The sequence below is a fragment of the Neoarius graeffei genome, chromosome 20 (assembly GCF_027579695.1).
Source record: "Neoarius graeffei isolate fNeoGra1 chromosome 20, fNeoGra1.pri, whole genome shotgun sequence".
Taxonomy (NCBI): domain Eukaryota; kingdom Metazoa; phylum Chordata; class Actinopteri; order Siluriformes; family Ariidae; genus Neoarius; species Neoarius graeffei.
In genome coordinates, this window is record NC_083588.1 from 64,317,286 (window position 1) to 64,389,374 (window position 72,089).

At 41.8% G+C, this 72,089-nt stretch overlaps 2 protein-coding genes across 6 annotated transcripts; both read right to left on the minus strand.

Annotated features, from left to right (window-relative positions):
- Nucleotides 1–1,593: 1,593 nt before the first annotated feature.
- On the minus strand, nucleotides 1,594–31,796 carry bcat2 (branched chain amino-acid transaminase 2, mitochondrial). Of its 2 annotated transcripts, none has more exons than XM_060902240.1 (11): nucleotides 31,742–31,796; nucleotides 27,714–27,788; nucleotides 27,163–27,261; nucleotides 25,676–25,786; nucleotides 25,118–25,237; nucleotides 13,936–14,099; nucleotides 9,758–9,900; nucleotides 7,012–7,097; nucleotides 5,040–5,180; nucleotides 4,175–4,249; nucleotides 1,594–4,067 (listed from the first exon to the last, which is right to left on the minus strand). In XM_060902240.1, the coding sequence occupies exons 1-11, from the start codon at nucleotides 31,757–31,759 to the stop codon at nucleotides 4,023–4,025; spliced, it is 1,077 nt and encodes a 358-aa protein (XP_060758223.1). In that variant the 5' UTR covers nucleotides 31,760–31,796; the 3' UTR covers nucleotides 1,594–4,022. The 2 variants fall into 2 exon arrangements, with proteins under 2 accessions (XP_060758223.1, XP_060758222.1); XM_060902239.1 differs by having other exon boundaries at nucleotides 27,061–27,261.
- Nucleotides 31,797–36,651: 4,855 nt separating this feature from the next.
- On the minus strand, nucleotides 36,652–54,152 carry hsd17b14 (hydroxysteroid (17-beta) dehydrogenase 14). 4 transcript variants are annotated; one of them, XM_060902241.1, is made up of 10 exons: nucleotides 53,955–54,152; nucleotides 53,837–53,870; nucleotides 47,900–47,946; nucleotides 47,670–47,767; nucleotides 47,522–47,588; nucleotides 45,863–45,954; nucleotides 40,673–40,777; nucleotides 40,314–40,381; nucleotides 38,081–38,177; nucleotides 36,652–37,166 (listed from the first exon to the last, which is right to left on the minus strand). In XM_060902241.1, the coding sequence occupies exons 1-10, from the start codon at nucleotides 54,040–54,042 to the stop codon at nucleotides 37,023–37,025; spliced, it is 840 nt and encodes a 279-aa protein (XP_060758224.1). In that variant the 5' UTR covers nucleotides 54,043–54,152; the 3' UTR covers nucleotides 36,652–37,022. The 4 variants fall into 4 exon arrangements, with proteins under 4 accessions (XP_060758224.1, XP_060758225.1, XP_060758227.1 ...); XM_060902242.1 differs by lacking the exon at nucleotides 47,900–47,946 and having other exon boundaries at nucleotides 53,837–53,875; XM_060902244.1 differs by lacking the exons at nucleotides 53,837–53,870; nucleotides 53,955–54,152 and adding an exon at nucleotides 53,497–53,516.
- Nucleotides 54,153–72,089: the final 17,937 nt, after the last annotated feature.

The window sequence follows — 72,089 nt, forward strand, 5'->3', positions numbered from 1 at the left end:
TCTCCCCCCGTCTCTCACCGTGTGCGTCTCTCTCTCCCCCCGTCTCTCACCGTGTGCGTCTCTCTCTCCCCCCGTCTCTCACCGTGTGCGTCTCTCTCTCCCCCCGTCTCTCACCGTGTGCGTCTCTCTCTCCCCCCGTCTCTCACCGTGTGCGTCTCTCTCTCCCCCCGTCTCTCACCGTGTGCGTCTCTCTCTCCCCCCGTCTCTCACCGTGTGCGTCTCTCTCTCCCCCCGTCTCTCACCGTGTGCGTCTCTCTCCCCCCCCGTCTCTCACCGTGTGCGTCTCTCTCCCCCCCCGTCTCTCACCGTGTGCGTCTCTCTCTCCCCCCGTCTCTCACCGTGTGCGTCTCTCTCTCCCCCCGTCTCTCACCGTGTGCGTCTCTCTCCCCCCGTCTCTCACCGTGTGCGTCTCTCTCTCCCCCCGTCTCTCACCGTCTGCGTCTCTCTCTCCCCCCGTCTCTCACCGTGTGCGTCTCTCTCTCCCCCCGTCTCTCACCGTGTGCGTCTCTCTCCCCCCCCGTCTCTCACCGTGTGCGTCTCTCTCCCCCCCCCGTCTCTCACCGTGTGCGTCTCTCTCTCCCCCCGTCTCTCACCGTGTGCGTCTCTCTCCCCCCCCGTCTCTCACCGTGTGCGTCTCTCTCTCCCCCCGTCTCTCACCGTCTGCGTCTCTCTCTCCCCCGTCTCTCACCGTGTGCGTCTCTCTCTCCCACCGTCTCTCACCGTGTGCGTCTCTCTCCCCCCGTCTCTCACCGTGTGCGTCTCTCTCCCCCCCGTCTCTCACCGTGTGCGTCTCTCTCTCCCCCCGTCTCTCACCGTGTGCGTCTCTCTCCCCCCGTCTCTCACCGTGTGCGTCTCTCTCTCCCCCCGTCTCTCACCGTGTGCGTCTCTCTCCCCCCGTCTCTCACCGTGTGCGTCTCTCTCCCCCCGTCTCTCACCGTGTGCGTCTCTCTCCCCCCGTCTCTCACCGTGTGCGTCTCTCTCCATGTGCGTCTCTCTCCCCCCGTCTCTCACCATGTGCGTCCCTCTCTCCCCCAGTCTCTCACCATGTGCGTCTCTCTCTCCCCCAGTCTCTCCCCATGTGCGTCTCCCCCTCCCGTCTCTCGCCATCTCTCCATGTGTCTCTCCCTCTCCCCGTCTCTCTCCATGTGCCTCTCTCTTTCTCTCCCATCTCTGTCCATGTCTCTCTACTGCGTGTTGCTCTCTCCCCATCTCTCTCTCTGCCCAGTCTCGCTCCGTGTGTGTCTGTCCATATCTACCCCCCCATGTGTCTCTCCCATCTCTCTCTCTGCCCAGTCTCGCTCCGTGTGTCTCTCTGTCCGTATCTACCCCCCCATGTGTCTCTCCCATCTCTCTCTCTGCCCAGTCTCGCTCCGTGTGTCTCTCTGTCCGTATCTACCCCCCCATGTGTCTCTCCCATCTCTCTCTCTTTGCCCAGTCTCGCTCCGTGTGTCTCTGTCCGTATCTACCCCCCATGTGTCTCTCCCGCCCCATCTCTGTCCATGTCCCCCCCCAATTTTCTATGTGCAACCAATTTAAAACAGAAAACTAAATACAAAAATGCAATTTAAGTGTTTAAGAACACAAGCTGTTACATTTACAATGAAAAAGACAACGCTGTACTTTTATTGTAAAATCAAATGATGAGACATCCGACCATCCCGAACCGCTCACAGAACACAAAATACAGCTCAGCAAAACAACGGCCTTAATGCAGAACCACATGCAAAGTGAACAAAACCAGTCTCAGGCACTTGAAAGAAAAGAAGGATGGAGGGGGGGGGGGGGGGGGGGGGGGAGAGAGATTAGGAAGGGAAAAAGAGACAAACTGGAGTCGATTTCCTGAACTGATGATAAACTGACTCGTTTAGTTAACGATAGCAGTCATTGTGTTTTAGTGCAGGAACGTCATGGAGTGTTTTTATTCGTCCTCAAGTCAAGTTTAAAGCTGTACAGTACACTGCTTGTGAAACATTATTACAATCTTCCTGTATGCTACCAACATCACAGTTCAATATAAACATTTCAGCATCGATCTACATTTAGTCCACTGTGCATCTCCGAATATAATGGCATAAATAACGTTAAATCAGGAGTGTAAAGTCTGATTAAAAAAAAACAAACGCAACCTTTAAAAATAAAACAAGCCAACCAAAAAGACAAACTCGACTGCACTTTGTTCATTTCACTGAAATACTTTACAGAACTTGAACGCTTGTTTAAATGGCTGATTTGTAAAGTACACTGCTGAATAAATATTGGCGCACTTCATTTACACACACAAAAAGGGTGTTTAAAAAAAAAATCAAATTTTCTACTCAATATGAGAAGTCTCCCTTTCAGTTTCAAGCCAATTTAAAAACTAGAAAATTTATCTACATTTTGATATAAAAATTGTCCTTGTAGATCGGAAGTTATGAGAGGTTGTGAGATTTTTTTCACAAAATTTGTGGGGGTTTTCTCAAAAACTGAAATTTTGGCAGAAGAGGAATAAGAAAAAGCAGCAGCCGCCGCCGCCCAAGTAATATACACTACCGTTCAAAAGTTTGGGGGCGCCCAGACAATTTTGTGTTTTCCATGAAAAGTCACACTTTTATTTCCCACCATAAGTTGTAAAATGAATAGAAAATATTGTCAAGACATTTTTCTGGCCATTTTGAGCATTTAATCGACCCCACAAATGTGATGCTCCAGGAACTCAATCTGCTCAAAGGAAGGTCAGTTTTATAGCTTCTCTAAAGAGCTCAACTGTTTTCAGCTGTGCTAACATGATTGTACAAGGGTTTTCTAATCATCCATTAGCCTTCTGAGGCAATGAGCAAACACATTGTACCATTAGAACACTGGAGTGAGAGTTGCTGGAAATGGGCCTCTATACACCTATGGAGATATTGCACCAAAAACCAGACATTTGCAGCTAGAATAGTCATTTACCACATTAGCAATGTATAGAGTGGATTTCTGATTAGTTTAAAGGAATCTTCATTGAAAAGAACAGTGCTTTTCTTTCAAAAATAAGGACATTTCAAAGTGACCCCAAACTTTTAAACGGTAGTATATAATTAAAAAAAAAAATTAAATAATGCACTCACTGTGCACACACCCAACACACCCCTCTCTCCCTCGAAAGGAAAAAAAGTGCTAAAATTATTATGATTGACAATTGTAGGGCGCCAATTTTTGATTTTTTTTTTAAATGGAAAGACGATGTGTGTAAACGTTTCATTTAAACAGTTTCCCACACAACGCCTTGGTATCAAGTTCAAAATATCACTTACTGCATATGGATGTTGCCCCCCCCCCCCTTAAATAAACTCTTTCATGAAGGGTGTCAATATTTTTACAGTACACTGTGTGCTGCCACTACCTTGTTAAATTCCTGAACATTTTTCTTCTCTGCAATTACACATTTACAAAACATCGAAACCTCATTTTAAACTTGCTTTTTTCCCCCTTTACACAACAACAATAATAATAAATTTAACGGAGGTGACGCTAAACAGCAGATTGTTGCACTCGACTCATAATGTCTAAAAACGGTCATGTATACACTGGAAGAACACACAGGACAGGTTGTGCTTGTGGCTAGTGTTAGCTCACCTATAAAAACAAACAAAAAACCCCAACTAATCAGTAACCTTTCTCCAAGGAGAAGACGTGAACCTTATTGCACCTTATGATTTCCCATAAACGTTATTTGCATATAAATTTCACCTCACAGCTGCTCTGTTGCTACACTACTACTGAGGCTCGATAGATTTATTATAAAAACGATCACGCTTCTATCAGATAAACACACACGTGTGTTGGAGGTGTCATGGCGGTAGTTGTGTCCCCAACCCCCGCTTTCCTTATTGGCCGATTTGATTAATGACAGGCTCCCAAAGTGTCTGCTTCAGAACAATAAAAGCAATTTTAGTCCCTTAAGATAATAAGGCAAAGCAGAAGGTACAGGAGGAAACGGGAGAAGTGAACTGTGTGGAGAACCCATGGCTCCGGCAGGTGACTGGAGGAAAGGCGTCCAATCAGGCGACGATGACCGGCGCCCAGTCCCTCTTCGTGCGTCCATACTGCGAGTAGAGAAAGAGAAAAAAAAAACCAATGCAAGACAGAAATGAAGGAGTCCGTAGAGAACCGCTGATCCCTGTATCAGGAGCAGTAGTGTGTGGTGACCTACCTGGATATCGGTGAGCTCTTTGTAGAACCTGGTGGCGAGCTCAGGACCGTTCTTCATGGTTGGGATTTCAAAGTGCTAATCAAAAGATTAAGATGTAAACTTGAAGCTTTCCATATTTTTAGCATTCCAACACAAAGTCAGAGAAGCAACCCAGAGGGAAGGAGTGAGAGACGTCCATCCACAGCTCAGATGGACTTCTGCAGCCTGGACCTCCACAAAACTGGGCTTTATAGAAGAGTGAGGAGACCAAAATTAAAATATTTTGGACTCACCACAATGTGCTACATTTGGCCCAAACCCAGATTCAACCTCAGAACACTTCAGTACCAAGTATGAAGCACGGTGGTGGGAGCACCACATTTAACATTTAACATCCTTGGCCACTTGGATGCTTCTCTGACTATAATCCCCTCTTTACTCAATCACAAACATGTCCTCTGTTCCAGTTTTAAATCAATAATTTAATTTATTTTTTAAATTTGTAAATAATTTTACATACTAGGGGTGGAGTGATAATGACTAATACAGTGAGTCACAAAACATTTATAAACATCAAATACACACATTTGCTCATAAACCGCCTGCAACACAGCAGTGTTGTATTTAAAAGAATCATTTAAATACAAATATTTATTTTAAATAAAATTTCAAATTCTTTAAAATTATTTGAAATATTTTATTTAAAATAAATATTTGTATTTAAATACAACACTGCTGTGTTGCAGGCGGTTTATGAGCAAAAATGAATCCTGAAAAAATGAAACTGAATTATTTATTTTTAAAATCAAAGATGAAGCAGGAAGTCAGGTCTTCAGCTGCTTCCTGATTTTAAACACTGTCGGTTTATGAAGGTGTGAGATTTTACCTGTCCTCTATAGTACAGGCTGCCGACGGGACACACCACACACGCCGTCCCCGCGCCAAACACCTCCAACACCCGTCCTCCTTTCAGAGCGTCCATCAGCTCTTTCATGACCAGCACCCGCTCAGTCACCTTAAACTCATCCTGTCTCTCACACACACACACACACTTCACCTGTTAAGCATATTCCTACTACACACTAGCATGTTAAAATATATACAGGATTAATTTAATTAAAACAGGACCTTAATAAGAATTACGGCCATAAAATTCAACTGGGCATTTCATCAGTGAGCACAACCTGTCACGCCGGTGTTGGTGCAAACAGATAACCTGCCTTTAGGCGCAAATCAACGAATCAACCAGCCACACAACACAATCGAATAAGCCTTGCAAGACAGTAAAACAGTAGTATTATCTGAACGTGTATTCATGTAAGGGTTGTTTTACAAATCAGGGTACAAAGTTTGTGTCACAGGGGTCCAAAATTCAAATAAAAATAAATAAATCAAATCTGCACTTTTGGAAATTAATACACATATGAACATAGGCATGTGTAATAGTTTGTATTATAACAAGATTAAGTGTAGCTTTAAGCAGGGCTGGGAGAAACAAATGAAGTGATTCTTGGAGAGGACTTTTTTTTTTTTGACAATTCAGAATCCACGACTTCCACAGTGCTTTTAAATATAAGGCTGTAAGCTTTGTGTTAGTTGTCTCTAATATTTATGTCCCAATATCTTGACCACATTTTAGGATGAAAATCATTTTAGATATGTTATTTTATATTGAAAAATTAGCTGTCTCGGAGAGGACTTTTTTTTGACACAATTACAGATTAATCTGATCAAAATAGTCTGAAAACTTACTGGCATTCAACATTAAAACTTAACTATGTTCCCAATGATATGGAACCAAATATGTGTTTTATGGTATAAAGAATGATGTAAGTGCATCCCTTTTAGAGCTACCTGTGGTCAAAAAAGCACTTTTTCTAAATGACACGAGTGATTTTGCTAAATGACATATTGCCATACATTCACCAAAAATAACGTTATCACCAAATTTTTGTTTTGCATGGTAAATAGAGCTATCACAGGGCTACAATAAACAACCAAGTTTATTTAGTCAAGCCTTTTGATATTGAAGTGTTAAATGTGATTTTTAGCTTGCATACCCTGATTGTAAAACAACCCGTAAAGAATTAACTAGCAGCTGTTAAAGTTGTCTTTTGGTTTGTGTTTAAACAGAGAGAATGATAGGACACTTGATATCAACAGATACCATTCCAGACTATGGGACCTTGGAAACGAACATTAAAATTTTCCATAATTTGTTCTCACTTTAAGAAGATACGCAGGATGATCATTTTGCAGCATGCCTTGTATTATAGGTGCGCACACGTAAAGAAACGTAGAGCAAAAATGGCTTAAAAAAATTAAAATACTATAAACAGCAGGAAGCCATAATAAAGCAATATAACAGTCAATATTTGGTGTGAGACGACCCTTTGCTTTAAATAAATTTTAAAAAATAATCGTCTCCGGTCCAGTGAGTGCAGTTTTATGTGGAAATGATCTGTAGGTTTTCCTGAGCATCTTACAGAACCAGCCACAGTTCTTCTGGACACTGACTGTCACACTCACTTCTTCATTTTACACCAAAACCCAGCAGCCTTCATGTTTTGTTTTCATCTGAAAAGTGCTCTTATGGAATATGCTGCTCAGATACAAACTTTTATTTTTTTCTGTAATGTTTAATTTTGTGCTGGAAAAAAACAAACAAACAAACAAACAAACCCTGAACGTTTGGACTCGAAAATGTTTTTGTAATGTTGTGACTCAATAATATAGAAGTCATAAAATAGAATTCTATAACAAAGTTTGCATAGAAAAAAAAAAAAAAAAGTAGGGGGCTTAGACTTTTGCATAGTACTGTATTTTGTCATCTCCTGCTCTCTCACACACACACTCACCCACTCCCTGGCCAGGTCCAGTAGAGACTGTCGGGTGACTCCGGGGAGAATGAGGCCATCTAATGGCGGAGTGACCAGCTCTCGCTCTGCACACAGATAAAGTCTGATCACAATCTCCACTTCTCTACTGCCGGTGCTTCGCTTTACTGAACTCACTCTCGTCATTTTAGGAAACTTTCATCATTCAGAGATGCACACCTCAACTTTGTCATCTGAAATTATCAATATTAAAAACCAAGTGCGGGTGGCACAGTGGTGTAGTGGTTCGTGCTGTCGCCTCACAGCAAGAAGGTCTGGGTTCGAGCCCCGTGGCCAGCGAGGGCCTTTCTGTGCGGAGTTTGCATGTTCTCCCCGTGTCCGCGTGGGTTTCCTCCGGGTGCTCCGGTTTCCCCCACAGTCCAAAGACATGCAGGTTAGGTTAACTGGTGACTCTAAATTGAGCGTAGGTGTGAATGTGAGTGTGAATGGTTGTCTGTGTCTATGTGTCAGCCCTGTGATGACCTGGCGACTTGTCCAGGGTGTACCCCGCCTTTCGCCCGTAGTCAGCTGGGATAGGATCCAGCTTGCCTGCGACCCTGTAGAACAGGATAAAGCGGCTACAGATAATGAGATGAGATGAGAAAAACCAAGTAAATGATAATTACATTTAAAAACACCTCCATGTTAGTTGTACCAATTTATCCCTAAGGTGACATTTAGGTTTACTAAGTTACAGTGATGCTTGAAAGTTTGTGAACCCTTAGGAATTTTCTATATTTCTGCATAAATATGATCTAAAACATCATCAGATTTTCACACAAGTCCTAAAAGTAGATAAAGAGAACCCAGTTAAACAAATGAGACAAAAATATTATACTTGGTCATTTATTTATTGAGGAAAATGATCCAATATTACATATGAGTGGCAAAAGTATGTGACCCTCTAGGATTAGCAGTTAATTTGAAGGTGAAATTAGAGTCAGGTGTTTTCAATCAATGGGATGACAATCAGGTGTGAGTGGGCACCCTGTTTTATTTAAAGAACAGGGATCTATCAAAGTCTGATCTTCACAACACATGTTTGTGGAAGTGTATCATGGCACGAACAAAGGAGATTTCTGAGGACCTCAGAAAAAGCATTGTTGATGCTCATCAGGCTGGAAAAGGTTACAAAACCATCTCTAAAGAGTTTGGACTCCACCAATCCACAGTCAGACAGATTGTGTACAAATGGAGGAAATTCAAGACCATTGTTACCCTCCCCAGGAGTGGTCGACCAACAAAGATCACCCCAAGAGCAAAGCGTGTAATAGTCGGCGAGGTCACAAAGGACCCCAGGGTCACTTCTAAGCAACTGAAGGCCTCGCTCACATTGGCTAATGTTAATGTTCATGAGTCCACCATCAGGAGAACACTGAACAACAAATGGTGTGCATGGCAGGGTTGCAAGGAGAAAGCCGCTGCTCTCCAAAAAGAACATTGCTGCTCGTCTGCAGTTTGCTAAAGATCACGTGGACAAGCCAGAAGGCTATTGGAAAAATGTTTTGCCTGTGTGCAGGACTGATTAGCAGTTACCGGAAATGTTTAGTTGCAGTTATTGCTGCACAAGGGGGTCACACCAGATACTGAAAGCAAAGGGTCACATGCGTACTTTTGCCACTCACATATGTAATATTGGATCATTTTCCTCAATAAATAAATGACTGAGTATAATATTTTTGTCTCATTTGTTTAACTGGGTTCTCTTTATCTACTTTTAGCACTTGTGTGAAAATCTGATGTTTTAGGTCATATATATGCAGAAATATAGAAAATTCTAAAGGGTTCACAAACTTTCAAGCACCACTGTATATCATTATTCTAATTTGCATTGGCTCCGCCCTGTATTTAGCACTTCTACCTAAAAACGTCCCAAATTATATTTTACATAAAGATGTGGGGTGGGGGAGGGTAGAGCTCCTTAATAGAGGGCAAACAAACTCGAACCTTTTCCCTTTTCTTTGCGTCTCCCAGGAACAGGAACTCATTAAGCACGTCTGTGTAAGTGCTTTGGTTTTAAGTCACAAGGTCTGTAAATGTTCGATTCCCGACCTTTTAGAGTGCAATTTATCAGCGAGTGTGTGATCTCTGGTCATTAATGTGATCTCCACGACTTCCACCATGAAAAATGACACGCATCATGGGGACTGTGCGAGATCCTGCAAGGTTTTTATTTATTCAATCTTTAAGACTGTTTATTTAATATTTGTCGTCTACCCAAGGTCTTAGTAAGTCAAATCCAAGTTTAATGTGTTTCTCTCAATGGATATAAAACACACTGATGCATACATATTACTGTATACACAGTTTTATATCCTCGTCTTGTCATTTCCTGTCTCTTATCTACTGCTGCAGTAACACTGGGAATTTATGGGATCAAGTGTTCTCTCTCAGCACAGAGAGTAATTTACACACGTCACCTTGGGCTGTGTGCATTCTAGTGACAAAGGGGTGTGTGTGTTTGTTTTATATTAGTGTTCCTTCCACATTAAAATTTTCCACGTTCTGTTCTCCTGATCAGTTTTAAAGGTCTGTAGCTAATCATCAGAAAGGAAGAGATGAAACACTTTAGTGAGATTGAATCAGAGCAGAGAACAACAGATGGTTTGGGGGTTGAGGACCCAGACTTTTTGCTTTTCTCCTCAAGACATTTTTGGAAATTTCCATACTGCCATTCCAGACCCATGGACTACTCATACATGTGTATCCTATGTGCGCACACACACACCTCCTTTCTCATTAGTCCAGTAGATGAAGAGATTCATGGTGCCGACCTCTGTGATCTCCTCGCTATCGCCGTACAGCCACAGCACCTGCTGACAGCCCTGCTTCACTGCCTTGCTCTGGATGGCTATCGTAGGCCCATAGTTACTGAAGAAGAAAACCCACATGGAAAATGACAGTCTGCATGCTTAAGTCCATATTTAACTGCTCCGATCAAATACAACCAACTTAAAATCAGCAAATATGACAAAATCAGGTAAGGCGGCACAGTGGTGTAGTGGTTAGCGCTGTCGCCTCAAAGCAAGAAGGTCCGGTTTCGAGCCCCGTGGCCGGCGAGGGCCTTTCTGTGTGGAGTTTGCATGTTCTCCCCGTGTCCGCGTGGGTTTCCTCCGGGTGCTCCGGTTTCCCCCACAGTCCAAAGACATGCAGGTTAGGTTAACTGGTGACTCTAAATTGAGCGTAGGTGTGAATGTGAGTGTGAATGGTTGTCTGTGTCTATGCGTCAGCCCTGTGATGACCTGGCAACTTGTCCAGGGTGTACCCCGCCTTTCACCCGTAGTCAGCTGGGATAGGCTCCAGCTTGCCCTGCACAGGATAAGCAGCTACGGATAATGGATGGCAAGAATATGATGAAATCACATGTCTGGGGAAGCGATGGCCAAACGGTTAGTGAAACAGCTTTGGGACCAAAAGGTTGCTGGTTCAATTCCCTGAACCAGCAGCTTTAGCTCAGGTGTTTTCCTTTAGCCAAACTATATTTCACATTTTACTGCGTCCCACAAACCTCCAGCTCGCTCCATGAATCAGTGAGTAATAAGAGAGAGAGTTTAATCCCTGTTAATCCACCTCAGCTTTACAGGTTTGCGCAGCAACGATATGCTAGTATGAAAAGCGCCTGTGTGTGTGTGTGTGTGTGTAGGGGGGATTGGGTTGAAACAGCATTGCAACAGACTTCTACTTTACTGAGTGCAAATCTTGGTTTTTACCTCCTTAATGAGAACACTCGTATTACTCTAAAGCAAATTCAATATAAAAATAAATAAAAATTGTGTGCACAGAGTTTACATCTGCAAAGAAAACAATTATAAAAAACACTCCTGAGATCTGTATGAAGTCCTTTTGGATCCATAGCTTTAATAATGCTGCTAATCTTGAACACACTACTGCACAACTAAATAAACCTAGACCAGCAACTGGAGAAGCCCGGGAAACCTTCTCATCAAATATCGTTTCTTGGATGAGACAGTAACTACTGTACTGTACACCTGCCAATGCATCTGCACTGCAATATTATTCCTTTCCCCCACCTTTCTTTCAAAGAGTTGTTTGCCATTTCTGTATACAACGACTATGGATATGTCTGTAACCCACCCACTGCAAATTTGGAAAAAAATTAAATAAAAACTTGGATATCACAAAATAAAAAAATGTTTACATATAAAAAATAAATAAAGGTCTGGAAAAAATTAAGGTTCAGAAAAAGTTAAAAAAAAAAAAAAAAAAGGAGGGACATGGAGGGAAGGGAAAAAAAAAAAAAGCCTGAAATGAGGACAAAAAAAGTCAGCAGCAACTGGGGAAAAAAAAAAAAAAAAAAATGATCGGGGGAAGAAAAAAAAAAAAAAAATCAGAAATGAGGGAAAGAGCACAATTAGAAAGAAGAAAGCATGAATTGAACAAAAATAACCAAAATAGATTTTTTTGCTGATTGCCACTGACAGAATTAAAAAGATAAAAAAGGGCAGCATGAACAGCTGGAGAGGAAAAAGCAGTCAGAAAACAAACATACATAAAATATCACAAACAAATAAATAAATGTCAAAGAATTTGGGGGGAGGGGGGGGGGGATTATACACACGCGCACACCTCCAAGATCAGGGATCCCAGCAGTAATTGAAAAAATAGAGGAATGTAAGAAACTACCAGCAGGGGTCAAGGGGGCTGCCTGAAACTGTTGAGACTAACATTTAAAGATGCTATAGAACACATTTTTACATAGATTTAACATAGAAAAGCAACAGAATTTAACCATAATGTGTATCTATTTGATGGCATATTTTGTAATCAACGACATAAGTGGCAAAAAAAAAAATTATTTATAAAAATTAGATGAAAATGTAGCTTTGAAGAATATACTTCTTCTAACCCGGACACTGTTCCGCTATCTCTTTTATGGACGATATCTTTTTTCCACGACATATTCAGGGCTGTGAAATTGTAAATAAGAAATCCGAGGAAAAGGGGGGGTCTGGGGGCACAGCCCCCCCAGCATAAGCCGGGGGTCTGGGGCCTGCAGGGCCCCAGACACCAAGCCATTTTAGGTGTTATATGGTGTATTCTGAGCATTTCCTGCAAGTAAAAAATTGATCTCAACAAGTAAATATTTGACTAGTCTTGGTCTTCATTTTGCCATATAAAATACCTATCAACAGTTTTCTCTTTTAAAATGAAAGATCCATGTAAAATACCTTGAAATATCTAATAAGTGCCTATGTATTTTATCTCAATCAAAATAAAAGTTAAAAAAAAGTGTAAATAATTTAAAGAAATGTTAATCAAAGAAAACTTTGATAGGCCTTTCAAAATGACATTGTGAAAAATCATGCTCAATATTTAAGTGAGAGATACCTGTTGTCTTCCAAATTACACTTAATTCTTGTATTATGTCCTGGCTTTTTCCAAGAATCTGTCACAATGTCTCTTGTCTACAGAGCAAAAGTTTAAAAAAACTAAATGTTTCTATCTAATATATTATTTACATCTTTTCTTTTACTTCTGGCTCCTTCTATTCCTCTTTGCATCACTCCCAGCTATTTCTTTCAATTCATCTTTCAGTAAGGCTATTAGTTATTAGTTCTATAGTATTTGCATTCCTCTATTAAAGCTATTTACAAAATGTTCATAGTCTGTCAAACAGCATCTAATGAAAGTCTTTTAATTTTCTTTTCTTTAACACCATCTCTTTCAGTTTTGCAAACTTGTTCTTTTTCATCTTTTCCTTCAGTCTGTCTGTGTGTTCTTTTCTAGCCCTCTTTGCATCTCTCTCAAACACCTCCTTAGCTTTCCTTTTTGATGGCATCTTATCCATGTCTGATCTTACACCCAGTAAGTACAAAATTCACGTACGCGGTGCCAAGTCACGCAATAGCTATTTTTAGCTCTGTCACTCGCAGTCAAGACGTGTTCCACACTCAGCTGGCAAAAAACTCCGCGAGTCCGGCTGTATTGAGCCGCCGGTCTCGTGCAAGGCGATTAAAACCGACTAGACCCCCCAGTGATTTTTAATGCAAAAATAGACGTTTTGTGAAGATATTTTTCACGACAGAATCCGCGGAAATTTCACAGCCCTGCATATTGACTTAAGTTCAACGCATTAGAAACAAAAGCATGAACAGAGTTAAAACACATTTTCTAGCAAATGGGCGCAGCCATATTGTTTTCTCGTTCTATCACGTACAGTCTCGCAGTATTTACATCAATTTAACTTCTGAGTGTTCCCGAATGTCAACGAGAACAAACGAAGCTGACAAACATCGCTAAACAAGCAAACCAAATCAGAACGTATTCTGCTGGTCATTTTACTTAAACATATTTTTAACGGATATACAAGAGATTTAAAAAAAAAAAAAAAATAAAAAAAAAAAAAAAAACACCACTCACACCACTTTGGCTAGAAAAATAGCGGAATTCCGCTAAATAGCGGACGTCTGGGATCCCTGCAAGATTATTGTACGATATGTTGTGCTCACCATTATTTCCAGGGTGACAAGAATAGTTGCACATGTTTTTCTTGAAAAATTTCGTTAAAAATAATTATGGATTTGTTTTTCTCTGAATAAATTTATTTCAATTAAAAGGTCGGATTTCTCATTTTTTCAGTGCGAGATGAAACGACTTCACCAAAAGGTGATTGATTTTTTTTTTAAAACCCTTTTTTACTGAATCTTTACAAGGGGTGCCAATAATTGCAGAGGGCCCTGTACACAGGTTTAAAAATGGGGGGAAAGACCATATAAAGTGTGTAAAATTTAGCCTCTCAGCTTGTTCTGAGAGTGCAGTGTGCAAATCTCTCTTTAATCATCAGCACAAAGAATTCGACTTCAAGTTTAAATGGTTCACATCAGGTGAAAAATGCTCAAATTAAAAAATAAATAAAACTTTAAATCAATCTTTTTTGCCTCTGACCTGCCCATCTTGTACGCGCCCACTCCGCCCCTGCAGGCTCGCACGAAGCGAGGATCCGCCAGCAGGGACACAGGATTAAAGGCTCCCGTGGCGAAGTACGGCCCCACCGGCCCCACGATGACGAAAAGGAGGGCGCGACTTGATCGGGACACGCCCAAAGAAGGCTGAGCCAACGAGAGACAAGAGAATTGAAAGGTCAGCATAGCAGACGTATTCCAATAATTGTTTTACAACACAATGAGTACAGTGATGTTACTAGCCAGTTAATTAGTATCTTGCAAGGTTACATTAAGATTGTGACAATAGGACAAAAGCATCACACCATGATTCTCAAAGGCATTTCCACACCACACATTTATCACAAGAGACACACACACATGAAATAAAACGTAACAATTTGTTTTTACAATCTGAAAGACTTACAAATTTTAAACGTCAGCTGGGTCATTCCATGTCAACTCAACCAGAGCCTCCCACCTCAAATTTTTGATTTTGCTTAAACTTTGCACACTGCAAGTAGCATGCCTGAGGAGCACTAAGGCCAAGTATTTAAAGCATATACGCAGAGCCATGGCCTCACTTTCGTTTATAAATGCCTTGAGACCTCAAGAATGGCACAGGAATAGTTTTAAGCGTTAACAATAAATCTAATATAGTAATTTTTACAATTAAAAGTGATTTATATAGGTAGCGGTCTGAGTGAATGACCTTGACGTCCGTGACGTCACAGCAGGAAGTCTATCGGCCTCATCGCCATTTCCACTATACTAAAACACAGCTGACTGCAACGCCGATCCTCCATTTTGAGCTAATTTATCACTATGCCACGTAGATGTGTTGCTGGCCGGTGCAGCAACATGACAGAAGGTGGATTTGCGTTGCATTCATGGCAGCGCTCGAAACTAACAGTGTCCCGACGTCCCGGGGACCATAAAAAATGTCATCGGGACACAAAATTATCATATCTGGGACAATTCCGGGACAATGGAAAAAAATAGATCTAGAAAAAAAGTTCTACATTAATATTATTTACAAAGCCGTAACACATACGTAGACATTCACCTAATTTGTCAATTTTAATTTTAAAACGTTAACAGCGAAAAATACATTAGTAGCTACACTTTCGATGCACCTGCATCAGTAGGCTACAGAGCAGCGCATTCTGTTCTAGAATCTTCGGCCGGAGTCCGCATTATATGGACTTGGAATGGAATTGCTACCGCACACGCTGCGCCGACTCTTGCCAGAACAAAAATGCTTAAGTGGTTGAAGCGGACCGACCGCGGGGAAGAAACTGAAAGCCCAGACATAACGTCTCCGGGACCTTCAGGATCCAAAGTGTCATCGCCTGGTCTGCAGGCAACGCTAGCAACTGAATGAACTTAATGAACACTGTTAGACACGTTATAAAATACAACAGGAATGATGTGGATGATATTGACGGAAGATACCATTCAACAGAATAAGTGAGTTTTCTTGGTGTCTTTCTAGTTCAGAAAGTTTAGTCAGTCAGCAGCACAACTAGGCTCGGACCTGCTGGCACTATGCTGATGTTGCTAACATTTGCACCCGGCAGCGAAAGTTCATAAAATGGATAACGGAAAGTTCATAAAAATGGATAACGGAAAGTTCATAAAAATGGATAACGGTAATGGATAACGGAAAGTTCATAAAAATGGATAACGGTAATGGTGAAAATTATAAGTTGGCCTTATAAGTGCCAACAGATATTCAAGGTATAAGTAGATGAAATGAACATAAAAGGGGTCTTATTTTCAACTAAAGTGTACTGCAGATGTAGGGAGTTGAAACATTTTCTGAATGAGCTAGTTGGCCCCTTTAAATAAACGGGTATCTATTCATACAGTGAGATCGCCAAAGTTTAATAAACTGAAAATGCAATAACTAATTTTGAAGTAGATGATGTATAGGATGTGTCGCTTGTGTCTTGTGACTTATTGTAAAAATGATATAAAGGGTTCAAAATCGCATAGTTACAAATATAATAGTAACTTCATATGATAATATTAACCACTGGTTATTTCAGAGAGGAAAAAAATGGGGACACTATTGCTTCCATTCGGGACAATACAACACAGAATTCGGGACCACTGGGGGACACAAAGAAAAAAAAGTTAATTTCAAGCCCTGATTCATGGCCCAAGAATGTTCAAACTGCAAAGATGTGGATGCGTTTTGCGAGAAGTTCACGGGCACATTGGGCGCCTACGAAGTGGTCTCTCCTCTGCTCTGCACATTTTACTGAAGACTCGTACGAGACCTCTGATCTGTTGAGGAGCGTTGGCTATAAGCCCGGATTGAAAGAGGGTGCAGTACCGACAAAGAAAACTATAAGAAAAGGAAAGAGTTCAGTTGCACCAGTCCCCCTGGAATGAGCAGAGGGTTGTTGCTAAAACCCAGGACGGAACGGGACATATCGCTCGGGCAGTGATCTCCCCGCAGTTGTTGCTAAAACCGGTGACGTCCCGTTCCGTCCCGGGTTTTAGTAATTGCCCGAGCCCAGCAGTAATGGTGGAATGCACAGTATAAAGAAAAGTGAAAGAGTGGAGCAGCCGTCTGATTTCTAAACTGGATATCACTGCCATCTCGCCCTGACGTGGAAGAAGTGAATGAACGGAGAACCAAACGAACAACTGAAAGTCAGATTGTTTCAAAAACAATCGGCCACAAGATCGGCCTTTAAGAAGTGAGAACACAGACGCGTAAGCTCCGACTCTCATTTGGATACAAAACAAACACCACGTTGTTTCCCTGCATTTAGATTAATACCTGTAACTTGTATTAAGTTAGCGATATAAGATTATTTAATTTGCTTCAGAATGTGATTGTCTCAGTTCATCTGATCAAATGTAAAAGGCTCATTAAATTAATCAGTGAAAATGCATGCATGTTGCATAAGTTATAACACCCATCCTGTTTTAATGAGAGTCAACCCACAATCAATGAAGTCACATCAGTCTTAGTTGAGTGAGTCGGTAACGCTATTTCTTACTTTCACCATAAATTTTTATGACTTTGGTCTATAGCTGTAAAAGGCCTCGGCCTTAAAACCGGTTCCCGCTGTGACGTCACGCACTCGGGGCTGGCTGGCTCAGCACCAATGACAACTTCATGGGCGATTTTAACTCTCAAAAATACACATTTTTTAATCACCATTTATGCAGCATACAAGAGTCAAGGATGGAGACACTATCCACTCATTTATTTAAAAACAAAAGCTCTGCGTATCTGCTTTAAGCTTAATTATCACTAACTGTTGAGATTCAGCCTGGTTTTTGAAGTCGGGGTCATTTCCTTCTTGAATGCTTCAATTCTGGAGCAACTTTGTGCATCTAGAAAAAGTACTTGCAGAAGTGTTCAGTCTATGACATGGATTTTATCAAAAAAAGTTGGTCCTCTCCTGATTTTAACCATCATTGTCGACATATTTTACTCAGTTTAGCCCTTAGGTGGTATAGAAAAATCACCTAAATGAAAATTCGCTAGTGTATTTTTATGATTTTGATTTCTTCATTACTCTTAGCTTAGTGATGATAGAGACCTAAATTTTTTAAAGGACACCGTCAGTAAACTTCTTAAGCATGTTAAAACAAGCTCGAAGCCCCAGTGGCTATATTCACTGACTTATTAACCCCTGAAGTTGGACCCAGAATGAAGTGCTATTTTTGTCATAATTGGATACATACAGTACTTTTCTCAAAAGGGACACGTTATAACTTTCAGTTTTTTCGTGCTTGAAAATATGCGCCTTGGTAAGATGTGAAAAAATGGAAGATGTAATACTCTCCCTTTTGAAGTTACAACAAAACAACTGGACCCGGGGTCCGACATTAACCAACTGCTAGGAATCCTCTGAAAAAGGGAACGCTATTGTTTTGTTTAACACAAAAATGTTTATTAACTAACAGTTTAGCCAAACTTCAAGTCAGACATATCTGGCTATCAAAGATAAATTCAGTATAAGCCAGACCATTGATCAACATGTATTAATCATCACAGCAAAATATGATAATTTCCAAAAAAACTCTAGGTAACGTTCAAAACAAGTCACATTACATGTCATCAATGCCACTGATAGTGTTTCTAAGAGTTCATCCATACACACTTGTGAACAACTTAAAACTGTCTCCGATTTTATTAATGCCCATCTGTTGGAACTTGTACAGTCTGCCTGTAGTTGTACTGGGAAGTGGCAGCGAGCACAGCACATAACCCACAGGAACCCAGCACTTGTCCTTCTGCCTGGACCATTTGTACATGCAAGGATTCTGCATTTGCCTCATGAAAGTGATGAGTAGATCATCCTTGTCTTCATCTACCTCTAGCACACTTCCTATATACCAGACCTGGTCATAGACGGCTGCCGCATATCAGTGGCGGCTGCTGGTTTTTAAAACAGGGGAAGCCCATTTTACGCGTTCATCGTAAAACCTGTAGGCCGGATATCAAAGCATAGAAAGGTGTGCCCCATTAGCATAGTGAACTCGACAACCCTACCTAGTGGCAGAAAGTATTTTTGCTTGTACATTTCATGTTATAGTCTGGCTTGCCAGGCTAGTGCCTCATATCCTTAATCAAAAATATCAAACATCCAAAAATCACTGGCTATTCAACGAAGAGCCTTGAACATCATACCCTGATATGCAACACAGAGTCTTTAACACAACACCCAGCTGTGCAACACATCCTTGAACATCTTCTGCAACACAGTCTGGAAATTCATAACCAGGTAGGCTATGCAACACACAGAACCTTGAATATTATACCCAGGTATAACCTATAACACAGAGCCCACCATTCTCTTAACATTACTGAACAATATACACACTTCACATTCATGAACATGAACACTATTTATACACAAATTCTGCCCTCCGCTCCTTTTCCAGAAAATGGTCTGTGACCCTGTCATACCAGCTGGTTGTGCTTTCCAGAGACTTCACCAATTTCTGTTAGCAGCTAGCACTGCAGATCCCAATAAGGCTCAAGCTAGCCTACAACCAGATTGAACTACAAATGAAATAAACGAGTGAATTCACGAATGATCAAACTGATAGAATGGATGAAAGTTAACGGAGCACAACGAGTAATATTTACATTTATTTACAGAGTAATGTACAGAGACATCAATGAGAAGAAACGTTTATATGAAAAGAAAGTCGGACAGCACTTTGGCACACGACTGCACTTTCTCGACATCCGCTAGGGACTGACTGATCATGCTTCCGTGTTCCTTGCCAAAGTACTGCCCTCCTCATGTCTTTCAAACACTACCTCCAATAATCCTTCATCAGCCCGGCTTCTTGCCCCTCCCACTGTCTCGTTTAGTCCCAGAGAAGCCCGGCTTCCCTGGAAGTGACGATTTTGTTGATTTTAACCAATAACAACTAGCCGAAATTGGCTGTTCAGAGCCCTCTCATAGACTGCAACGGATACCCGGCTGCCAGTCAGTGTTGCCAGATACTGCTGACGTTTTCCATCCCAAAATATGTTCAAAACCCGCCAAAATGCACTTAAAACCGCCCAATCTGGCAACACTGCTGTCAGTCCATAGAGCCCATTGAAATAAGAAAGGTTACAGCCTGGCAGCAAAGGTGATTCTCGTAGCGAACTGCAAGTTCGTCAGACATCACTCAAATAAGTTACAGGATAGTTATGAACATAAATACAATCTTGGGCATATATTATGGTATGCAAGTTATTGTTTTAATGAGAATTCAACGTCGTAGACGCCGCAGTTTGGGGAGAGAATTTTAGGGGAAGCTCGGCTTCCCTTGTTGTCTCTGAGAAATCGCCCCTGCCCCATATGCACCAGGCTTGTATTCTTGGACATCATGGTGTGCAGTAGCAGTGTTTTCCCGAGAAAAAAATTAAAGCCCTAAATTCTGGCATGATGATACACAGACAACTGAGTGCCAATGGTGTGAAAGCAAGCGCTAAAGGCGTGAAGTGAAACTAGAGGGGTTCGGGGGCATGCTCCCCCGGAAAATTTTTTTAAAATCGATGCTCTCAGGTGCATTTTCAGGGTCTCAGAGGTTTTAGATCCATGATGATTATAGGATAGATTTTACTAGCATTTCTGACCTAAATAGTATTAAACACATTTGAAATTTCACCTTAAAGTTCAACATGCAGGTTAAACTGTTTTGTTATAGATTACTGAGGTCTAGGATAGATCTGAAAATCTATGGGGATCCCTTAATTATCTATCAAGTAGTGTTGTAACAAATGTGCATGAAAATATGAACAGTGGTTTGCTCCGTCTTATGCAATCCAATGAAGAGACTCGATCATCATGACCTCCTGTTGATCACAAAGGGATCCGAACCTAAGACCTGCCACCTTAAAATAAGTTGCTGTATTACTATAACTAATGATTTAGAATGTTTCTGATGCAATTACCGTAATATATGTAGAACCAAGATGCACTGAAAAGAAAAGTAAGGCAGCTGCATATTATAAAGTTTAAATTTTGGCACTTTATTAAATGGACTAGATTAAGATTAAAACATGTATTTAAAGGAAAACTTAATTTCTACAGTTTAAGTTTGCAGAAAGATTATGTACTTTTAAACACATTTCATGAAGAGATTGTGTTAATAAGTGTCAAATGTAGCATGATTTCAAATAATAATGATGAGCGTATTTGGCAGTGTGATGTCACTGTGAGCCTTTAACAAAAGAATAATCCGGAGCCGCCTTTTGTTAAATGGATCCCAGTGACATCACACTGCCAAAAATGCTTATGATCATTATTTGAAATTATGCTATATTTGACACATTTGGACAACTTCACTTCGTGAGAGTGTTTATAAGTACATAATCTTTTTGCAAACCCAAACTAATGAATTAAGTTTTCTACTCGTTTAAAGCAGATTAATTCTCCTTGGCTTTTGCTTGGCCCGATGTTGGGGAGCCCTCTCATAGTCCGTCTCGCTGTCATCCATGCTGATGTGGATTAATTTGTCCAGCGAGTCTTCTCCTAGCTTATTAAAATCAGTCGGCTTTGTCCGTCTGGTGGGGGACGACATCGGCAGCCAATGAGATCGCTTATAATGAATCTGAAACTTCCGGGATGTCTGATGTTTTCTTTCGATGTTTTTATTGGACGGTTTGAACGCGTGATCTTGACGTAGCCAACAGATTAGTTTGTTTACATCATACCACGTGGACTTACTTTGACAGAATCAACACAAACACTGGAAAAAAAAAAGACCGCTTGTTTAACACAAATATCAATCAGTATGTAAATGGATCTGTTATTTGCCCTCCTATGTATCTAGTTACTTGTGGGTAGGAAATTTAACGTAATCGGTATAAATCTAAGCGTATCGGATTTTAACTAAAGCGACTAAGCGTATCGGCAAGCAGAGCGAGCGTATCGGGCCCGATATGCTAAAATGCTTTGGGGAAAACCATGCAGTAGAATGTGCTAGAGTCCCACTCGTCATGGAAATATCTGCAGAGATCCTGTACATTCTCAGGTTAGGCCCCATCAGGTATGAAGCGGTGATGGCTTCTAATGCCAGGCACCTTCTTTGCACCGTTCTTCTTGGGCCTGTGATGCTTCTACCACATCTTCCTTAGAGACGTACAAGAACTTGATACCTTGGATTTCCCTGAGAGCCCATTCATAGAGTGCAACAGGTGACAGAATGTGGTCATTTGTTGTAGCTTGGAGGCTTGCCATCGCGTGGTGATTTGCCGTGACTACGTGCTTTATAGTGGCTTCTAGGTTGAAATAAAAACTTTAAACCCTCCTGTGACCTTGAAAACAAGGTCAAAGAGGTCATATGGGTCAAAAGGTCTTGTCAAAGCCTATTAAATCACATCACAAAGTAAATGCAACTTGAAAAGGCCACTGAAATACAGGCCCAAATCCTCCCCATTGGGAATACATGTAAATCACCTCAAAAACAACAAACTCTGGCCTATAAAGTCAGTAAAATAGATCACAGTGACCTAGTTTTTGCTGAGCTAGGCTGTGGTCACCCAAGGTACATTCAGGCCATATGTGAGCCTCCTAGCTCTTACGGTGTCAAAACGTGCCCTGCTAACGGATGGACAGACGGACGGACTAAGCTATTTGAACAGCTTTGCTGCTGACAGGCATGAAAACCGGTCAGGGGTGAAAAAGGTGAGAAGGGTGCGCGAGTGGTGACGTGGCCTCTGGTGTTGTTTTATTTTGTTTGGGGGGGTCCTCCCACAGAATAAATATTATAGCCTCCTTACTAAGTATACTGTATTGACATTTGCACAAGGACATACAGTACAAATACATGTAGTTATAGTGAAATTATGCCCTGGAAAAAAATGTGAATAATAGAACAAAGAAAGTGGAGAACACACAAGGAATAGTGATCATTTTTTCCTTTTATTTGCCTGGACGGGCGGCACGGTGGTGTAGTGGTTAGCGCTGTCGCCTCATAGCAAGAAGGTCCGGGTTCGAGCCCCGTGGCCGGCGAGGGCCTTTCTGTGTGGAGTTTGCATGTTCTCCCCGTGTCCGCGTGGGTTTCCTCCGGGTGCTCCGGTTTCCCCCACAGTCCAAAGACATGCAGGTTAGGTTAACTGGTGACTCTAAATTGAGCGTAGGTGTGAATGTGAGTGTGAATGGTTGTCTGTGTCTATGTGTCAGCCCTGTGATGACCTGGCGACTTGTCCAGGGTGTACCCCGCCTTTCGCCCGTAATCAGCTGGGATAGGCTCCAGCTCGCCTGCGACCCTGTAGAACAGGATAAAGCGGCTAGAGATAATGAGAATGAGGGATTTGCCTGGACCACCAGTGTCTCCATGGCCCGCTTTCGCTTCTCTCCTTCAGCAGTCTGCTTCTTGGCCTGCTGAGCACTGCAAGTTGCTTGAGAGCCATACTTGCTCTGCTGCTGCTGCTTTTCCTCCTTGTTCACCCTCTGCTGGTGTTTGTATGTGGCTGCTGCAGAGTTAATGTTCTTGCACAATGTTCTGTCCACTTCCCCAGACTTCACGTCCTCCCTTCTAAAGAGCTGCATAGCTGTCTTCCCCTTGGACATCAGCGTGTACTTGACCGTCTGTATTGCATTAAAGGTTTCCACATTCATGTTGCCAATCCTTTGATCAATTACATCATTCATCAGACTAAATGAGGACTCGACTCTAGGTCCATGAAAGATGGAGAGGCAACACTTAACCAGTGCACCCAGGGAAGGGTACTTGTCTGGTTCGTCGAAGACATGACCCCACCACTCCATGATGCTCTCTCCCTCCTTGAAGCTGGGGATGGTCAGGTCAACACTGAACCACACAAGTTCCCTCTGGATATCCTGGTCTGCTGGCAAGAGGTGCCCCAGCATACCACTCAGCCTGCCGAGAGATGGAAGTACCTGCAGCTTTCAGTTCTTTTGAAATCAAGGCTGAATACTTTCTTCTTTGCTGCTGTCTTTTATTAAATCAAATTTGAGACTTAATTTGATTTCTTTCAGCAGGGACAGCACTACAAAATGGCGCCTCCACTATACAGTGCCCTATATAGTGAGTAGCGAGCAATTTCGGACACAGGGATTGTCAAAAGACGCACACGCCCTCTTTCGAATGCTGACGTAATCAAGCCGGAAGTTTTGTTTGTTTTGATAGCGATCAGGAAAGTTTGAAAACCGTAGGAAATTCAGTCCGATGACTCAATCCAGCTTCTGGTGGTCTGGTCTGCACTCTGACAGATGTGTGCACGCTCTGGCCAGCAGGAGAAGAGGCACGAAATGATGCTGCTTGCCCTTCGCAGCGAGATGTACTCGTCGCTATGGCGTCAATATCAAAGCAGGAGGAGGAGGCGCAAAACGGCACGAATTGTCTATGGGTGCGAAGTGACCTCCTTGCCCTTTGGGTCAATATCAAACCCCCCAATTTTTTTTCTCATCGGATCTACACGATTCACGTAGGTCACCCATTTTCATTTCAAAACGGCGAATTTCGCCGAAAGGTGAGGGATTTTCATGCATGTGCTGAAGTCAGCAAAGCTAAAAATAAATTACCACAAATTTAGATCCCAGAACATCAGAATTAGTTTATGCAAGGTCAAAGTTGGCTCAGAAGAGAAAATGAGCATTTTTTGTGCATAAATGATGCCAATATTTTTCTAAGAACGCAAGATATTACACACCTAATTATTATACATTATTTGATATTATTAACCTACTTTAAATATATAAAATACCAGCTATGTACCGCGTGTCCCTCTTTGGATTTTGACCCCCTAAAATAAGGGATAATTTGGCACTCTCATTCTGGGTCAAGTTTGCATGTTCCTTCCTTTAAGATATACAACATCTACAGCCATGCAAATACATGAAGGGCGTAAGAAGTTGGTCCACCATAGTACGGTGTTAAAGATATGGACAGCTGTGGTGTAGTTTTTTCATAATAAGCACTCTAACTTACTAGAAAATGCAATCATGACTGGGTAAATTGTTATTTTTTCTAACATGCTGCCCTTCGTACACATGTTCAAAGCTGATGATAATGATGCCCAAATCCTAAAATATACCTCCCAAACTTACAGTACAAGCAAAATAATGAAGATATGGCAATCATAAATGTCTTTTTTATAGCCCTAATTTAGCTCCAGATTATAGGCGAAAATTGTAATCTTGACCCCCCCTTATGCAAACTAGGCTGAAATGAGCTCATAGGTCATCAGAGAGACCTAATATTTGGGCTTTGGTCATCATACGTGTATCTATCACTGGGGGGGAATAAAAATAAAAAATCTGAGGTGGGAAAACCTTTGAATTTGGTTGATTTGACATGGAATGACCCTGTTGCTAATGTAATAAGATTTTGTGATATCTGCAACATCTCAAAAGCAAAGTCCGACGTGACAATTTATTACAAAAATCGATGTTACATTATATCTCCCAGCTCTGATTCACATCATGTGATCAGTGATGTACATGCAATGCTGTGCAACAGGAGGCTATACTGTGATCATATCGATATGTTCTGATACTGTGACGATTTCGTGATATCATGATCATATTGTGATAGTACGGTGATACCGTTTTAGTATCACAGTAAAACTGATCATGATGTTATGATGCTGCGACGATATGATACCGTGATAGTGATATCGCGACTGTAACCCTGTTAAAAGATTAGCGGTGATCTCAGCGTGCTTCAGTACGAATCTCTCTCACCTCGACACCAATGAAGGTGGGTCTGATGTAAAGGCTGGCGTCAGTGGAGTACGGGACCCACTCTTGGTCCAACTCGATGAGCTTCTTAATGCACTCCAGCAGCTCGCCTTTATCAAACACCTGCAGGGAAACGAGAACATTTTAAAATAAAAACCAACACCGCTGAGGCTCGACTGGAGGGGGACGATGATCAGAGCCGGAGATGATCAGGCTGCCCGCTTCAAGTTCGACAACTACAGGAGAAAGTTATATTTAAATCAAATTAACGTTTAATTTATTCATCCATAAATGTGTGTCTTCCACCCTTTCCTTTTCATATTTTACATTTCTAATTTAAATAATTTTTCTACTTATCCATTTGTTTAACAATTTATCCACTTATTTACCCAAAAATTAGTTTACTAATGCATCCATCAACTTGTGTATTTATCCATCTTTTTAATAGTATATATATTTTAAATTGAATAAATTTATAAATTTCTTCATTTATTTGAGCAGTGTCTCTAGTCTATCTGGTAATGAGATGTCTGCACACGTGTGTGAGAGAGAGAGACTCACAGGCAGGCAGCAGCGTTCTGCACTGCGATACATGCGTTCCATGTTCAGCATGGGCCGGAACAGACGGATCTGATTATCCACTCCCCGGAACGCCTTCATCCCCTCAAACAGCTAAAGGACCCCACACACACACAAGAAATGCAAGAGGAAATGATTGGAAATTAATCAGATCAACTGATTTGATTAAATCTAGTCTATGCTATAAATAATGAGTCTGAAAGCTACATCATGAATAAAAAAAAAAATTCAGAACAGTAAATCTGTGACATCTGATACGCGACACTCGCAAGAGCAAGCGATCAAAACGACATGCCATCGTTCACTTCCTAAACACGTGCACAAAACGAAGCCACGATTTTCACTACGACGCTCCAAAGAAACAAATCCTATGAATGCCTTGAATCATTCCTCAGAGCAAATCCTACAGTCGACGTTTATTCAGTTCCCTGATCAAACTTTAGGTCCTACCAAATTAATTCCTCCTTTACTGTTCCACACATTGGGGCGAGGAGGTGGTCATGGTGATGTTATTACAAAAACTTATAACCATGTTTTCATCTTATCCGGTCAAACATGACTTCTCAATAAAACATACCTGGAGACGTTCTGAAGAAAAATTAAATTTGGAAGGAAGTAGCAAAGACTGTTGGAATCTTGATTAAGTACAAGAAGCAAGCAAACTTGCGTAACTAATCTAATGTGAGAAGGAAGCAAATGTAAAGCAAAGCAACCACTGCAACTCTTCAGACAGACAATAACTGAAGCAATCATACCTCTTCTAAAATTCATTCCTCCCTTAGCATTGGCCAGGTACTTAAATCCTTTGAACTAGCAGTTATCAGACCCCTGATTAAAAAAAAACCCTGACCTCGAACAGTCAGCTGTCCAGCTATCAGCCAACATCAAACCTCCCATTTATCTCCAACATCCTAGAAAAAGCCACGGTACAGCAGTGATGTGCGCATCTACAGAGGAATAACATCCATGAAATGCATCAGTCAGGATTTAGATCTCATCATAGCACAGAGACAGCACTGGTTAAAGTAGTAAATGACCTACTACTGGCCTCTGATCAGGGCTGTGTCTCACCTCTTGCAACATGTGAACATCTACCAAGGTTAAACTCTGAATATTCCTTGGGACAATAAGCTTTTTAATGAAGTGAAAATCCAATGTTTGTGGGGGTTTTTTGAGAAAAAAAAGAGACAAATTACCTTTGTGGCAAAACTTTACCCATCATTTTTAGTATTTTTCTTGAACCAAGTAACTTTTTTTTTTTTTTTTAAACGGTCTTTAACATCCTCTAAAAATCCAAAACTCTGAGCAAGCGCACACACGTGCCACTTTAAAAACCGTGAAGGTGGATTGTGAATAAACAATGGCACCTCAACGGAGTAATGCAGAGCAGAGGATGCAGGGTGGAGCGACAGGTTTTGGAAGGGTTTAATCTGAGGAGCTTCCCATCCTTCTTTCTCCGACCAACTCACAGTCAACATGTGATCCGAGAAAAACTTTCCGAAGACCAGGTTGGACAGGTCAGGCTTGGGGATCGGCGTCTGCCTCTTCTCAATGGCCAGATCTGCAGCCTGAGAGAGAGAGCGCGAGAGAGAGAGAGAGAGAGAAGAAAGTGAAAGCAGATATGTGGAAGACAGATTTTTTTTTTTTTAAATTCACCATAATTGATTGCGCATGCAATTCAGAAATTCATTGAAATTTTAATCAAATTAAAAGCAGTGAGTCAGAAGAATGAGAAAGCGCTGCAGAGAGTGAAAGAGGGGAAAAAAGCAGAAAGAGAGGAATACAAGCAAACAAACAGTCAGAAAAACAGCTACAGCACACTTCAAACAGCATGAACACACCACCAGTAAAACTCCACCCAAGTTAAACCACAGTGAGAAGCAATTAATGGCACCGCCTCAGCCTGTAAAAACTCGCGAGAGCCCAGTCGTGCACATTCCACCACCGGCATGGTGTAATCGGAAACCGAGACAAGGGATTAGGTTACATCTCCGTTCTCCAGGTTCACTGAGCGAGTTACCTTGAAAGAAGAGCTGGCGAAGCGCAGAGATCCCAAACACACAGGGAGAGGCTGCAGGAAACGTCCACATAATGCCTGAGAGGGAGAAGGGAAGTGAGAGAACACGTCGTACCGATCAATTCAGGCAGAATACCTGCCTTTCACAGTCAGGGTGACACACCGTGTTGGTGTTAAACACAGGTTGCATGGCATGAAGGTCAGGCTTTACAGGTCACATTCCACATTCTAGAACTTGGCCTGCATTTTATTCAGCGTGTGTGGGTGCGTTATTTTCCCAAACACCCGATTACCACCGCTCCTAACAACTAACCAGTAGCTGTTTCCACTAAGCTGCTTCACACGCTAACTAATGAGCAATCTGAAACTGCAAACTTTATATTTAAAAAAAAAAAAAAACCTGAGTAATGAAAACGTGAATTTCAAGAAAACTCATCTCAAGTTTTTACATTCATGAGGTGTATGTGGTCCCCCCCCAGCCCCCAGATGATCCGATAAAGCAGAATTTGGCAAAACCAAATTTTAAATCATGACATGAAGATATGGAAACTAGGCGTGCACAAAAATATCAGTCAATCACGTAATTTTTTTCTAAATTCTTTTGATTCAGTATCAATCTTTTAGTCTAATATTTAATTTTTTGGGTGAATGGTTTTCTAGCTTCATTTCCACCAGGATTAAACAAATCGTCTCTGACTAGAATTAACAATTACTAGTCCTCCCCTTTAGATGTCGCTCTCCTGGTTAATTTAATATTTAACGAGTCCTGAACTCTCCTGCTGAATCGATATCTAATTGGAATTGAATCGTATCAGATTGAATCAAATTGGTAGCTTTGGAATCGGATTCAAATCTAATCGGTGTATGGGGGGAGGCCTTTAATGACTGTTTTGTGGACATTTTTAATACATCACTTCTAGTTTGCACAGAAACGCAATGGAAACCTGGTCACCGATCAGCGCTGCCCCTCCCCCCGACCGGTCACCGATCAGCGCTGCCCCTCCCCCCGACCAGTCACCGATCAGCGCTGCCCCTTATGACCGATAGCTGACCACTATTGTTTCCTGATTTCTACTATTGTTTAATTCTTATTATTTTCTTTTAATTCTTTTAATTAATTATTTTAGAATAAAGATAAAATTATTTTATGTAATTTTATCTCTCTATTGTTTACTGTTTTTGTTTTTACTTCTGTAAAGCACATTGAACTGCCATTGTGTATGAAATGTGCTATATAAATAAACTTGCCTTGCCTTGATACCCAATCAGGGATCACCAATGCTCTCTCCAACAAATCATGGATCACTGACTACGTTTACATGCACGTCCAAATTGAGCTGCTGTTGGTAATCGAGCAAAGGGTCCCAGCAGGGGTGCCAGAGAAATCCAATCCTACATGCACAAGCGAAATCGGGCTATTGTGCAAGGTGCATTGTGCACCCGAGCCACACGTGGCGCTACACGCCCCATCGTGTTGGTACACTTCCGGTTGTCATCATGAAGAGCTATAGTGTTGCCAGATACTGCTGACGTTTTCCAGCCAAAACATGTTCAAATCCGCTAAAATGCACTTAAAACCCCCAATCTGGCAACACTAGCAGTTCCGTGTTCAAGCTGTTAGGCTTGCTCTAACAGACTGTATGGCTACAAACTGTCCGGCGCAGACCACTGTTTTGTAAGACAACTTATTTTGCACAATAATATTTTTCTAAGGTCCATTTTTTGCTTACAAAAAATATATATATTTTTTGCTTACAATTTAACTTATGTCTTAATAAACACACAAAGTTCAATTGTTTTGTTTTTATTGACATTCTTCAGATGTTGGACATACACACACACACACACACTAATATAATAAATACACACACACACAAATACAATGACTTGTTTATGTACACAATTCACAGCTATGCAACAGCTGTACAGATGTATTTGGTGATACAGTAAGTGAGCTAAATTTTAACAGTGCAAACAATGCCACAAAAAGAAAAGATTCATGCCGTTGTCATGATTCGTTGTCATGCCGACCGAGGCTGTTGTGTTTCCCGCTTGTGGTCTCGTCACTTCCGGAAGTAGCTCGACAACTAGCTCGATAGGGTTTACATGCACTCAGTACGTTTACATGCACGTCCAAATCGAGCTGCTGTCGGTAATCGAGCAAAGGGTCCCAGCAGGGGTGCCAGAGAAATCCAATCCTACATGCACAAGTGAAATTGGGCTATTGTGCAAGGTGCATTGTGCACCCGAGCCACATGTGGCGCTATACGCCCCATCGTGTTGGTACACTTCCGGTTGTCGTCATGAAGAGCTATAGTGTTGCCAGATACTGCTGACGTTTTCCAGCCCAAAACATGTTCAAATCCGCTAAAATGCACTTAAACCCCCCAATCTGGCAACACTAGCAGTTCCGTGTTCAAGCTGTTAGGCTTTTTTTTTTTTTAGACTATGGCTACAAACTGTCCGGCGCAGACCACTGTTTTGTAAGACAACTTATTTTGCACAATAATATTTTTCTAAAGTCCATTTTTTGCTTACAAAAAAAATATTTTTTTTTGCTTACAATTTAACTTGTCTTAATAAACACACAAAAAGTTCAATTGTTTTGTTTTTATTGACATTCTTCAGATGTTGGACATATAAACACACACACACAAATACAGTGACTTGTTTATGTACACAATTCACAGCTATACAGATGTATTTGGTGATACAGTAAGTGAGCTAAATTTTAACAGTGCAAACAATGCCACAAAAAGAAAAGATTCATGCCGTTGTCATGATTCGTTGTCATGCCGACCGAGGCTGTTGTGTTTCCCGCTTGTGGTCTTGTCACTCGTCACTTCCGGAAGTAGCTTGACAAGTAGCTCGATAGGGTTTACATGCGCAAAGTAGCTCGGCAGAAATCGCATAAACCAGGTCGTGTAGCTCGATTCCGAGAAATCAAGTTCGGTTCAATTTCAGCCGAATTAAGGTGTATACATGGCATTTTGAATTTCGATTTCAGTCGAGCAACGGCAGAAATTCGATTCTCTCTATGTGCATGTAAACGTAGTGACTCTTTCCCCAACATTCAAGCACCGATTACTGTTTTTCCTGACAACCAATCAGTGATCATCATTGCTTGCCCCACCCACATGTTTGTTCTTGGTTTTAAACTCACTCACTCACTGGTGATAATTACAGTAATAAACTTTAAGTCCAGCACTCATTCTCCTCTTCTCACACATTCATGTCATGATTCTTCATCGCGTCTCTGCACATTCCGCCTCATCCTGGACAACCTGGACTTCAACACAACTCACGCGCACCTTAAACATGCCCACTTTTCAAATGTGTATATTTTAGATTCTAATTTTTCTTAAATTATATTTATAAATACCTTTGTCTATTTTTAAAAGTCTTCCATCTGAACTGTTTATGCGCCAATCACCAAAGCAAATTTCTTGTAAGTGCGAACCGACCACATGACGTAACTCGGGTGTTTTTTTTTTAGCATATTTTACCTGCTCTTTCCTGAACAAACAAAAACCCAAAGCTCACCAAACTGAGGAATTAGCACGAGATTTTTACTAAAGAAATGAGAAAACGTTTAAACATAAAAGTTATGTAAAAAAAAAAACTTTATATAAAACAATGAGAGTTTTCATGTCGTTAGTTCATAACTGAGTATAACCTCAAGATATAATAATAATAATAATAATAATAATAATAATAATCCTTAAATTTAAGATCTAGGAATATCAGACAAGCTGACATCATGCAGCACAGATTTGTATAATAAATGCACACCTTGATCTTAATGCAAAATATTTTTAAATGTAAATAGATAAACACGATGCACACTTCACTTCGCGCGCAGTATATGGTTCATTTTATTTTATTTTTCCACTGAAATCTCCAAACTCTCAGCCTGAAGTTTAACAATCACGAATTAAACTGTGATAAAAGAGTCGATATTATTATTATTTTAACCAGAACTGTTAATTACTGACACATGCAAGAAATAAAGCAGGTCTGAGTGAACTCACCGCCCTTAACGACGCCATGGCACACCGAAATCTGACCGGCTGGAAACAAACGCCGCTTTCTTAAAGGTTCCGGATTTGTGTGGACGCGTCTCAAATCGTAATGTATCAGAATCAAGTTTATTGCCAAGTCTTCCTCTTCTTCTGGCTGCTCCTGATTAGGGGTCACCACAGCAGATCTTTTGTCTCCATTGCTCCCTGTCTTCTGCATCCTTCTCTACCACACCTGCCACGTTCATGTCCTCTCTTACCACATCCATGTATCTCCTCTTTGGCCTTCCTCATTTTCGTGTGCCTGGCAGCTCCATCCTCAACATTCTCCTTCCAACATGCTCTGCATCTCTTCTCAGGATGTGCCCGTACCATCTCAGTCTCATCTCTCTTAGCTTCATTCCCAAGCTCTCCACATGTGCTGTCCCTCTGATGTGCTCGTTCCAAGTTTATTGCCAAGTACAATCAAGTATTGCCAAGCAAAAAGGAATTTGCTTTGGTGACTGCTGCTTGAACATTTAAGATAAAATAAATAAAAACAGACAAAAGGAGTTAGGTGATGGGTACTCTCTGAAAATAAAGTATTATTGTACCTTTAGGGGTGGCTTATCAATTTTGATCAAATTGATGATCCACACCATGAAGCTATGGGAAAGGGTATTGGAGGTGAGACTGAGAAGAGAGGTAGCAATCTGTGAACAGCAGTACGGGTTTATGCCAAGGAAGAGCATGTCGGATGCAAATTTTGCTTTAAGAATGTTAATGGAGAAGTACAGAGAAGGCCAGAGAAAGCTACATTGTGTGTTTGTAGACCTGGAGAAGGCATACAATAGAGTGCCAAGAGATGAGTTATGGTATTGTATGAGAAAGTGTGGAGTGAATGAGAAGTATATTAGAGTGGTGCAAGACACGTATGAGAACAGTGAAACAGCAGTGAGGTGTGCAGTTGGAACAACTGAATGGTTCAAGGTGAAGGTGGGACTCCATCAAGGATCTGCTTTGAGTCCTTTCTTGTTTGCCATAGTGATGGATAGCTTGATGGACGAAGTGAGGCAAGAGTCACCATGGAACATGATGTTTGCAGATGATATTGTGATATGTGGTGAAAGTAGAAAGGAGGCTGAGTTGGGTTTGGAGAGATGGAGGGATGCATTGGAACGAAGAGGAATGAAGGTGAGCAGTTGCAAAATAGAATACATGTGCATCAATGAGAATGGGGATGAGAGTGTAGTGAAGATGCAAGGAGTAGACATAAAGAAAGTTGGTGAATTCAAGTACCTGGGGTCAACTGTGCAGGAAAATGGGGGCTGCGATAGTGAGGTGAGAAAGAGAGTGCAGGCAGGGTGGAGCAGTTGAAGAAGGATTTCGGGAGTCGCTTGTGATAGGAAAGTCCCAGCAAAAGTGAAAGGTAAGATGTATAAGACAGTAGTGAGACCAGCTGTGATGTCTGGATTGGAGACCGTACTCTTAACGAAGAGACAGGAGGCAAAGTTGGAGGTGGCGGAGTTGAGGATGTTAAGGTTTGCGATGGGAGTGACGAGGTTGGACAGGATAAGGACTGAGCACATCAGAGGGACGGCACATGTGGAGAGCTTGGGAATGAAGCTAAGAGAGATGAGACTGAGATGGTATGGGCACATCCTGAGAAGAGATGCAGAGCATGTGGGAAGAAGAATGTTGAGGATGGAGCTGCCAGGCAAATGAAAACGAGGAAGGCCAAAGAGGAGATACATGGATGTGGTGAGAGAGGACATGAAAGTGGCAGGTGTGGTAGAGAAGGATGTGGAAGACAAGGAGCAATGGAGACGAAAGATCCGCTGTGGTGACCCCTAATCGGGAGCAGCCAAAAGAATAATAATAAGAAGATTGTACCTTTAGGGGTACAGTGGCTTGTCATTAGGGCAGTAGAACAAGAAGCCTTTATTTATTACACGTCCACTCAAGCACAGACTTAAACCCATCTGAAGCAGTGAACACACACATGCATACACAATGAGCAATGAACACACACACACGTACCCGGAGCAGTAGCAGCCATGCTACAGCGCCCAGGGAGCAGTTGGGGGTTAGGTACCTTGCTCAAGGGCACTTCAGACCAACCTTTAGGCCATGGTTGCCCCATGTTAACCTAATCGCATATCTTTGGACTGTAGGGGAAACCAGAGCACCTGGAGGAAACCCACACTGACATGGAGAGAACATGCAAACTCCACACAGAAAGGCCCCCGTTGGCTGCTGGGCTCAAACCCAGAACCTTCTTGCTGTGAGGCAACAGTACTAACCACTACACCACCATGCCGCCCTTTCAAGTATGCATTTGTATCTTTTATATACTGCTTGGGAACATATATGTATCTTTTTGACTCTAAAAAGGTACACATACCCTGTGTCTGAAATCGCCCACTCGTTCACTACTCCCTACTCACTATATAGGGAATTAATAGTGAGCTCATTGGTAAAATGAAAAAACACTTTTGGACACTAGTCTGTCACGCTGTTATTTACGTCATTACTGTCACACAATTAAAACGTACCAGATCAGTCGGCTGGTGGGTTTTCAAAATAATAAATACATGCATGTATTTTTGTGATAAATCCATATTATACTGAGCGCATTTCCCACATTAATCAGTACAAAGTACTTTGTGTCTGCTGCAGCTTTCAGTTCTTTTAAATCAAGGCTGAATACTTTCTTCTTTGCCGCTGCCTTTTATTAAATCACATTTGAGGCTTTTGATTTGATTTCTTTCAGCGCAACCGCAATGCATGATGGGATATATTACTTGGTTAGTGACCATCGGTTGTACGCTACTTTTCGTAATGCATTGTATAGTGCATACTTTGAGTGCACTATATAGGGTGTAATAATTCTCACAATACATTTGGACAGCACTACAAAATGGCAAACTCAATATATAGTCCACCATATATTGCCGTGGGCGGCACGGTGGTGTAGTGGTTAGCACGGTTGCCTCACAGGAAGAAGGTCCTGGGTTTGAACCCAGCGGCCGGCGAGGGCCTTTCTGTGCGGAGTTTGCATGTTCTCCCCGTGTCCGCGTGGGTTTCCTCCGGGTGCTCCGGTTTCCCCCACAGTCCAAAGACATGCAGGTTAGGTTAACTGGTGACTCTAAATTGACCGTAGGTGTGAATGTGAGTGTGAATGGTTGTCTGTGTCTATGTGTCAGCCCTGTGATGACCTGGCGACTTGTCCAGGGTGTACCCCGCCCTTCGCCCGTAGTCAGCTGGGATAGGCTCCAGCTTGCCTGCGACCCTGTAGAAGGATAAAGCGGCTAGAGATAATGAGATGAGATCTGTGGATATTTTATTACTACATTTATTAACTATATCAATAATTTCCCTCTCATCTACTGGTGTAAGAAACATAGAACAAGAATTCCTCTTTATAATATTATCTATACAATCATCATTTGTTACTGGGTCAGAGATATTTTGAGCTAATCTTGGTCCAACATTAACAAAAAAATTATTAAAACTATTAGCAACTACATCCATGTTATAATTTTCGATACCTTTGTCATTAAGGTATTTAGGGTAATGTATTTGTCCAGAACCATCCATTGATTATCATTTAGATTCCAGAAAATATTTTCTGCTCAAAGCCATAAAGCACAGAGTTCATCTGAGCCCTTGTTCCTGCTCAGCTACAGAAAAGAACAAGTCGGTTTGAGACGCACCCAGTGTGTGTGTGTGTGTGGGGGGGCGTGTGTGCACGCATGCGCTCTGACTGTAAATAATCGCCTGATGGTTAATTACAATAAACTTCAAGGTTAAAGCACAGACACAACGTTTATTCTGTTTTTATGTCTGTTGATTGTATATTTGTGTTTAAATAAATAACAATAATTAAATGTGTAAAAGTGACCTTGTTATAAAAACAAACCCTAATCTCTGATATTAATATCTGGGACATGTGACGAATTTCTTCCATCTGATTGGACGAAACGAGCCTCTGTGGCTCAGAAAGGCATACGAGTTCGTCAGCGCGTCATCCTATTGGTCGCGCGGAGGGGCGTGACTCCTGCGGCTCTCTGATTGGACAGAATAAGATTGCATCAGGTGAGTTTGCGAAATTCGTGCTGTACACGTGATCTACTGAAGAAATAAAAAAAATCCCGGATACATAAATAAAACCAATGTGTTGCTGTAGAGTTTTTATTTTTTAAATAAAGGGTTATTTAATTAAGGCAATAAATATTCAGTGTCAAAATAATACCTGTGAAAAACTTACCTCCATTCTAAACAAACAAAAACAATTCAATAAAATAAATGCATTTATATCAATTAATATTACTTTTAATCATTTCTCATTATAATATCACTATCCTTTAAAGAGAAAAAGAGTAAATAAATAGAAAAGCAATTAATTTTACTGTTGAAAATAAACATTCCTATTATTTGGTCAATGAATTTACAATTTAATTTTCTTTTAATATAGTAAGTATATATTGTTGATAAATAATTTTAGCTGTAAATGAGTAACATTGTGTAAATTAATTGAGTTTACTTTTACAGATTTTAATTATAATTGTGTGTATTATATTAATGTGAATCTAATATTACACCAATCCAATAATTAAATATTAAATAAGATGAAAAGTAAATAATTATACAGTAGTAAGTAGATAAATTGTAATGTTATTGTTGAACAAAAATAATTTTGTAAATTAATTGAAATATTAAGAAATCTCACAGTAATGTTAAGTATTTAAAAAAAATCAGGACTCCATTTAAACTAGCAATGCTAAACTGGATGTTTCTGTATAAATATTGATAAATAAGTAAATAGTAAACAAACAAATCAATATTTAAATAATTTTTTTAATGCCGTATCTGAGACGATTAACTGGAAAACAAACAAACAAAAAAAAAAAAGTCAGATCACCATGCTTATTTCACTTCCACATTTTTAACAGACGTCTTTATTTCTGAAATCAGATGACAACGTGAAACAGACAGTTGTGAATCAAGAAAACATTCAGTCTGAACTCTGCTCAGAATCAGGAATGTGCGGGAACATTAAATTGTGTTCGTAAACAAGATTCGTGTAACATCCAGTGGATTAAAACATTAGTAAATCAGTAACACTGTCTTGTTCTGAACACCATCAGTAAATCAGTAACACTTGTTCAGAACACTATGTTCTGATTACAGAAAAAAATAAACATTGTTTACATTTTTATGATGATTCTATCAACCCATGCAATGTTCTTACAGGAACCCGTGACAGAAACAGATGGATCGAGACGATGTAAACATGATGCTTTTGTTGTTTTTAAGGAATCTGACTTTTGAAGGCGTAGTTGAGCTCAGCTCCGCCGCTCAGGAGCAGGTCTGTACCAGTGCAGAAGGTGGCATCAGCAGCCAGGAAGAGAGCAACGAGTCCACTTTCCTCCTCGGTGCCCATCCGCCCCAGCAGCTACAACCAGCAAACACAAACACGGCTTTTTATTTCCACAGCGTATTATTTTACGAATCTTTTAGCAGCATCATATAACCTCTGATCAACATATGAGCAGTTTGAGGCTTTCAGAAATACTGACGCAGCCTTTTGCGATTCTGCTCTGAAAACCTCATCACGCTGTTAATTTAGTTATTTAACATAATTTTGTTCTTTTTTCAATCCACTTGCTTTTTTAATATTTCATGATATATTTCTAGAGTTATCATTATTCGTCATATTTTCAGCGCAAATTATAAAGCTGTCATTGAAACGCATTTGTACCACTGTGCTGCTGAATCCTCAGATCTGATTGGCCAGAAGGTCTGGATTAATGTTCCATAACAGCAGCTCCGATATGTTATTGTTTCCATAGCAACAGTTCATTCACAGGGATTTGGGCAGCGGACGCTCGACATTATGAGATTAAGGTGAAGTTTTTTGGAATTTATTTAACATTTCTGGAAGGAGTCCCCAGTGTCAGCGCTTTGTAATGTTCAGAGGGAAAGAGTTTAAAAGTTGTACAGTTTTCCAACATCTTCAGGACAGAGGAGTTTACGCTTTCTCGGTAACAACCTGTGGGGTTTTTTTTGTCTTATTAACTGGAAAAAAAAAAACGAGACTTGGGTGAGGGAAAGACTGTTTATAGCTGCTATAATCTAACAAAGAACAGGAACTAACTGGTAATCATTGGCAAGTTGCTGCGGTACAAGAGGAATAAAACACTTCAGAACATGCTGTTGTTGGAAAATAATCAAGTTCAGGTGGTAACAGTAAAGTCACTAACATCAACTGATAGTTATCATCAACAACACACCATAAACAAATATTGTTGCTTCGAAAGAAATCTGATCACACAAAAGATCCTGAAATCTCTCTCTCTCTCTCGTTACCTGTGCATTCTCTCCCTCTTTGATAGCGGCGGCTGCGTTGGCTGTTTGTCCTGCGAGCTCCTCCCACAGAGGGGTCATCACATTACCAGGGGAAAAGCTGCAAAAATAATAATGATAAAAATATAGCAATAAATAAAACAAAGAAGGATCTCAGACTTATCATCAACTTGATAGGATGTGACAGAAATGGTCAGGACCTGCTTTTCTGTTTGTATTGACTGTACTGTATTTAAGAAGAAGAAACCTTTATTTGTCACATGCACACTTCAAGCACAGTGAAATTCATCCTCTGCATTTAACCCATCTGAAGCAGTGAACACACACACACATCCAGAGCAGTGGGCAGCTACACCAGAGCACCCGGGAAGCAGTCAGGGGTTCGGTACCTCGCTCAAGGGCACCTCAGCCCAAGGCCACCCCATGTTAACCTAACTGCAGGTCTTTGGACTGTGGGGGAAACCGGAGCACCCGGAGGAAACCCACGCAGACACGGGGAGAACATGCAAACTCCACACAGAAAGGCCCTCACTGGCCGCTGGGTTCGAACCCTGAACCTTCTTGCTGTGAGGCGACAGCGCTAACCACTACACCACCGTGTCTATTTGGAGGCGTGGGCGTGGTCGAGGAGTGTCTGTTCGTGAATGGAGAGCAAGGCCAGGGGACATGAATGGCAAAAGTGATCACACCTGAGTTTGTGTTTGATGAGTGGGTGTGTCTGTGAGTCTCCTCTTTTTCAGTGACGACGGGAGAGGAGAAAGCGAGAGAGAAAACTTACTGTAATGCCAGAATCAGACTACACAATATTTTTGTCTTTCCTTTCCTTCGTATACAACATCTTATTTTTTTCGTGGTCCGGGTTCCATAAAATCCTGCGCTCTGATTGGCTGGCGAGCGGGTCCGTATCCTACGATACGGACCCTGGTTACGGACCTCTGGCGACTCACTTGTTCATAACAACAAACATGGTAGCATTTTTTGTCAACATTTATCTTTTTTTTTTTAATAAGATTTATTTATAAGATTATCAAAAATCTTATAAATTTCTGCCAGCATTTCTCAGGAGAATAGCATTAATTTTACAGCATGGATAGCGATAACGACAGTGTTCACAGTGAAAGTGAGTTTTACTACCCTGAGGAAGAAGAAATAAAAAAACATTTCAGGAGAAAGCTAAAAACCTCTAACTGTTGCTAACGCCGAGCAAAAACATGGCTGAATCCTGAATGACTTATTTGTATAAATAGGGGACTACATAGGCGGCAAAATGTAGTTTTTTTTCCTGCCATGGAAGTGCACTTGTATACCGAGGAGGAAGCCATTTGCATTACAGCCGTGAATGAGGATTCAAAATGGCGGCTCGGCTCGGTTTTCCCTTTCGGGCGCTCTCGTTTTCTGTTAGAATTTGGTAAAGAAAAAAAAAAAATATATATATATATATATTAATTTACCAGCTTAAGGTCGGTCCGTATGGTGAAATACCGTGATCTCGGCCTTGAATACTGACCTCGGTCACGGTATTTCACGATACGGACCTCCCAGCTGGTAAATAATATTTCTTCTCGCTTTCTGTTACTGTAGTCGGCCCTTCACGTTTCATTTGCACACTCACGTCCTCCATTTTTCTCTCCTGTTTCAAATTTGTAACCCACAATGCCTTGCGTGAACGGGGAAAGCCCACCACATGATGTGGTGCATGACGTAGTATCTTGAATTGGGTCATGGTGAAGCAGGAAAAAAATAGCGGAGAATTTAGGGCCATGTTGCCTGAAATTCATTAATTGTTCTATTAAAAAATGAACTAATAAAATTGGAAGTCTGTGATCCGAATTCAGTAGCTTTTGGTCACTAAACAAAAATAATTAGGAGTCAGGGAAAATTCTTTTTATGACCTAAACTTGAAAAATCTGAAAGGCAGTCTACCTTTAATGAGAGAACGATGATTTACACCTGATATCAGTATTTTTCATTTGGAGTGAACTCCAGCAGCTCCTTCACCGTCTCATTCTGTTTCTCATCACAGCAGCTGGTATCCAGGAAAATGATTAAACGAAGGAATGCATTGACTGAAAAAAAAAAATGTTGCTTCCTAAACTACACTAGTTTGTGTTCGCCTTCTTTTTCCTGTAGAAATGACGTATTCTAATTTCAGAGCCTACAGATCATTAGTGACCCCTTCAGAGTCTCAGGGAAAAAAAAGAAAGAAAATAAAAGAAAAAAGAGAAAGAACTCTCACCAGTTAACTCTCACATTGTAGCGACTTTCATCTACAGCCATGGCTTTGGTCATAGAGATGATCGCCCCCTAATGGACAAACATGAGCATTACACTGACAATAACCCGAGTCCAAAATATCCATCAAAACATCTGCATGTGTCCTTCAGGATAAAACTCTCACAGTAGAATGGACATTTCTTCCACAGGGGTGTGGGTTTAATCATGTTCCTGGAGTTATTTATAAAACACACTGCATGATACAGAGCTGTTAAATTCTGATTGGTCAGAAGGTGTTGCTAAATTTTCTGCAGCGTAAAGTTTTCTGTAAGGAGATGTTTATTTTGATGTAAACTTTGCCAGCCAAGTAAAAGTTCTCACCTTGGTGGCTACATATGGAGCGGCGTGTTTCTGTCCAATAGACGCCACCAGGCTGGAGACGTTGATGATATTGCCTTGTGTTTTCCGCAAGTATGGAAGCGCAAACTGAGCAGTGAGGGGGAAAATAAATAAATAAATAAATAACAGGAAACACAAACAGCCTACAATAAGCACAGGGATTTCAATTTTTGTAGCCATGCATCCGTTTAGTATAAATTCAAAATTTTCCAATAATTTAGATTCTCACATACGATTCATATATTATATTATTAGAAGCCTTTAATTATCACATGTACAGTGCACAGTGGGTCATCAAATGAGTGAGTGACAGTTCTGTGGGTGGAAAAAACCAAACATCTTGTTGATGAGAGGGTCAGAGGAAAATGGCCAGATTCATGGTTTGAGCTTTTTTGCCAGGAAGGATATAGTAACTCATATAATCACTCTTTACAACCGTGGTGAGCAGAAAAGCATCTCAGCATGCAACAGCAGAAGAACACACTGGGTTCCACTCCTGCAGCCAAGAACAGGGATCTTACAATCAACAACAAGTTCCTATTAAAGTGGCCGGTGAGTGTATATTATTTATGCTTGTTTAAGTTATTGCACTTTACCATTTTACAAATATCTTTGTAATTCTAACCCACACAATTCGACAGAGCGATCACTCAGGTTTAGAACTCAAATCTCATCTCATCTCATTATCTGTAGCCGCTTTATCCTTCTACAGGGTCGCAGGCAAGCCGGATCCTATCCCAGCTGACTACGGGTGAAAGGCGGGGTACACCCTGGACAAGTCGCCAGGTCATCACAGGGCTGACACAGACAACCATTCACACTCACATTCACACCTACGCTCAATTTAGAGTCACCAGTTAACCTAACCTGCATGTCTTTGGACTGTGGGGGAAACCGGAGCACCCGGAGGAAACCCACGCGGACACGGGGAGAACATGCAAACTCCGCACAGAAAGGCCCTCGCCGGCCACGGGGCTCAAACCTGGACCTTCTTGCTATGAGGCGACGGCGCTAACCACTACACCACCGTGCCGCCCTAGAACTCAAATATAAAACTATAACTACAACAAATATTAAAAATAACATCATGTTCCTTAAAATGACACTTTATTGTCCAGATACAGCGATGGACAGAATAGTGGACGGATCAGGGATGCAAACACAACCATGGTCAAAAAAGAGAGTGAGGTAGCGCGGCGACGCGGACCCCCCCACCACACACACACTAGTTGTCAACATAGCAACACAGTGGGTGCAGAATTGTAACTGAAGCCAAATTACCCAACACTGACACTGTAAATATAGCCAAGTCGGTGGCCAAATCTTAATTAGTTTAACATTAGGCCGCACTCACGGCCCACCCGGCAAACACATGAAATGGAATGACACTTATCAAGGAACGTTATGTTTAAATAAAGACTTCATTACGGTCCATCCCGACACAAACGAATTTCGCTTCGCTCTCATTGACTTTGAAAGGGGGTGAAATTCGCCAATGTTTTTGCTTAATTTAGACAGCCTAATGCCACTTTTCCACTACAAACGCGGCTGAGTCGGCCCTTTTCCACTACCCTTTTTCAGCTCGCTTCAGCTCACTTCAGCCCGACACGGCTCGCGTTTCGACTACCAAAAACCAGCACGACTCAGCTCGCTTCAGCCCTGCTTAGCCCCTAAAACTCGCACGGTTTTGGAGTAGGGCTGAAGCGAGCCAAACCGTGCCGAGTGAGGTTGGGGGCGTGAGCAGACACTCCCCTGTGCACTGATTGGTCAGGAGGAGTGTCCTCACATGCCCACACACGCCCCGCGAGCACGCTGGGATCTGTAAACACCGCAAACCCGGAAGGAGAAGAATTACAAATTACGAGAATTTCTGAAGCCTTATGCGCCTCGCCTCATCTATACGCTCTTGCCAGTATCTGTCCGCGTTGTCGGTGACAACAAGCCACAGCACCAAGACCAGCAACACTAACGACTCCATGTCCTCCATGTTTATTGTTTACTATTCGGGTTGTGAGACTACCGCTTAAAAGCTCACTGATGTCACTGTTTGCGCTGCTTAACGACATCACCTGACGTCCACCCACTTTCGCTAACTCCACCCATTGTGTCCACCCACTTCCAGCCAGCACGGTTCAGCGCGGTTGTAGTCGAAATGCAACTCCAACAGCCCCGCTCAGCTCGACTCAGCACGGCACGGCTCAGCCCAACTCAGCCGCGTTTGTAGTGGAAAAGCGGCATAAGTGACTGTAATGTTGTGGCTACCACGGATGGATGTATGCACCACGAACTCATAACACACACATGGGTTACATGGGGTGCTTGAAGTGGAAAAAAAAAAAAAAAAAGAAGTGCAGGAACCCTGATTTTCTGACAATGCCATCCCGGTCATTCAAATAAGTTCAAATCAAGTTCAAATTTTTTAATTGAAAACTTCAGTTTTTGTATTGCCTTCACGCATTTTGCAAAACTTGGCTCATAAGGACAATGCTCTACTCTTCATCTGTTGTGCTACAGTATTTGTTGTTTGAACAGATGTGTTTTCACAATGACTCTCTGAGATATTATTTTTGAACGAAGTGTCTTAGTTTGTAGACAGCTGGAGTAAAAACAAATCAGAACTAAGAACCACAACCATATTGTCAAGTTGTGTATGATTTTCCCCAGTTTTGTGCCCCAACTTCAAAAGAGCTTTGGTCACACAAGGAACACTCAGTTTTCCCCCTTTTTTGTTTTTTTATTGAAGTTCAAAGGTGATGAAGCAGTTGATTAGGGCTTGATTAAGTTGATAACCTTAAGAACAACAGAAAAACATTGCATCATTTTAAGTTTAAACTAATAAAAACAAGTCATCACAACATTATTTTAAGTTTCAAAAATTTAAAAAATGAGTAATTAGTGCATGGATTGCACTAAAATAAAAGCAAAAGAAGGTTTAACACCTTTAAGTTTACTAATCACATACATAAACACCACTAAGTTCACTAATCACCAAACCGCTCTCACGGTGCGCTCACTGGATGCGACCCAGCGCACGGAAAGGACACGGCCAATAACAAGGCGCTGCTCAATGCGCTGCGCACAGCTGCTCAGCTCGTGCTGATTTTTTGGCGAAGCGTGATAAAGGCTGTACAGCTTGTCGAAGAAGATCTTAAAAGTTGTTCATGCCATTGATCTGCTTTAAAACATCCCCAACTGCTAATTCAAGCCTGTGGTTGAGGCAGTGCCAGACAAACAAATGGGGAAACTTCGCACACAACTGCACTGCCACTCCAGTGAAAATAAAGTGCAGGAATGCAGTTCCGGTGCGTTCTGGCCCACTTCAAGCCCTGGGTTACACATTACCATTTGATCACTCGATGTTCTAAAATAGCAGCTAGTCAGGTGCTAATGGTTAGCATTTTAACTAAGCCAGACAGCCACAAGCTTTAATAAGACCAATTCTTGCACGTATAGAACAGTATTACGGCACTTAAATATTATCTAGGAATAAAAAAACAATAGTCATTAACCCATGTAGACACTACGTTGAGAACATATACAGTCATCATGCAACTCTTCAAATAACATTACATTTTTCAGGCGTTTTCAGGGGTGTAGTGGGCGTGGTACGCGGGGGTATGCCGTCCACCCACTTCTCCCGAGGTGACAATTCCCCTGCTGGAAATTGTGAGAGGATGCAGTGCGCGAAGCAATTCGGTCACGCATGTTTGCTGGCCGTGAACGTGTGACCTGCAATGACACTACAATGATTGTGTGTGTGCTTGAGACAGCAGCCCCTCCCCTCTCTGCTCCCTCACTGGCCCCAGTCGGCATGGCGACGGGCCTGAGCAGGAGCGCCGAGTCACACAAGATCTTGTCAGTTTTCTGCTGTTTTTTGCTCAGGAGCAGGCCTCGAACAACGATGAATAACTCGAAAACGAAAGCAGCTATTCACAAAATTCTTTCACAGTGAGCGCTACAAGGGTCTCCTGAATACACTGATGTAATTTTTTTTGTCTGTAGTGTTAAAAATGAGGACACTAGAGCGAGTTAAAAATGAGTGACTTTGTCACGTTTATAATGGGTGTCAATGAGGTCTCTCGGCTGCACTCTCCTCAGTTTGAGGCTTCTCATTCAAAAACTGTAAATCCTATCGGTTAAGTAGACACATTGTGTGAATCAGGACAAGTCTGACTACTACTTTTGAGAAAATCATGTCTGTAGAGTGAAATTTGTGGCTGAAAACACAGTTTAAGCGAGAAAGTTTGAGCTATTTTTTCAAGCTCTCTACACTCTAACTAAACGAGCTCCACTGGTGTGTAACGCAATAGACACCCATTCAAAAGCCGGATTTTCTCCCGGAACTCACATGGCGTTTGAGCCGGGACTGATCCGAAAGTGTAGAACCTAGCAGAAAAGTTGAATGCCAGATCCACAGAGGAGAAGTTTTCCTACGTTTTAGAGTTTGAATCACGTCTCTAGGTGAAAGCATGCCAGAGCAGCGGATGTTTGAAAAAGTGCTTTTTTTCAATTAATTCCATAGAAATGAATGGGGTGGAGCCGGCCCCCGCCTCCACGGTGGGGGAATGGGGCGAGGGAGAGAGGGGGAGGGGAGGGGAGAAGGGGAGACGTCACGAATAGCGTACCCCCACTTTAAAAATCTCCACTACACCACTGGGCGTTTTTTACCCCAAGGATAGGTCATGGCTAATATGGTTAGATGAAGGAGGCTAGGTTACGAGAGACAAAGTTAATATATATGCACAATTATTTTAACACTTACGCTTTGATTGTAGACGAGTAAATGACTTCCACTTCAACGCTGATCGTTTACTCCCAGTCACCGAGGCTCCAAAGAAATACACACTAGTAGATGAAATTCAGCAAGTTGATAAATGAACACACCTATCTGAGGGAAAAAGCCCGGGAGTCACGTTCCTTAGCAACCAGATTGCCCAGCCAGAGTGGATTACCGGAGAGCAGCCCGCCCCCCCCCCCAAAAAAAAAACCTCTTCGGATCTGCACGAATTACACAAGTCGCCCAAAATGCCGGGGAAAAAGCGGAATGCGCCGAAAAGCGCGCCGTTTGCACGCCTGACGGATAAAATACTGTACAAAGCAACAGTCAATAATAACAGAACTATTAAATGTTCAGTTATTAAGAAAAGCGGATCGGACAATCTGACGTCTCACCTTGGACGCGAGGAAGTAGCTGATCAGATTGAGGTTGAGTAAATCTCTAAACTCCTCTGCGCTGGTCTCGTCTGTGGGTTTATGAGGAGGATCTGAGCACAGAACACGTTCATGTTATTGTTCACTCCAACCATGTCACTCTGTAAACGGTGAAAGGAAGAAGTTGTTCCGTCTCACCCAGGCTCTTAATTAAAGGATAAAAACACTCTGTCGTGCTGTTAGAGGAAAATAACCAATGACTAACCAGGGTGGTGTGATGAAGCGGAGTTACTTTTATCATCTTTGTCCTGAATTTGATTATTTTCCCATAACAGCACATCCTGAAGTGTTTTACTCCTCTTGTGCCACATCAACTTACCAACAATTGCAATTATTTATGTATTAAAGAACGACACATCATACATTTGAACAGTTTATATTTGGGGGACAGACAAACGAATGAATGAACGATAAACAATCATCATATGAACGATTTTTTCAATTCGATACAAACAATGTGATTTGCATCTTCTGACCAACCAGAACCCAGTATTCAGCCAGGGACGGATCCAGCCCAAGAATCTGACAGATGCACATTTGCAGAAATATTTTCACTAAATTTTACCAGATTGCTATGGATTTTCTTTTTTTTTTTTAAAGATTTTTTTTGGGCTTTTTTCACCTTTATTGGATAGGACAGTGTAGAGACAGGAAATGAGCGGGAGAGAGACGGGGAGGGATTGGGAAATGACCTCGGGTCGGAATCGAACGCGGGTACCCGGATTTATGGTATGGCGCCTTATCCACCTGAGCCACGATGCCCCCCAGATCACTATGGGTTTTCACGGGGCGTAGAGCACGCCGAGCCCTTTCCGAAGAGGGCAAGTACAGTCTGCAACAACCGCGGCTCAGCCTGCTATTCACCCCTTGAATCTCCACGGGAGCATGGCTTGCTGAAAACTTTAACATGAGCCCTGGCTCCAGCCGCGTGCGCATACACACAGGAATTTAAAAATTCATAACTCTACCACTGAAAATCCTCACCCTGCCAATCTGTACAAGCACATCCCTCTCCCAGAGACCTTTCGAAAGAGCCCAAGCACAACCCGCTACGACCACGGCGCAGCCTGTTATTCACCCCCGAACCCCCAGCTCGCCGAAAACTTTAATATGAGCCCTGGCTCCAGCTGCACACATGCAGGGATTTAAAAATTCATAACTTGGCCACTCAAAGTCCTAGCCCTGCCAAACTTTACAGGCACCTCCCTCTTCTCAAGACCTTTCAGAAGAGCCCAGGCACGACCCGCTACGACCGCAGCTCAGTCCGTTATTCGTGGCAAATTTCAAATTTTGACCTCTTTCTGGAGTGTTTTATTGGTTTGACCTAGATTCTTTGTCTCAGGTCACACTATACAAAGCATCATGAGAATCCAGGTAATTAGGTCAGTTAAGCATCACCACTCACCACAGGTGGTCGGATCCTGAACCACTGGTCTTGGTTGAGCGTGGCATGTAGCCAGCTAGTGGTGAAGTAACAAACACCCCGTGACTGATGCCAAGTGGTGCACATATGTTTCCGACCGAATGCACGTGCATCGGTTGCATCAGTCTGGATCCGTCCCTGATTCAGCAGCGTTGTAGTGTGAGTGAGAATAAACTCCGAGTACAGAAAGCACTTACGCCAGCCTGCGTTATTCACCAGACAGTCAATCTGTCCGAAGCGCTCGACGGTCGTAGCAATCAGCCTCTGAAGAATAAACACAAACACTGTACAGTAACAAGCTAATAAATTCCAGACCATGTTCCAGCTCCGGAGTGTGAGACGCACCTTAATGTCCTCTTCCTTAGACATGTCACAAGACACAAAGAGACACAACCCCGGTCCCGCTTTATTGAGCTCTTCCTCCACACGTTTACCCGTTTCAACTTGTGCAGGAAAAAAAAAAAAAAGAGATGTTTTAAATTTCAAACAAAACACATGAGATCATGTGAATGGCTCATACATGATCAATAAAACAACATTCTACAGGTGAGAAATTAACATGCAAGGAAACTAACCAGGGAAATAAGAGTCAAAGAATGATGTGTCAGAAAGAAAACTAATCCTGGAAAAAAAAAATCAAATAAAAGAAATAATGAATGAATATGTGGAAAAAATTAATTGTGTGTAAAATAGCTGAAATTAAGTGTGTAAACATGTGGCCGTATCATCATCATGTAATTATTCACACGCAAAAGTTGTGTGCATTTTGTGTAAACAGATGCGACATGTGACTTTCAGGAACTTTGCCTCATGACCGATGAGTATTTACCCTCAGCAGAAGTGCACTACATTCTCACAGCATACACTCTACTGTACCCTACATAGTGCACTACAGCAGGCCATATCCAATATCATCATAAACTCATCCGCAGTATAGTACTGTGTAAGTGCACTACACAGGGTATAAAATATTTTCACCCATGAATTTGCACTAAATGTCTAATAATAAGTGAGCAATCTCAAATCTGGCTTTATTCCCCCATGTGATCATTTCTACATCCTGTGTAGTGCACTATTTGTCAAAAAAGGAAGTCATGTGAAAGTGCACGCAATAGGTTTGGATAGAAAATGGTGGATTTTATACCTACAGAGTGCACTGTGTCCAAAAGGGAATGTTTTTCGTGCATTACATGTCTAATATTTGCACCTTCTCTCACTACATAGTGCACTACTGGCAGAATAATGGATCCAATTAGAATTCAGCTCCATTCTCCTACTACAAGTGAATGCAATGATTGTTACACCCTACAGAGTGCACTAGATATGTAATAAAGAAGTCATCTTCATTTGAAAGTGCGCTAAATAGAATACTAACATCTCCACATATACTGTAGGGGAGAGTGGGGTAAAATGAGCCATTTTTTGCATTTTTCATCATTGCAATGTGTGTGAAAAGTTTTATTATGCAATCTTCACATCAAACAAAAATTTAAATTCTTCTCTATCTTCTGTAGCCAAAAACTTCCAGATAACTCACATGGTTTAAGACATATACTCCTTTCAAAAAAGTTGGTCTTGTGGCACAACTTGCCCCTTGTGCGGAGTAAGTTGAGCATACTAGTGCATCTCAAAAAATTAGAATATTGTGAAAAAGTTCAATATTTTCCATCAGTTATTTAAGAAAGTGAAAATGTTATATACATTAAGTAACTTTAAAAACGCACATTGATAAACTCAGCACGAATTCAGCAAGTTTTATCTCAAGAAGAAAAGAAATATATCAGAATGGAAAAATAACTTTGTTCCGCCCGAATAAGTTCCAAATCTGTGCTCAAATCAGAATTTAAGGGAGTTGTACTCAATAACGTACAATATGACTCGGGTAGTCAATGACATGGACAGGCTTTAAATTTTCAAACAAATTTTGCATACACTGTACACACACAATCTTGCCTATAAATACCCGGGGGAAATGATGGGAAAATTGTCATTATTGAAGATGCCACGCCTAAGCCAAAATCAACGTGAACAGGCCATCGGGATGTTGCGTGCCGGAAGTACACAGACAGAGGTCGCCCGGCACTTCGGTGTTCATCATTCGACCATTTCCCGTTTGAGTCAGCGTTACAGACAGACAGGGAGCACCAGGGATCGTCCACGCCCTGGTCAGCCTCGAGTCACGACGCCAGTTCAGGATCAGCACATCAGGCTAGCTCACCTCTGTGACAGATTCCTGACAGCCTCAGTCACTGCTGCTGAGACCCCTGGACGACACAGACCCAGAATCTCCAGCATGACGGTCCGAACATGGACCAACTGTCACTTTGAATTTTTTTATTGTGAATTAATTCTTGAGTTTGACAATAAATGTCCTTTATCGATGTTTCAAGATGTGTGTGCATTACATACAATATCATAAATTTCAAATATATGCATGGATCTAAAGTGATATCGTGTTGAATTCCATTGTGCGTTTTTAAAGTTACTTAGTATATTATAGACTCATTACACAAACTAAAATGTTTCAAGCATTTTTCTATTTTAATCAGTATGGCATACAGTACAAAAACAAACATCTCAAAATATTTCATTTCGAGTTTGAGTAAAACAGTATGAACACGGTGTATCTCTCAGTCTAGTTCAGTACACACAACCACAATCATGCGGAAGACTACTGACTTGACTGTTGCCCAGAAGATGATCACTGATGCCCTCCACAAGGAGGGTAAGCCACAAAAGGTCATTGCTGAAAAGGGTGGCTGGAAAAGGTGCACAAGCAACAGGGATGGCCGCAGTCTCGCGAGGATTGTCGAGAAAGTTGATTCAAGAACTTGGGAGCGCTTCACAAGGAGTGGACTGAGGCTGGTGTCAGTGTATCAAGACCCATCACGAACAGACATCTTCAAGAAAGGGGATACAACTTTTGCATTCCTAATATCAAGCTACTCCTGAGCCAGAGACAATGTCAGAAGTGTCTTATCTGGGCTAAGGAGAGAAAGAAATGGACTGTTGCTCAGTGGTCCAAAATCCTCTTTTCAGATGAAAATACATTTTGCATTTAATTTGGAAATCACGGTTCTAGAGTCTGGAGGAAGAGTGGAGAGGCACAGAATCCAAGGTATTTGAAGCCCAGTGTGAAGTTTCCACAGTCTGATGATTTGGAGTGTCATGTCATCTGCTGGTGTTGGTCCACTGTATTTTATCAAGTCCAAAGTCAACACAGCCATCTACCAGGAGATTTTAGAGCACTTCATGCTTCCATCTGCTGACGAGCTTTTTGGAGATGCTGATTTCCTTTTCCAGCAGGACTTAGCACCTACCCACAGTGCCAAAACTACTACCAAATGGTTTGCTGACCATGATATTACTGTGTTTGATTGGCCAGCCAACTTGCCTGACCTGAACCCCATAGAGAATCTATGGGGTATTATCAAGAGGAAGATGAGAAACACCCGACCCAAAAATACAGATATGCTGAAGGCCACTATCAAAGCAACCTGGGCTTCAATAACACCTCAGCAGTGCCACAGACTGATCACCTCCATGCCACACCACATTGATACAGTAATTCATGGTAAAGGAGCCCCAACCAAGTATTGAGTGTATAAATGAATATACTTTCAGAAGTTGGACATTTCTGTATTGTAAATCCTTTTTTTTTATTGATCTTAGGGAATATTCTAATAATTTGAGATACTGGATTTCTGATTTTCATGAGCTATAAGCCATAATCATCAAAATTAAAACAAAAAAAGGCTTTAAATATTTCACTTTACATGTAATGAATATAGAATATATGAAAGTTTACCTTTTTGAATTAAATTATGAAAAAAAAGGAACTTTTTCATGGTATTCTAATTTTTTGAGATGCACTAGTAGGTGTGGGCAAGTTGAGCCATAATACATATTTAAAGAAGAAACCTTTTATTTCCTTTTAACAATGTAGGATTATACTAGCCAGATAAAATTCAGCTCAAACAAGATCAAACAAGGTCACACCAGTAACTTTATAACTTTTTTTCTTTTATAAACAGTTGAACATTTCTACTCAATATTCCTTGCTGTAGGGCTACTAGACAGGTAGGCCTATGTAACAAATTTCCCTGTATAAGTCTGTAAAATAGTAGAAAAAAGTAATTTAAACTAAGGTATTCCCTTTTAACCACTAAGGTAAACTAAGGTATTACACTAAACTAAATGTAGCCCATGGATTCAGTATCGCACTGTTTCAAGTTGCAGGGGAAGATCAGACTGGTAACATAACTTTTTCCTGAGAAACAGTTGAGCAATATTGCTTAACCAAGTCTCATCTCATCTCATTATCTCTAGCCGCTTTATCCTTCTACAGGGTCGCAGGCAAGCTGGATCCTATCCCAGCTGACTACGGGCGAAAGGCGGGGTACACCCTGGACAAGTCGCCAGGTCATCACAGGGCTGACACATAGACACAGACAACCATTCACACTCACATTCACACCTACGCTCAATTTAGAGTCACCAGTTAACCTAACCTGCATGTCTTTGGACTGTGGGGGAAACCGGAGCACCCGGAGGAAACCCACGCGGACACGGGGAGAACATGCAAACTCCACACAGAAAGGCCCTCGCCGGCCACGGGGATCGAACCCAGACCTTCTTGCTGTAAGGCGACAGCGCTAACCACTACACCACCGTGCCGCCTTAACCAAGTCTGTAAAATAGTAAACCAATGGATTTTAAACTAAGGTCGTTGTCTTATTAAGATAAGGCATTACACTAAACAGGTATTTATTCAATATTCCACTGTTTCAAGTTGCAGGGGAAGACAAATTGCCTCTCTCTTCTTGCAGTCCCTCCCACAGAGAAAGGTTGTGGCAATTTCTTCACAACATCCTCTCTTGGAATCACAGCCTCATCCTTTTCTTTGAATGTAAATGTAGGCCTCTTGTTAGGCCCATGAGTGGTACGGCTCCTTTGAAGGAACCGTGCTTCAAGCTCAATGTGGTCAAGCTTTTCCACCAAACCGATGTAATGATGGGTTTTGTTTTTTTCCCTAGCGAATTTGGCTACCACAAAATCACCAACATTAGGTCCTCTTCGTCATTGGTAAGGTCAAGGTTGTCATCAGAACACAACATTTCTAGTGTTTTCCTCTGAACTACTGGGTGCAGGGATCTTCTTTCTTGCTGGCTTGCTTCTTGCTTTCTCACTTTCAATTTCTTGTTTTGTCTTTGACCTACTTCCCTTTCTAGTTCTTCCTTTTCCGGGGTGTCTGTCAAGATCCTTGTTCTAACCTGCTTTCTTTTTTGCTTTGCTTTTCTTGCTGGAGCTTTGGGCAGGGGAATGATGGTCTCAGGAGACCTATAGCCACTGGAATGTTGTGAGTTGTCATCAGAATTAGTGCGAGAGGGTGACTGGAGCTGTGTGACCGAGAGGGGAAGTACAGGCGCTGGCTCCTCAAGGTTTGCAGATATGGCTGGTTCCTCAGGGTCAGGGCTTGCCGATGTGCCTGGATCCTCAGGGTTAGGTCTGTGTCACCTCAGATGGCTCAAAATCATCATCAGTGAATTTATTCCTGTCATAGGGGAAGATTCCTGTTGATTCAAACCCGGATAAGATATTTCTTCGAGACATGGCAGACATGAATGCTGTGTTGACTAATGCTGGAATGTCATAAATTGTGATGGTCTTTCCAGGGTTTGTTCGCATCCAGCCATCAACTGCACTGTTGAAATATGTCTTGAGCGGCCCAAACACACATTTGTCCAAAGGTTGGAGATTATGTATGGTATGAGGAGGGAGTGTCAAAAGCACAATGCCATTCTCTTTTGCCAAGCTGACAGCCTCCAGAGTGGCATGAGAATCACGGTTGTCAAGGATCAGTAAGAGGGGGTTACTTGGTGAGCAGTGGGTGTGATGGATCATATGCTGGAGAAATTGGACAAATGCCTGTTGATTTGTCCAACCAGACCTTGATGAGTAGCCTACTGAACCCACAGGAGCACCTCTGATAAAGTGCTCATGGTAGCGCACACGGGGGAAGATGAACATGGGTGGGATGACATTCCTTACAGCATTAACAATTTGATCTATTCCAGTTTTCTCAAGAAAAAAAAAAGCTCAACACTGGACACAAACAGAATTCACTCGGAGAGGAAAATAAAAATCACATTTTTACACATATTTTACTTACCACATTTTCCATGTGCTGCCCTTCTCCACAGGCTGTTAGAAATGATCCTCTCTTCCTTAAAATGCAGTCACATTATTACATTTGTGTACCGGTTCCTAGAAACAAGGGGTGGCTCATCTTACCCCGTTCTCCCCTATAGTGTCCAGTAATGGACTTGTCTGGGACTCAGCTACCTTATTTCTCCATAAGTGCACTAGATAGGCTGCAAAATAAGTCCCCTACATCCTAGTGCACTAGATGTGCAATCAGGTTGTTTTATTCCTTATAAAGGCAGTATACAAGAATTGAACAACTGATAAAAGTAAACTCATAAATAAACATGTATATAAGCAGCTCTTACCTCCTCTGGCGCAGAAAACAACTTTGGCCCCGTTCTGCACTGAAACATCACAGTCTTTCAGTAACTCGACCAAAGTTCTGCTTCACTTCCTCCCTGATTTCCCCCAAACCCAACTTACCGAACACTTGAACGATGCCCCTGCCGATACCTTTCGAGCCCCCGGTCACAATCACCACCCTGTCCTGGTATCGCAGTGCCTTCGCCATGTTCCTGCAGCTTCTTTCCACAGAACCGATATTAGGAGCTGAAGTATCTGCAGCCTGGAGAGAAGTCAGCTGTCAGCTAATCTTGTTTTCCTTCCGCAAAATACACACGGTGCAGTTACACAGAGCGACCGCCAGGGGGAGACAAACACACAAAAATAAACCATCAGCAACTACTGCAGGGCAAGATCAAAGATCAAGCGAACACATTATACACAAATATACTGTTATAATAATGTGTACATTGTTATTATATAATGTTAATACACAATGTAATTAATACACACATGTTGGAATTTACAAGGTAGCTGAACAAGGTAGTTGCGCAAGAAGCAAGGGCGGCTGGTGCATAAGGGCGATTGGGCGACACACTGCCAAAACGAAAAAAAAAAGTTTTTTTTTCCCTTTTTTTAAAACAAACTTTCACCAGCGCTGCTCGAGGCCGTTTTAATTTGTCTCTGGGTATCATTGTCCAATCAGGGTGGTCTTGCTTCTAGAGTACCGCCCCTTTTGGGGCGATTTCAGTCACGCTGAAAATCGCCCAAGAGTTCACTGATATAGCCCAGGAGTAATACGGTTATACCCGGAACAAATTAGTAACAAGCTGAAAATTTCAGAATATGTTCAGAATACCTTTAGGAATAACATACTAAAAGTCCCCGGAAATCCCCCTTGTGCTCTCTGAGAAATTCAAGATGGCGTCCAAAATGGCTGCCAAATGGAGATCTGCCCATATCTCAGGCCCAAAACAAAATATTAATGCAATTAAAAGGTCAGAATATATGTTTTGTAGGGTAGGAGAGTAAATTCCAACATGTGTGTATTAATTACATTGTGTATTAACATTATATAATAACAATGTACACATTATTATAACAGTATATTTGTGTATAATGTGTTCGCTTGCCATGTCTGGTTAGATTGTCATATTTTTGGCACTTCACCAGTTCACATTTATGAATGTGCACAGTACTATGAATGTGTGTAGGTTTCATCCAGTCCGATCCTTGAATCAAGTATCAATCTTGAAACGCCCTGGCCCATAAATTCACATCCAAGAAGAAATAACAATGACTGTTATGACAAAATAATCGTTATGGTATCATGAAGATATCTCATATGTTAATATGTTCTCATATGTTATCATCTATTTATTCAACTGCTATTGTTATGTTAGCCAACTATTTACAATGTTTTGTTACAGTAAGTGCATTTTCCTGTTTGTCCTTAAGTTGCACAGTCTGTAAAATTCTTGCTGGTCATGGAGTTTGAAGTACAAAATCTATTTACAGAACATTCTGTAGAACAGTTGACTTGCTACCTAGGTCAATTTACTTCAGTCCTGTGGACATTTATGGTCCGTGTAGACATAACGGGGGAAAATTGCCCCCCTGAAAAAAAATTCAGGAGCCGCCACTGGCAAGAAGTAAACCTGAGTCAGGTAATAAGTCAGTTCAGGTTTATTTATACAGCACATTTAAAAACAAGGATCGTAAAGCCAAAGTGTGAAATAACGCAAACAATCTAAATAACACTTGAAAAGAAATCAACAACAAATGAATTAAATAAAAAATAATTTAAAAATAATTAAAATGAAATAACACGGGCTACTAAATCATCAAAAGAGTAAATTGTTTAGTATGAGACAGCAAATCGGTTAGATCAGGAGTTAATTAGTATTTAAACAGAGTTTAAAATGTATGAAGTTGTGAAGACGAACATTTGTTCAACAGCTGATATAAATGGTGGAGCTCTTTGTCACTGCCCCTGCACACAGACACTGCCCCACTGGCACTGCTCCACAGGCACTGCCACACTGTAACTGTGCCACAGGCACTGCCCCACTGATACTGCCCCGCAGACACTGCATCATAGGCACTACCCCACAGTCACTGCCCCACAGTCACTACCCCACAGACACTGCTTCATAGGCAGAACCCCACACTGCCTACAGTCACTACTCCACAGTCACTGCCCCACAGTCACTGCCCCACAGACAGTGCCCCACAGGCACTGCCTCATAGGCACTGCCTCATAGGCAGAATCCCACTGGCACTGCCTACAGTCACTGCCCCACAGTCACTACCCCACAGACACTGCCTCATAGGCATTACCCCACAGTCAGTGCCCCAAAGTCACTACCGCACAGTCACTGCCTCATAGGCACTGCCCCACAGTCACTGCCTCATAGGGAGAACCCCACTGGCACTGCCTCCAGTCACTACTCCATAGGCACTACCCCACAGACACTACCCCACAGTCACTGCCTCACAGGCACTACCCCACAGTCACTGCCCCACAGTCACTACCCCACAGACAGTGCCCCACAGGCACAACCCCACTGGCACTGCTCCACAGTCACTATTCCATAGGCACTACCCCACAGACACTGTCGCACAGGCACTGCCTTATAGGCACTGCCCCACAGTCACTATTCCATAGGCATTACCTCACAGATACTGCCCCACAGGCATTGCCTCATAGGCACTACCCCACAGTCACTGAGCATCTGTTTTACAGAGCTTTCAAGAGCTTCAGGCAGCGCTCGAAACTAACGGTGTCCCGATGTCCCGGGGACCATAAAAAATGTCATCGGGACACAAAATTATCATATCTGGGACAATCCCGGGACAATGGAAAAAAATAGATCTAGAAAAAAAGTTCTACATTAATATTATTTACAAAGCCGTAACACATACGTAGACATTCACCTAATTTGTCAATTTTAATTTTAAAACGTTAACAGCGAAAAATACATAGTAGCTACACTTTCGATGCACCTGCATCCGTAGGCTACAGAGCAGCGCATTCTGTTCTAGAATCTTCGGCCGGTGTCCGCGTTATATGGACTTGGAATGGAATTGCTAGCGCACACGCTGCGCCGACTCTTGCCAGAACAAAAATGCTTAAGTGGTTGAAGCGGACCGACCGCGGGGAAGAAACTGAAAGCCCAGACATAACGTCTCCGGGACCTTCAGGATCCAAAGTGTCATCGCCTGGTCTGCAGGCAACGCTAGCAACTGAATGAACTTAATGAACACTGTTAGACACGTTATAAAATACAACAGGAATGATGTGGATGATATTGACGGAAGATACCGTTCAACAGAATAAGTGAGTTTTCTTGGTGTCTTTCTAGTTCAGAAAGTTTAGTCAGTCAGCAGCACAACTAGGCTCGGACCTGGCAGGTCCGTGTATCATCGTTTTCCAGATTGAATGGAATATTTGAATGATCGGATGATACACGGACCCTGGCACTATGCTGATGTTGCTAACGTTTGCACCCGGCAGCGAAAGTTCATAAAAATGGATAACGGAAAGTTCATAAAAATGGATAACGGAAAGTTCATAAAAATGGATAACGGTAATGGTGAAAATGATAAGTTGGCCTTATAAGTGCCAACAGATATTCAAGGTATAAGTAGATGAAATGAACATAAAAGGGGTCTTATTTTCAGCTAAAGTGTACTGCAGATGTAGGGAGTTGAAACATTTTCTGAATGAGCTAGTTGGCCCCTTTAAATAAACGGGTATCTATTCATACAGTGAGATCGCCAAAGTTTAATAAACTGAAAATGCAATAACTGTAATTTTGAAGTAGATGATGTATAGGACGTGTCGCTTGTGTCTTGTGACTTATTGTAAAAATGATATAAAGGGTTCAAAATCGTATAGTTACAAATATAATAGTAACTTCATATGATAATATTAACCACTGGTTATTTCAGAGAGGAAAAAAAATGGGGACACTATTGCTTCCATTCGGGACAATACAACACAGAATTCGGGACCACTGGGGGACACAAAGAAAAAAAGTTAATTTCGAGCCCTGGCTTCAGGTGAGTTTTCAAAAGCACATACATGTTCAACTGTCACATCCAAAACTGCCAATCAGCTCACTGACCACACCCATTTATTTGTCAGCAAAAAACAACGAGTATATAAAACACATTTATCATATGGAAACGTACTGGGGGCAATGACACCATCCCTACAGTATGACACTGTGAACTGTGGTGCCTGAGAAAGAAGTTGCTGAAGCCATCAGTTTAGTCCACTTTGAAGCTCTAATTCCATTAAAATTATGTCTCAGATGCTGCTGCGGAGCTCGTTATGCTTCAGTCCATCATTTCCCCGGGTCAGAGACTTTGTTTATTGAATTAAACTTCTGGGAGAATTTCTAAGTTTATTTATTCCCTTCTTCCCTCAACACTTCTCCCCTCAGTCATCACAGCAGTCCCCTCCTCCCCTCCTTCCCCACCTCAACACAGACTCCTCCATGCATTACTGCGGACCAGGTCAGAGGCCAACTGAGGAAGCTTCACCCCAGGAAAGCAGCAGGCCTGGACAAGGTGCATCCCCGACTACTGAAGACCTGCACTGCTGAACTGGGCAAACCACTCCAACACATCTTCAACCTCAGCCTGCAGCTGGGGAGAGTGCCCACCCTCTGGAAGACATCATGCATCATTCCAGTTCCCAAGAAGAACCGGCCCAGCGGGCTGAACGACTTCCGACCGGTGGCGCTCACTTCACATCTGATGAAGACATTGGAGTGGCTCTTCCTCAGCCTCCTCAGACCCCAGGTGCAACATGCCCAGGACTGTCTGCAGTTTGCGTACTGGGTAGGTGTTGGTGTGGAAAACACCATCCTCTACCTGCTACACCAAGCCCACCCACATCTGGATAAGGGAAATGGCACAGTGAGGATCCTCTTCTTGGACTTCTTGAGTGCCTTCAACACCATCCAGCCCCTTATGCTTCAGGACAAACTGAACAGGATGCGAGTGGACCCCTGCCTGGTCACCTGGCTCTCCAGCTACCTCACCAACAGGCCGCAGTACATCAGGCTGAAGGACATCGCATCTGACACTGTGATTACCAGCACCGGAGCACCCCAGAGCACAGTGCTGGCCCCTCTTCTCTTCACCCTGTATACTGAGGACTTCTGCTACAACTCGGAGCTGTGTCACATTCAGAAGTTCACCGATGGCACAGCCATCGTGGGGTGTATCAGGGATGACAGAGAGGAGGAGTATAGGAGCCTGGTGAGGGACTTTGCAGTTTGGTGCAACAGGAACCATCTGCAGCTCAACACCTCGAAGACCAAGGAGCTGGTCATTGACTTTGGGAGGTCCAGACCAAGGTCACGACCAGTTCTGATCGAGGGAGTCGAGGTGGAGGCTGTGGATTCCTACAAGTACCTCAGGCTGTGGCTGGACAGCAAGCTGGACTGGACTTGCAACACCAACCACTTGTACAGGAAGGGACAGAGCAGGCTGTACTTCCTAAGGAGGCTGTGGTCTTTTAACATCTGCAGGAAACTCCTGTGGATGTTCTATCAGTCCGTGGTCGCCAGTGTCCTGTTTTACACCGTGGTGTGCTGGGGGGACAGCACATCCAAGAAGGACACATCCAGGCTGGACAAACTGATCAGGCAGGCCGGCTCTGTGGTCGGCATGAAGCTGGACTCTCTGGTGACGGTGGCAGAGAAGAGATCTATGGACAAACTACTGAACATCATGGACGATGCCAGTCACCCTCTGCACACCGTCATCAGCAACCAGAGGAGCCTGTTCAGTGACAGAATGCTCCTTCCCAAGTGTAGGACTAACAGACTTAAAAACTCCTTTATCCCTCACACCATCAGACTGTACAACTCCTCTCTGGGGGGGAGGAGGGGTATCAGGAGGACAGAGGACGGGAAGGAGCAGTAGCCTAGCCTGACAATAAGCAATACTGGACAATGCGCAATATAAATGTGCAATATAATGTGCAATACCTCTCCTGCTGGCTTTTTTTCTTTTTCCCCATATCTTATTCTTTTTTTATATTTGTATATGTAAATAATTTAATTTAATTTATCTAGAAGTTTTTCTCTATTTTCTATTCTCTGTTTATTCTGTAATGATGCTGCTGGGGGTGCTCCGGTTTTCCCCACAGTCCAAAGACATGCAGGTTAGGTTAACTGGTGACTCTAAATTGACTGTAGGTGTGAATGTGAGTGTGAGTGGTTGTCTGTGTCTATGTGTCAGCCCTGTGATGACCTGGCGACTTGTCCAGGGTGTACCCCGCCTTTCGCCCGTAGTCAGCTGGGATAGGCTCCAGCTTGCCTGCGACCCTGTAGAACAGGATAAAGCGGCTACAGATAATGAGATGAGATGAGATCATAAAAGACCTCTAATATTACATGTAAAAGATGTCTGTGCCTCAGATCACACACTGATGTTGTTAACGCGTGTTAAATTAATGCAATTTCCTCCAAATACCTAAGGAATATGGGCAAACATCAACTACAGCTCATTCTGACAGCTAGCATGATGATAATTCTGATGCTATAGCCTAGCTTGCATGCTAAATATAAAAAACACTGGCTAAATTGATACAGACTATAGCTAATGACAGATATTTTAGTGATAATGCCTTTGTTGGTCTCATCTCATCTCATTATCTCTAGCCGCTTTATCCTGTTCTACAGGGTCGCAGGCAAGCTGGAGCCTATCCCAGCTGACTACGGGCGAAAGGCGGGGTACACCCTGGACAAGTCGCCAGGTCATCACAGGGCTGACACATAGACACAGACAACCATTCACACTCACATTCACACCTACGCTCAATTTAGAGTCACCAGTTAACCTAACCTGCATGTCTTTGGACTGTGGGGGAAACTGGAGCACCCGGAGGAAACCCACGCGGACACGGGGAGAACATGCAAACTCCACACAGAAAGGCCCTCGCCGGCCCCGGGGCTCGAACCCAGGACCTTCTTGCTGTGAGGCGACAGCGCTAACCACTACACCACCGTGCCGCCCCGCCTTTGTTGGTTATTTATTTATTTATTTATTTGAAGTACCTTGGAAATCAAGAGATGGCAAAAATACATGATCAGGAATAATATGAATTTATCTCCACCCAGGATAAAGTGGTTTCTGATGATGAATTAGTAAATGTATTTAATGTACGTCTGATATAATTCAGTGTGTGTGGTGTGCGAAATTACTCAAATGTTGTGGTCGTCAGGACAGGTGCGAACCCCAGGATCGCACTGGGTTTGGATGCAAATGTTGGGACAATCCAAGAAGACAAAACAAGCTCAGGATCAGATGATCATCAGATAGACAAGGGTGAAACCTGTAAGCGATGCAAGAACACAAAGTCAAAACTAGAAAATTGATTGGATCTAAATACTTGGACTTGTCACTGGATGACCATAGAGGCAAGACTTTGCAATGAACTGAGGTTTGCTGTGGATATTTGAAGCTGTCAAAGGTAAACAGGTGAGTAGGGGAGGAGTTAAGGAGGGTCTATTAATAATGTGGCAAGGCAGGTAGTTTGTTACTGCATGAAGGATCTTGGGGAATGGAGGTCGTGTTTTCATCTGAAGCTGGAAGTGATGGTACAGTGGTTAATACAGTGTTATATACATCACTGGCAGGTTACTTGGTGTTGCCTGGGTTTTGCAAAATTCTGGGTTGCCCCCAGACTTCCATGTCTAATTTGGTGAAGATCTGTCAAAAAATGGTGATGTTAACCCAAGACAAACAAAAATCCAAGCATCCACCACCCAGGGGCCCACCCCCTGGGGCCCAAACATGGAATTTCTGAGTTCTGCCAAATTGTGGCCATCTCCTTTACCTACATGCCAACTTTAGTGAAGATCTGTCAAGAGTTTGTGTTGATAAATGTAATGTGAAAGGCATTGAGGGAGGGAGTGGGTGGATGTTGTGGCCCCAGGGACCTCCCTGGGGCCCGTACATTAATTTTGTTTATATCTACAAAATTCCAGGTCATCCCCAGACCTACTTGCCAAATTTGGTGAAAATCCATCGAGAAATGGTGATGTTAGCTCAAGACAAACAAACAAACTTTGCCGCTTATTATATAGATTATCCTGATTTTTAATACATTAAGTATTGCTTTTTTCAATCCAACATGGCTAACAGCATGTCTCAGGCATTTCTGTCTAAACTTTCTAGATAAAAAGGTCTTATCCGGGTCTAATACCCCCCCCCCCCCCCACACACACACACACACACAGACACACCTTTATTAGGTCAAACTACTATAGAACACACATTATTAGATTGTTAAACAAGACATAACATATATAGAGGATACTACATGGTTACATGAAAATATGAAGTTTATCTTCAAATGGTGAATGGATATATCACAAGTGAGTGAAGTGAACAAGTGAAAATATTTTTCAACATGAGAAGATAAACTTTATATCTTCACAACACAAGTGGTGGACACATCGACAAAAAAATACACAAGTTAATCAAAAGGATTTTAATTTTGAACCGGTTCACCATTTTGATAACGTGCATCTAGTCAGCGGGAAAACACTGGGAATGACGTCATCGGAGTGAAATATTGGGAATTATTATACATACAGGACACTTTTTCAATGGAATAAAAACATGTTCTATTCCCTTCTAGCGGGTTTCATTCATTTGGTTTGATGCATGCAATATTGTTAGCATGCCATTTATCCTACGTGTATTACATCACTCTACCCAATGGAGAATGACAGTTGAATATGGTTTATGATATTGCATGGTTGTCAAGACAACATGAGGTCACACGTTGGAGACGTAACCGGACCTGCCTGATCCATCCTGATGCCCTTCGTCTGGTTGGAGTCTCATCGCATCGCTCCTGTGGAGGACGGCCCCATACGGACAGTTGAAAGTCACACCTGGAGGACGCTCTGGACACTTACAGTAATACTTTTATGGCTGAGGACTACAGTTGACTTGCTAACTTTAGGACTGCAGTTGCCATGAACAGTTTTGCACTCAAGTTTCCATCAATGAAGAGTTTATAACATCAACGAAACTGACTTCATGTTAAAACTGTTAAAAATGTTACAACCCCAATTCCAAAAAAGTTGGGACAAAGTAGAAATTGTAAATAAAAATGGAATGCAATGATGTGGAAGTTTCAAAATTCCATATTTTATTCAGAATAGAACATAGATGACATATCAAATGTTTAAACTGAGAAAATGTATCATTTAAAGAGAAAAATTAGGTGATTTTAAATTTCATGACAACAACACATCTCAAAAAAGTTGGGACAAGGCCATGTTTACCACTGTGAGACATCCCCTTTTCTCTTTACAACAGTCTGTAAACGTCTGGGGACTGAGGAGACAAGTTGGTAAAAGTTTAGGGATAGGAATGTTAACCCATTCTTGTCTAATGTAGGATTCTAGTTGCTCAACTGTCTTAGGTCTTTTTTGTCGTATCTTCCGTTTTATGACGCGCCAAATGTTTTCTATGGGTGAAAGATCTGGACTGCAGGCTGGCCAGTTCAGTACCCGGACCCTTCTTCTACGCAGCCATGATGCTGTAATTGATGCAGTATGTGGTTTAGCATTGTCGTGTTGGAAAATGCAAGGTCTTCCCTGAAAGAGACGTCGTCTGGATGGGAGCATATGTTGCTCTAGAACCTGGATATACCTTTCAGCATTGATGGTGTCTTTCCAGATGTGTAAGCTGCCCATGTCACACGCACTAATGCAACCCCATACCATCAGAGATGCAGGCTTCTGAACTGAGCGCTGATAACAACTTGGGTCGTCCTTCTCCTCTTTAGTTCGAATGGCACGGCGTCCCTGATTTCCATAAAGAACTTCAAATTTTGATTCGTCTGACCACAGAACAGTTTTCCACTTTGCCACAGTCCATTTTAAATGAGCCTTGGCCCAGAGAAGACGTCTGCACTTCTGGATCATGTTTAGATACGGCTTCTTCTTTGAACTACAGAGTTTTAGCTGGCAACGGCGGATGGCACGGTGAATTGTGTTCACAGATAATGTTCTCTGGAAATATTCCTGAGCCCATTTTGTGATTTCCAATACAGAAGCATGCCTGTATGTGATGCAGTGCCGTCTAAGGGCCCGAAGATCACGGGCACCCAGTATGGTTTTCCGTCCTTGACCCTTACGCACAGAGATTCTTCCAGATTCTCTGAATCTTTTGATGATATTATGCACTGTAGATGATGATATGTTCAAACTCTTTGCAATTTTACACTGTCGAACTCCTTTCTGATATTGCTCCACTATTTGTCAGCGCAGAATTAGGGGGATTGGTGATCCTCTTCCCATCTTTACTTCTGAGAGCCGCTGCCACTCCAAGATGCTCTTTTTGTCCCCAGTCATGTTAATGACCTATTGCCAATTGACCTAATGAGTTGCAATTTGGTCCTCCAGCTGTTCCTTTTTTGTACCTTTAACTTTTCCAGCCTCTTATTGCCCCTGTCCCAACTTTTTTGAGATGTGTTGCTGTCATGAAATTTCAAATGAGCCAATATTTGGCATGAAATTTCAAAATGTCTCACTTTCGACATTTGATATGTTGCCTATGTTCTATTGTGAATACAATATCAGTTTTTGAGATTTGTAAATTATTGCATTCCGTTTTTATTTACAATTTGTACTTTGTCCCAACTTTTTTGGAATCGGGGTTGTATAATCACATTGTCTGTTATCACCCAGATGAGGATGGGTTCCCTCTTGAGTCTGGTTCCTCTCAAGGTTTCTTCCTCGTGTCGTCTGAGGGAGTTTTTCCTTGCCACCGTCACCACAAGCTTCATTGGGGATAGATTAGGGATAAAATTAGCTCATGTTTAAAGTCATTTAAATTCTGTAAAGCTGCTTTGCGACAATGTCTATTGTTAAAACCGCTATAAAAAATAAATAAATAAACTTGATGTAAAACTTCCGCGCTAGTGAGCGACTGTGACAATTTGTAAACAAACATGGCCGCCAGGTTTGCTTTGTTAAATACGGAAGATTTTGAGAGAATTTTGAAAGAGAAAGACGTGTTGAACACCCGAAAGGAATTCGCAGCTGGCAGAAGAGAGCAACTAGACCTGCTTGAAAAGTCTTGAAGACGTTTCGCCTCTCATCTGAAAGACATCCTCAGTTCTGTCTGTTTAATAGGGAGTATCAAGTATTTATCCTCTCATGGATCATCATAGAATCCGAATCAGAATGCTGATGGCTGCATTGTAGGTGGCTGATAGATGTCTTAGACACCCACCTCTGTTCAGTGATGGTCGTTCCAGGTTGACAAAAATGAACGATCCTCTCTGGCTAAGATGTCTCTACGTTTCTACGCACTTTGGGATGAGATCCCTTCGACTGGTATGAGTATGAGAGGACTTCCAGAAAACTGGCAGACATCTTAGCCAGAGAGGATCATTCATTTTTGTCAACCTGGAACGACCATCACTGAACAGAGGTTGGTGTCTAAGACATCTATCAGCCACCTACAATGCAGCCATCAGCATTCTGATTCAGATTCTATGATGATCCATGAGAGGATAAATACTTGATACTCCCTATTAAACAGACAGAACTGAGGATGCCTTTCAGATGAGAGGCGAAACGTCTTCAAGACTTTTCAAGCAGGTCCAGTTGCTCTCTTCTGCCAGCCGCGGATTACTATGTACCTGGATGATTGAGTATTTTCACAGATACCCGAAAGGAATGTGTATGTATAATAATAACGAGAGCGTCAATGATGGCGTGGCTCACTCCAGCCCCGTCTAGTCCAGAAGGAATGATCTAAAGTGGGCCACCTTGCGCAATAAATGTTGCAAGCTATATACACTGTATACAAGCTATACATAGAAGCGATATCCACCCTAGGAATACTGACCTATTTACCAGAAAGAATCCAAAACGGTGAGGAATTGACTGAGAACAAGCGATTTTTGTTGAACTGCTCATTAAGGCTTAATTAGTCCATAACTTCATTAATAATTGTAATTAAGCAAATCTGGGTAGAAGTTATATGCACCCTAGGTACCCCTACCTTCATGCCAGAAAGAATCAAAATCAGTGAAGAATTGCGGGAGAAGAAGTGATTTGTGTGGAAACTGCTCATTAGGGCTTAATTGCTCCATATCTTCATTATTAATTGCAATTATGCAAATTTGGGTAGAAGCTACATGCACCCCAGGCAGACCTACCTTCCTGCCAAAAAGAATAAAAATTGGTGAAGAATTGAGAGAGAAGAAGCGATTTTCATGAAATGTGGACAACGCTGGATGGATGACGAACAACACATGATGGTATAAACTCATCACCTGTTGGCCGGATGAGCTAATAATATTGGCTAGCTTTTTTTGTGGTATATCAGATATATTCCATTCAGCTACTCATCTTTGACTCGTTCAGGATCATACTAGCTGAATGGAATATATCTGATATACCACTCAATGCCAGCCAATATTATTTAAAAATGTGTCACTCAGATCTGCAATGTATTTCATATGAAAAATGTGAGTTTTTCAATATGAGAACATAAATTTCATATCTTCAAGCCAACATGTGATTTTCTTTTTATTATATTGGCACATTCACAAACAAAAAGTCCCCAAATTTATCTCATCTCATCTCATTATCTGTAGCCGCTTTATCCTTCTACAGGGTCGCAGGCAAGCTGGAGCCTATCCCAGCTGACTACGGGTGAAAGGCGGGGTACACCCTGGACAAGTCGCCAGGTCATCACAGGGCTGACACATAGACAACCATTCACACTCACATTCACACCTACGCTCAATTTAGAGTCACCAGTTAACCTAACCTGCATGTCTTTGGACTGTGGGGGAAACCGGAGCACCCGGAGGAAACCCACGCGGACACGGGGAGAACATGCAAACTCCACACAGAAAGGCCCTCGCCGGCCCCGGGGCTCGAACCCAGGACCTTCTTGCTGTGAGGCAACAGCGCTAACCACTACACCACCGTGCCGCCCCCCAAATTTATCAAAACACAATTTATCATCAATTTCCTCACGAGTGACAGATAGAGATTTATGTCATGGTTTTGGTTCTCCATGTCCCAGATGGAGCTCGGATGAAAAATACCAGTGGCGTATTTCCCAGTAAAACACTTGGGTCCTTAGAATATATTGAGCTAGACTGCATAATTGCTACTATATTTGATAAACGTATGCTGTATAAATATACTGTATATTTTGGATATTTTGGAAGTTTAAAAAAAAGTTCTGTAATATTTCAGACCTAAAATGTTAATGAATATGTTTACATATTGCAATAATTTTTCAGTTGTAAGATTTTTACTTCATTTGCCTGCCAAAGTCCATTACATTTAAGCGAATGTCAAAGTTCAACTGAATTTGCATGCTACAAATTATGCAGAACAAAATAGTCTAAAGATCGAGATGTTTTACAGTAGTTTATACTTGAAAGAGTTAAACATAATTCAGTATTCATGTGCCACTTAAATGAAGTTAAGTCTGACTGTATATGGTGTCATGACTTGAGCAGGAATTTTGTTTTAGTCACTTATACTAGTACATAAGGTGCTTTTTATAAGCTTTTATTTGTCATGTATACACTAGAGTAGAGTGAAGGAGTTCAAGTATCTTGGGGTCTTGTTCACGAGTGATGGTAAAATGGAGTGTGAGATGGACAGATGGATTGGGGCAGCGTCAACAGTAATGTAGGCATTGTACCTGGACCATCGTGGTGAAGAGGGAGCTGAGCCGGAAGGCAAAGCTTTCCATTTACCTGTCGATCTACATTCCAGCCCTCACCTATGGTCATGAGCTTTGGGTAGTGACCAAAAGGATGAGATCACGGATACAAATGGCTGAAATGAGCTTTCCTCATAGGGTGACTGGGCTCACCCTTGGAGATAGGGTGAGGAGCTCAGACATCCAGAGGGATCTTGGAGTAGAGCCGCTGCTCCTTCATGTCGAAAGAAATCAGCTGAGGTGGTTCAGGCATCTGATTAGGATGCCTCCTGGATGCCTTCCTTTGGAGATTTTCCAGGCATGTCCAACTGGGAGAAGACCTCGGGGTAGACCCAGAACACAATGGAGAAATTATATATCTCATCTAGCCTGGGAGCGCCTTGCAATCCCCCAGGAGGAACTGGAAAGTGTTGCTGGGGAGAAGGACGCCCTGCTTAGCCTGCTGCCAATGCCACCCGACTTCGGATAAGCGGAAGAAAATGGATGGATGGATGGACACTAGAGTACCATGAGTTAGCATGCCTGCCTTTTGACCAGGAGATCATGAGTTCAGGTCATACCAAAGACCATCATAAAAATAGTACCTATTACTATCTGACAAAGCTGCAATAGAGCTGCGAGTAGGGGGTCAACCTCTTGTGGTTACCAGAGGACCAGCCCCCTACTGTAACCCTAGTTATGTAACAGGCGAGAGGCCAAAGGCTATAGAAATGGAGATTGGTGCCGCCCAGTGTGCCTTAAGGGGCTGGTTAATACTGAGACTGGAGGCTGTCTGGGAAGACCGTGTCATAGCACAGGAGGGACTTTGACTTTGATACATTACAGTATGGTGAAATTTATTTTCTTTGCATATCTAGACTTCTTAGCAAGTTGGGGTCATCCACCACTGTTCCATTTCACCTTATGACCTAATTACAGAGATTACTGAGGATTTCAGTATGAGTTCAGTATCAGGTGTTGGCCAATACTCAAATGGAAAAAGGAGCTGGTTCAAATTCAGAGCTGAAAACATGCTATTTACAGTATTAATTCAACATTCTCAGTCTTCAGACTTGTGCTATACATCTGCTGAACCTGACTTTTATGGGTTATTCTATTGAAATTACCTGAACAAAATCTGTTGGACAGCAGGGGTGTGGTTAAGAACCGGTTTGCAAATGGAAATCAGAGTTATTCGCAGTACAAGAGGCCCCACAAGCTTCTATGAGTTTTTTTCCATTTAAATTATAATAGTATACGGCCGCAGGTGTGGGAGTATCTTGGATATCGTCCATGAACATTGGAAGGAAGGACCTTCACACTTCACATGCTCATACAGCGTGTCGGCTACAAGGTCAGGTGAATAGAAATATACAGCATGTATGGATATATAAAATACCACCTCAAACTCCTTAAACCATGGTGGTTTCTGAGAGGGAGGAGCTTGGATCAGAGGTGAATATCAAATGTGTGGCTCAACCCACCCTTCCACCCTGGTCCACTGTGGAGACCACCTCTTACCACCACAAAGAGCAGAGGTAGCCCAGATGTTTGGACATGTTTTCTGCTGTGTCCGATGACACAAATAAAAAATATTGATCAGTGGGTAATAAACTGTGTACTGTATTGTATCACAGTGTGTCATGTCATATCATACAACCCCGATTCCAAAAAAGTTGGGACAAAGTACAAATTGTTAATAAAAACGGAATGGAATGATGTGGAAGTTTCAAAATTCCATATTTTATTCAGAATAGAACATAGATGACATATCAAATGCTTAAACTGAGAAAATGTATCATTCAAAGAGAAAAATTAGGTGATTTTAAATTTCATGACAACAACAAATCTCAAAGTTGGGACAAGGCCATGTTTCCCACTGTGAGACATCCCCTTTTCTCTTTACAACAGTCTGTAAACGTCTGGGGACTGAGGAGACAAGTTGCTTAAGTTTAGGGATAGGAATGTTAACCCATTCTTGTCTAATGTAGGATTCTAGTTGCTCAACTGTCTTAGGTCTTTTTTGTCGTATCTTCCGTTTTATGATGCGCCAAATGTTTTCTATGGGTGAAAGATCTGGACTGCAGGCTGGCCAGTTCAGTACCCGGACCCTTCTTCTATGCAGCCATGATGCTGTAATTGATGCAGTATGTGGTTTGGCATTGTCATGTTGGAAAATGCAAGGTCTTCCCTGAAAGAGACATCATCTGGATGGGAGCATATGTTGCTCTAGAACCTGCCCTTACAGAAAAAACACATGAATTTCCCATGTATTTCACATGTGATTACGTTACCACATGTGGAATACATGGTATCAGATTTTGTAACATGTGTAAAACATTCCCACATGTGATTCACATAAAATTGGGCCAAAACCACGTTTCCCATGTGCAAATAACATGTTTCCCATGTGCAAAACACATTTTCCACATATTTCACATGTGATTAATCACATGTGAAGTTCATGTGGTTTTTCTGTAAGGGTGGATATACCTTTCAGCATTGATGGTGTCTTTCCAGATGTGTAAGCTGCCCATGCCACACGCACTAATGCAACCCCATAGCATCAGAGATGCAGGCTTCTGAACTGAGAGCCGATAACAACTCGAGTCGTCCTTCTCCTCTTTAGTCCGAATGACACGGCGTCCCTGATTTCCATAAAGAACTTCAAATTTTGATTCGTCTGTCCACAGAACAGTTTTCCACTTTGCCACAGTCCATTTTAAATGAGCCTTGGCCCAGAGAAGACGTCTGCGCTTCTGGATCATGTTTAGAGACGGCTTCTTCTTTGAACTATAGAGTTTTAGCTGGCAACGGCGGATGGCACGGTGAATTGTGTTCACAGATAATGTTCTCTGGAAATATTCCTGAGCCCATTTTGTGATTTCCAATACAGAAGCATGCCTGTATGTGATGCAGTGCCGTCTAAGGGCCCGAAGATCACGGGCACCCGGTATGGTTTTCCGGCCTTGACCCTTACGCACAGAGATTCTTCCAGATTCTCTGAATCTTTTGATGATATTATGCACTGCAGATGATGATATGTTCAAACTCTTTGCAATTTTACACTGTCGAACTCCTTTCTGATATTGCTCCACTATTTGTCGGCGCAGAATTAGGGGGATTGGTGATCCTCTTCCCATCTTTACTTCTGAGAGCCGCTGCCACTCCAAGATGCTCTTTTTATACCCAGTCATGTTAATGACCTATTGCCAATTGACCTAATGAGTTGCAATTTGGTCCTCCAGCTGTTCCTTTTTTGTACCTTTAACTTTTCCAGCCTCTTATTGCCCCTGTCCCAACTTTTTTGAGATGTGTTGCTGTCATGAAATTTCAAATGAGCCAATATTTGGCATGAAATTTCAAAATGTCTCACTTTCGACATTTGATATGTTGTCTATGTTCTATTGTGAATACAATATCAGTTTTTGAGATTTGTAAATTATTGCATTCCATTTTTATTTATAATTTGTACTTTGTCCCAACTTTTTTGGAATCGGGGTTGTATATTTTAACACAGTTTCATATCATATCATATCATATCATATCATATCATATCATATATCATATCATATCATATCATATCATATCATATCTCAAAGCGTGTCATATTACACTCTCTGGCCACTTTAATAGGAACTTGTTGTTGATTCTGCAGGAGTGGAACCCAATGTGTTCTTCTGCTGTTGCATGCTGAGATGCTTTTCTGCTCACCACAGTTGTAAAGAGTGATTATATGAGTTACTATATCCTTCCTGGCAAAAAAAAAGCTCGAACCAATCTGTCCATTTCTCTCTGACCCTCTTTTATCAACAAGGTGTTTGTTTTTTTCCAGAACTGTCGCTCACTCACTCAATGTTTTTTTTTGTTTTCTGCACCATTCTGTGTAAACTCTAGAGACTATTGTGTGTGAAAACCCCAGGAGATCAGCAGCTTCTGAAATACTCAAACCAGTCCATCTGGATCAAACCAACACCCATACCACAGTGACAGAAAGTCACACTGTGAGATCACAGTTTTTCCCGTTCTGATGTTTGAACATTGTGAACATTAACTGAAGCTCCTGATTTGTATCTGTGGGATTTGATGCATCGTGCTGCTGTTGAGGGATCGGCTGATTGGAGAACTGCAGAAAACAAACAGCAGGTGGATGGAGGGGTGTTCCTAATGAAGTGGCCAGGGAGTGTATATTGTATACTATTGTATCATATCACCGCATATTCAGTGGTATCATCGAATATTGACATGTTGCCTCATATCATTTCATATCATATCATGTGTAGCATACACTATTATTATTATTAAATATTATTTAATAATTTAATATTATTTAGTAAAATAATGTTCACTGAATAATAAATACTAGTGATCACAATAGCATTTTTTCTTTCCTGATACTGATCCTGAAACCTTGACTATCAGCTGATAGCATTACTCATCAGATACTGATTCTTTAAAAAATACTAAGCTTTAAAAAAATTTTTTTAAAGTTAAACTCGTTCACACAAAAACCACTTTCACTGTAAATATACTAAATATAACAAAGTATAA

Bases quoted from the DNA above. Each gene is read 5' to 3' on its own strand.
- bcat2 (XM_060902239.1), bottom strand. The intron at 14,100-25,117 runs GTGAGAGAGATT...TCGTTGGCTCAG, and splicing joins CCACCTTCATTGGTGTCGAG to CCTTCTTTGGGCGTGTCCCG. The intron at 9,901-13,935 runs GTCAGAGGCAAA...TTTCTTCTTCAG, and splicing joins GGCGCGTACAAGATGGGCAG to TAACTATGGGCCTACGATAG.
- hsd17b14 (XM_060902241.1), bottom strand. From the start codon at position 54,042: ATGGCGAAGGCACTGCGATACCAGGACAGGGTGGTGATTGTGACCGGG. The intron at 47,589-47,669 runs GTGCGTCTCACA...TTTATTCTTCAG, and splicing joins CTAAGGAAGAGGACATTAAG to AGGCTGATTGCTACGACCGT. The intron at 45,955-47,521 runs GTAAGTGCTTTC...TTCTGTGCTCAG, and splicing joins GGTGAATAACGCAGGCTGGC to ATCCTCCTCATAAACCCACA.